The sequence below is a fragment of the Salvia splendens genome, chromosome 17 (genome assembly GCF_004379255.2).
Source record: "Salvia splendens isolate huo1 chromosome 17, SspV2, whole genome shotgun sequence".
In the NCBI taxonomy this organism is placed as follows: Eukaryota; Viridiplantae; Streptophyta; class Magnoliopsida; order Lamiales; family Lamiaceae; genus Salvia; species Salvia splendens.
In genome coordinates this window covers 18,093,167-18,165,255 of record NC_056048.1, presented here as the reverse complement: position 1 = coordinate 18,165,255, position 72,089 = coordinate 18,093,167, and the positions used below count along the sequence as shown (strand labels likewise).

At 38.4% G+C, this 72,089-nt stretch overlaps 1 protein-coding gene, 1 long non-coding RNA gene and 1 pseudogene across 3 annotated transcripts; 1 reads left to right on the top strand and 2 right to left on the bottom strand.

The window, feature by feature from the left end:
- Window positions 1-24,075: 24,075 nt before the first annotated feature.
- On the bottom strand, window positions 24,076-27,384 carry LOC121774407 (annotated as a pseudogene).
- A 209-nt stretch (window positions 27,385-27,593) lies between these two features.
- LOC121773989 lies at window positions 27,594-29,231 on the bottom strand. Of its 2 annotated transcripts, XR_006044894.1 has the most exons (3): window positions 29,086-29,231; window positions 28,131-28,519; window positions 27,594-27,850 (listed from the first exon to the last, which is right to left on the bottom strand). It is a non-coding gene; the product is annotated as an uncharacterized LOC121773989 (long non-coding RNA). The 2 variants fall into 2 exon arrangements; XR_006044893.1 differs by lacking the exon at window positions 27,594-27,850 and having other exon boundaries at window positions 27,975-28,519.
- Window positions 29,232-58,568: 29,337 nt separating this feature from the next.
- On the top strand, window positions 58,569-60,481 carry LOC121774027 (phenylalanine N-monooxygenase CYP79D16-like). Its single transcript, XM_042170943.1, has 2 exons — window positions 58,569-59,527; window positions 59,813-60,481. Exons 1-2 carry the CDS (start codon window positions 58,574-58,576, stop codon window positions 60,446-60,448), a joined length of 1,590 nt encoding a protein of 529 aa, XP_042026877.1. The 5' UTR covers window positions 58,569-58,573; the 3' UTR covers window positions 60,449-60,481.
- Window positions 60,482-72,089: the final 11,608 nt, after the last annotated feature.

The window sequence follows — 72,089 nt, the reverse complement described above, 5'->3', positions numbered from 1 at the left end:
TTAATGCGTATTGACTTCCTCTGGAGGGTACAAAATTTTAATTTTACGGTTGTAAGATTTTAAAAAGTTTTATGGTTAATCTAATCAAATTTCTTACATAAGTTTATGACAAATAGTAAAATACTTTGTTTTGTAGTGCAATTCAAATCGTCACAATGTCGTTCAATCCTCTTTCTGCAATTCTCAAAGAAAACAAACTCGAGGGCAAAAATTACATAGAATGGAAATAAAATTTGGACATCGTTCTTACGGCTGAAGAGTACAACTTTGTACTCACAACCCCGCGACCTCCAGTGCCAGCGGCTACCGCTGCGGCAGGAGTCAGAGATGCACACAGACGGTGGCATAAGGCGAATGAGATGGCTAAGTGCTACATGTTGGCATCTATGTCATCAGTACTCAAGCATCAGCATTCTGCTATGGAAACTGCCGCCGAGATTATGCAGAATCTCAAGAATCTTTTTGGTACTCAGAATCGAACGGCTAAGTCTCAAGCTTTTCGGAGTATCATGTCGAAGACAATGAATGAAGGCTCGTCTGTGAGGGACCATGTCCTCGAGATGATGGGCCACCTCAACCAGATTGAGGTGTTGGGAGGGACGATCGATCCCGAGTCCCAGGTAACAATCATCCTTCAAAGTCTTCCCCCTAGCTTCCAGCAGTTCAAGCTCAACTTTGAGATGAACAAAATGAATTACACCTTGGCAGAACTATTGACTGAACTTCAGTCAGCAGAGGACCTTATGGTCCAGGCTAAGGCTGCCATGATGACTTCGGCACCTCGTTCCTCTGGCTTCAAGCCTAGCAAAGGAAAAAGGAAGGCACCGAACTCAGAATCGGGCAAAGTGGCTAAGGGAAAGAAGAAGAAGAAAAGGGCAAATAAGAAGCCCTCGGGGAAGTGTTTCAAGTGCGGAGAAAAGGGGCATTGGAAGCCAGACTGTCCTTAAAGGGGCAAGGCTACAGGTATGCACCAAGCTTTAGTAGTTGAGTCATGTTTGACTTTGACATCTACTTGCACTTGGGTTATTGACACAGGAGCCACTGATCATATTTGTTTTGATCCTGACTTAATGCAGGTGACAAGACGGCTACATGATCGTGAGATCGAAGTCCAGCTGGGCGACGCTACCAAAGTGGCGGTCGTTGCAGTGGGAAACATTTAATTGCGTTTTAGTAGTGATAGATTTTTTATTTTGAAGAAAGTTTTGTTGATACATTCTTTTAGAAGAAATTTAATTTCAGTTTCTAAATTGGTTTTTGATGGATATTCGATTTCTTTTAATGACAACTGTGTTATTAAGAAAGATGGTTCTTATATCTGTCGTGGTATCATGGAAAACAATCTGTACACAATCACTTCTACACAATATAATAATCGCAAATCAGAACTCAATACAACATTGAAAATTTCAAAGAAACGAAAGGAACCTTCAAATTCAATGAACGAAACGTACTTATGGTACCTTAGACTTGGTCATGCAAATGAAAGGAGGATCCATTCTCTTGTTCAACAAGATCTTATTAAAGGTCTAGAGGAGGAACCTTTTCTTAAGTGTGAGTCATGCTTAGAAGGCAAGATGACCAAGAGGCCGTTTAAGGCTAAGGGCAATAGGGCCAAGGAAGTACTTGAGCTCGTTCATTCCGATGTATGTGGGCCAATGTCTACAGAGGCAAGGGGTGGTTTTCGATACTTTATCACTTTTATTGATGACTTCTCGAAAATTGGATATGTCTATTTGATGCATCACAAGTCAGAGTCTTTTGACAAGTTTAAAGACTTTAAGACTCTTGTGGAGAAGTATCATGGAAAGAATATCAAAAGTCTACGATCTGATCGTGGAGGCGAATACCTCAGTGCCGAATTTTTGGACTACTTATCGGAGTCGGGAATTGAATCCCAACTGACTGCGCCGGGCACGCCCCAGCAGAACGGCGTGGCTGAAAGAAGGAACAGGACCTTGTTAAACATGGTTCGATCGATGATGAGTTATGCACGTCTGCCTATTTCGTTTTGGGGACATGCTTTGCTTTCTGCAAGCCATATTTTAGACAATTTACCATCGAAATCCGTACCTACTACTCCTTATGAGTTGTGGACTGGGCGAAGCCCAATCTAGCACATCTCAAGATTTGGGGTTGCTCGGCTCATGTATTGGAAAAGGATCCAACTAAGCTAGGATCAAGGACGGAGGTATGTTTGTTTATAGGATACCCCAAAGGCACGAAAGATTATGAATTCTTTAGTCTCTGAGACAAGAAAGTCATTGTGAGTACTCACGCGACATTCTTAGAGGAAGACTATGTAATGAATCATAAACCCAACAGTGAAGTGGCTCTCGATGAGCTGACTTCTGTCACAAGTTCCATTAACCAAGAACAAGTACCAAGTGTACAATCAATTCTCGAAACTTCAACTTCTACTCAAAATATTGTAGTGTCGCGCCGCAGTGGGAGGGTCTCGCATGAGCCCGACAGATACATTGGTTTGGGGGAATCAATGGATCACTCCTCGGACAGCAATGTATTAGATCCCTGGAACTTTGCGGAAAGGCGCTGGCAGATGTTGATCATTGCAAATGAGTGAAAGCAATGGATTCGGAACTTCAATCTATGATAGACAAAGACTTCTACGATTTGTCCGTCCTACCCGAAGGTTGTACTGCTATTGGTAGCAAGTGGATATATAAACGTAAACGTGGACCCGATGGACGAGTTAAAGTCTTTAAGGCAAGACTAGTGGCCAAGGGGTATACCCAAAAGGAAGGCGTCGATTATGACGAGACCTTCTCCCCAGTAGCCATGCTCAAATCGATCCGGATACTATTATCTATTGCAGCTTATATGGATTGGGATGTATGGCAGATGGACGTTAAGACTGCGTTTCTAAACGGCGGTCTTGAGGAGACCATCTACATGGAACAACCCGAAGGATATTCCATAAAGGGCAAAGAACACATGGTTTGGAAGCTTAAGAAGGCCATTTATGGCCTCAAGCAAGCATCTAGATCGTGGAACCAATGTTTCGATCAAACTGTTCGCAAGTTTGGATTCGAAAAGTGCCCAAGTGAAAGCTGTGTGTATAAGAAAGTTGATAAGGGGAATGTGGTGTTCTTAGTTTTATATGTAGATGACATTCTTCTAATTGGAAACAATAAAAAGATGTTGTCATTAGTACGAACTTGGTTGTCGAACCAGTTCGAGATGAAGGATATGGGAGACGCGGGACACATCCTCGGGATCAAGGTTCTTCGGAATCGAGAAAAGAAGATGTTGTGCGTATCTCAAGAACCTTACATCAACATAGTACTTAAGATGTTCTTCGTTTTAGCATGCAGGACGCCAAGAAAGGTTTCTTACCTTTTAGACATGGCATCCATTTATCTCAAGAGATGTGCCCTTAAACGCCATCTGAGATACAGGAAAAGAGAAGGATTCCATATGCTTCGACAGTTGGAAGTCTCATGTATGCTATGCTTTGTACTAGACCTGATATTTGCTTTGCTGTTGGCATGGTGGCAAGATATCAGTCGAATCCGGGCATAGGGCATTGGACTGCAGTAAAGAACATACTCAAGTACCTTATTCGGACTAAGGACTATGTTCTAGTTTACAATACAGTCGAGCTCTGTCCTTTGGGATATACTGACTCAGACTTTCAAGTTGATTAGGACTCGAGAAAATCTACTTCAGGATATGTGTTCACCTTAGGAGGTGGAGCCGTAATTCGGAAGAGTGTGAAGCAGAAATGCATCGCGGACTCGACCATGGAAGCTGAGTCTGTGGCCGCTTCGGAGGCTGCAAAAGAGGCAGTATGGTTCAAGAACTTCCTTATGGATTTAGGTGTGGTTTCGAATCTGCCCAAGAGCATCACCATTTATTGTGACAATTCTGGTGTTGTGGCAAACTCGAAAGGACCAAGAGCTCAAAAAGCGAGCAAACACATAGAGCAGAAGTATCATATCATTAGAGATATAGTGCAGAGAGGAGACATACAAGTGGTCAAGATTGCGTCAGAGAACAACCTGGCAGGACCTTTTACAAAGGCTTTGGCGGTGAAACCGTTCGAATACCACGTTGAAGGGATGGGAGTTCGACTCATTCAAGACCTCAACTCGCTTTCAGTATAAGTGGGAGAAATTTAGACGTGTGCACTATTATTTTGTATACTCGAAAGCTGTTTTGAGTATAAGTGGGAGATTGTTAGGGTTTTGTATACTAGAAATCACCTTTCGAGTGATTGGATACTGTAAAACTCTACTTGTTATTTTCCAATGAATAAAACAAATTATTTTTGTCATAATGTTGTTATGTTTTACATTTAATGGTTGTTTATTGCATATTTAAATGTATAAGAACGTAACAAAGTCTAAGTCTTTGTTCTAGTAGACCGGTTGTGGGCGTCGTCCACTTTAAGGTAACACGGTCAAATCTGAATAAAGAAAAAGAAGAATTTCACAACCCAGATAGGCCTAGACTACCTATCGTGAAAGGTTGCAATGTCAGTCCGATTATTTCTAAGCCTTATTGAAATAAGATGACGTTGGTGTGGTATAGCACTGAATGGATCTAACAGCAAGACGAGTCTTTATGCTATCTACTGAAAGATGAGGTCTTGATAATAATTTCTTAATCAATGTACGTTAGCATTGAGCATACTATATTGAGTATCTACTACTTTGACTTACCAAAGGTGCAAGTTTTTCGTAACCCAACGATCCAGGTATATTGGGTAGTGGTGATCATTATATAGCGGTGCTAGGATTGCTATTACGTTGAATCGTGCGCGAGGAGAGTCTGGTTTGATAACATCCACAAGAGGAGCTCGAAACAAGGTTTTATTATTCGAAACCTAGCTAGTTGGAGTTTGATTACTCTATGAATAATAAATAAGAGTTTCTTGTTAAGTCCACTCTTGGAGATTAAATATGTTGATTAATTAAGTCCATAGCAAACATTAATTAATTAATGGATGTTTCTATCTTAAGCGCGGGAAATGAATTGAACGCAAATAAAGGAAACCCGAAATACTTGTAATTTCAGATTTGGAAAGGCAGTGCAATATTACTTCTGCAGTGGCTGCTTGTAATATTCCAATATAAGCTTATATTAAATTGTGAGTTCAATTTAATTAGTAAAAAGCTAATTGGGTGAGGCCGGATCCAATTCTTCCTTAGATCCCTGACTGGTCCCAATTTGTGACTTAATATAAATAGGAGAATAAAGGAGACAGGAAATACAACTTTTTTCTACATAAAAAATTTCGTCCCCCTCTAGAGAGAGAGAGTTCGAAATTTGTGCCTCCTCCGTGAGCAGTTTCTGTCTTCCATTATTCGAGTCCTAGTACGTTGGTGAGATTTGCCCACACAAATATCAGCGTATAGTCCGGGACACCAGTCAGAAGATCCGAGGTCTTGTATTGAAGATCTTCACGTGGAGACGGAGCAAGCCATCATCGATTCTTGATTGAATCAACGAGGTAAATTGGCTAATTCCGTAGTAAGCATGTTTTAGGGATTTTATATGCTAAAGCATGTTTTAATTCAAGTTATGAGCATGATACATGTGATAATTACGCGAATAGAATTTGTCTGAATAATCTACTAAATAGATCAAATTCATCTGATCGGATATTTATGCACGCTTCCGCTGCCAACCCCTTCACCTACTCCATGCTAAGAAAACTAAAGTGAAAATGAGGTGACTGAAGGTGATGGGGGTGTCGAACTCCTTTCTTGTGTGCACTCTCTCCATATTATAGGACAATGTTTGGCCCAAATCCCTAGGGCAAGCCCATTCTATCTTGACATTTATGCCCTTGAGATGACATCTTTTCTTCTCTCTCCTCCGACTCATCACTTTTTGTGGTGAACTCCACTTGATCAACTTGTCGGCTAGGCAGACTTCGCAACTGATCAACTTAGTTTCATTTCTGGTCAATTTTTCGCTCTTTTTCCGAGTTGATCAAGTTGATCCTGCACTTGCCGCTTCTGCACTATATAGCCCATGCACACTCAATTTCACCATTTTTTTCGCACATTATCAGTCATGTTAGTGTAATAAACTCTATAAAATCATGCTTGTAAGGAGTCCTATCAAACTGCTCACACTTAAACCATGCTTGTCCTCAAGTATGAAAGAACAACAAGAAAATGGCAAGTTACATGCATGGGTCCCTGACCGACTCCTAAAAACAAACAGACTCACAAATACTGACTCAAAAACAACACTTAAACGAACAGTTATATCTCCATGTTTGAAACTGGCTCAACTTCTGGCAATATTCCCTACAAGCTTAAGGTCATTCCAAATATTTTGCAGCCTTAAATTCCTCCATTCCCTTTGGTTCAGTCTGATCAGCCTATCGGTTAGTCAAGATAGCCCCTACTCTAGACAATTGTTATATTCACTCGGTCACTCATTTCTCACCAGAGATATTAGGACCATTCTCTCATTCATTTTTATTATACCACTGATGCTTGAGTTCCATAGGCACAGACTAGTTCCTTAAGGTCTTTTATTAAGGTTGTAATGGGGCCAGGGGTTATGATGTAGATAGGTAGGGTTCTATGGGTCCTAAGTTCATAAAAGCTTGAAAAATTATTAAGGACATGTGAGCTCAGGAACAAAAGTGGAGTAGCCTCCCTATTACGTCTTCAAACTTCTCAAAATTTCACAACGTCCCTTGGCCATTTTGGCCTTATTCCTCTATTCTTTCTACCGCAGGGTCAGGTTACATCATTTCCTGCCGTGCCTAAACTAAATATATGACTTTTTTTTTCAGGGTCAGGTTACATTTTATCATGCCCTTTATTCTACTATTTCTCTCTCTTTTTCTCGGTCAGGTTATAAGTGCTTGCCCTCTTCCTTTCTTTTATTTTTCAACCAGCTTGGTTGTAACTCTTTCTTCCTATCCCTTCTACCCCAAATTGGTTAGTTGTTCCATTCTATCCCCTTACTCACATGGCATGGAGGCTCGTGGTTTCAACAAAAGGTGAATTCATAATGCAGGCTCAAATTGGGTAACTAAGGGGTGCCCTTACAATAAGGCGGGTTCTTCTGGTTCGAAAAGAAAAAGGCTCAACTGGTTATTTCCTATTGCCTTTAGTCCTCATTAGGCTATGTCATTTCCCTCTCAGCATCATGTGGCAGCCACTCTATTTTTTTTATCTAGTAGCAAGTGTTCTACTATAGCTTATAACTCACTTTCAGATGGCTTCACAGTTGGCTAAAAATCTGGGCTTTTCCATCGTTCTTACTTCGTCCAGGCTAACTTCGACTTATTTTTAAGAAAGAGGGGTCTCACAATTCAACATGCATTTTTCTTCTTCATTCACTCTCACTAAGGGTTTTATGCCTTCTGTTTTTACCAGCTCATTCATGGTTTCCTAGGACAACTTGGACAAGCACATAAGGACCGATTCGATATGTTTCGCTCAAATGACTCACTATCCTACCAACTGACCTACCAACTGATCAAGTTATGATTCGACATGCTTCATTTAGTTGACTCAGATGATTTAACAGTTAGAAAAGGCAAACATAGATAAGTCAAGTCAAGCTTTATGTCCAAATACTCCACACTACTCCCCCCTGTCACTTTATCGTAGCTTGCCCTAAAGCTAGCCTGATAAAGTGGAAAAGAGGAGTAAGTGCTGCAATAATAAACACTCTAAAAACCAAAAACCCTATTATCAAATAAAAACTTCTCACACTTAGACCGAGCATCGGGCTAAGTGGGAGAAAATAGCACATCAAACACAGAAAACATACAAATAAGACACAAACTTCTCACACTTAGGCTGGGCACCAGGCTAAGTGTGAAGAAGACACGACAAACACACGTAAACAAGAATTAAAAACAAAAAAACTAAAATTACTTGGTCAATGGGGGGGTTCATCTTCTTGGCTGATCCCTTCTGGAGTCAGCTGTTCTGGGGTGGGGATCTTCTCGTCCATCCTGTCGCCTGCTGCCTGCACCTTGGGCTACGTGTTGGGGAGCCCTCTGCCTCTGCGGGATTAACTCTTTGGCCATCAGGGACACCATCTTTGGCACCGCGAATACTGATGTCCTAACATCTTCATTATGTTTCATCTGTATTTCCGCCTGGGATGTTAGTAGCTGCGTCTGCGCCTCGGAGTTCGAGGCTATTCTCTCAGTACTCAGGGCTATCCTTTCAACCAGCCCTTCCTTTCTGGCTCTCCAGTCATCTAGGTTCCCCACCAACTCCACAAGGCTGGCATGTCCAGGGGACACCTCAGGTGCGGCGGATGTAGAAGACACTGCAGCTTCATCTTGTGTTTGCAGAGTGGACGTAGCTGCTTCGATCCTTGCTCTTGTCTCTCTCTCCGCCTCAGTCACAACCACTGTTGGAGTTTGTATACTAGAAATCACCTTTCGAGTGATTGAATACTGTAATACTTTATATCTTATTTTCCAATGGATGCAACAGATTATTTTTTTCATAATGGTGTTATGTTTTACATTTAATTAATGTTTATTGCATATTTGAATGTATAAGCAACGTAACAAAGTCTAAGTCTTTGTTTTAGTAGACCGGTTGTGGGCATCGTCCACTTTAAGGTAACACGGTCAGTTCTGAACAAAGAAAAATAAGAATTTCACAACCTAGATAGGCCTAGACTACCTATTGTGAAAGGTTGTAATGTCAGTCCGCATATTTCTAAGCCTTACTGAAAAAAGATGACATTGGTGTGATATAACACTGAATTGGATCTAACAGCGAGACAAGTCTTTATGCTATCTACTGAAAGAAGAGGTCTTGATAATTAATTTCTTAATCAATGTACGTTATCATTGAGCATACAGTATTGATTATGCACTACTTTTACTTACCAAATGGTGTGGGTTTTTCGCAACCCAAGAATCCTGGTATATTGGGTAATGGTGATTAATATCTAGCGGTGCTAGGATTGCTATTATATTGAATCGTGCGCGAGGTGAGTCTTGTTTGATAACGTCTACAAGAGGAGCTCGAAACAAGGTTTTATTATTCGGAACCTAGCTAGTTGGAGTTTGATTACTCTATGAATAATAAATAAGTGTTTCTTGCTAAGTCCACTGTTGGAGTTAATAATATGTTAATTAATTAAGTTCATAGCAGACATTAATTAATTAATGGACGTTTCTATCTTAAGCACGGGAAATGAACGACAAACAAATGGAAACCCGGAATACTTGTAATTTCGGATTTGGATGGGCAGTGCAATATTACTTCTGTATTGGCTGCTCGTAATATTCCATTATAAGCTTATATTAAATTGTGGGTTCAATTTAATTAGTAATAAGCTAATTGGGGAAGGCCATATCCAAATTCTTCCATAGATCCCTTACTGGGCCCAATATGTGACTTAATATAAATAAGAATATAAAGGAGACAGAAAATACACTTAATATTTTCTCCAAATTTTCGTACCCCTCTCCTTGCATAAGAGGGACGATTTTTCAGCTCCCTCCGTGAGCAGTTCCGTCTTCTTTATTTAAGTCCTAATACTCTAGTGAGATTAGCCCACACTGATATCAGTGTACTGTTAGGTTTAGTATACTGAAAAGCATGTTTCAAGCAAGTTCACGCGAATATAATCTTGCTTGTATACGGAAAACTCTACAATCTAATTTTAACCCGATTCAATATTATTCGAGCAGTTTGCACGAATAGAATCAGTATATTATTACTTTGTGTTTGCTTGTGCGTTTATAAGATGTTTTATAAACATTTAAATGCATAAGAAGTAAACAAAGACTAAGTCTTTTTCTTAGTAGACTGGTTGTGGGCGTCGTCCACTTTAAGATAGCTACTGTTAGTTCTATGCAATGCTTTGCAAAAGAAAAAAAAGAATTTCACAACCTAGATAGGCTTTGGCTACCTATCGGGAAAGGTTGCAATGTCAGTCCGATTATTTCTAAGCCTTATTGAAATAAGATAATGTTCGTGTGGTATAGCACTAAATGGTTCTAACAGCAAGACGTGTCTTTATACTATCTTCTGAAAGATTAGGTCTTGATAAAATACTATTTCGTAATCTACGTACGTTAGCGTTGAGCATACGGTATTGATATGCATTACTTTGACTTATCAAAAGGTGCGGGTTTTTCACAACCCAATAATTCTGATATATTGGGTTGTGGTGATTAATATCTAGCAGTGCTAGGATTGCTATTATGTTGAATCGTGCGCGAGATGAGTCTCGTTTGATAATGTCCTCAAGAGGAGCTTAAACAAGGTTTTATTATTCAGAAACTGGTCAGTTGGAATTTTATTATTCCATGAATAATAAATAAGTGTTTCTTGCTAAGCGCGGGAAATAAATAATAAACAAAATGGAAACCCGGATTACTTGTAATTTCGGATTTAGATGAGGAGATCAATATTACTTCTGTAGTGGTTGCTCGTAATATTCCAATATAAGCTTGTATTAAATTGTGGGTTCAATTTAATTAGTAAAAAGCTAATTGGGGGAGTCCATATCCAAAAAACTTTCTATAGATCTCTGACTGGGCCCAATATGAACTTAATATAAATAGGAGAATAAATGAGACAGAAAACAAAATTTTTAAAGATGAAATTTTCGTCACTTCTCTTTTTGAAGGAGGACGAAATTTACTAATTTTCTCCTCCGTGAGAAAGTTCTGACTCTTTATTCGAGTCCTAGTATTTTGATAAAATCAGCCCACCCTAATATCGAGATACAATTCGGTAACCAGTCAGAAGATCTGTGGTCTAGTATTGAAGATCTCAGAAGATCTATGGTCTAGTATTGAAGATCATCGTGGAGAATTCGGTAACCAAGAAGATCTGTGGTCTAGTATTGAAGATCATCGTGGAGAAGGCGCGAGCAATCGACAATTCTTTGGAGAATCAAATCTGTAACTCTAAACCGTAGAATTCATGAGGAAATTACAAATGATGTCAAGAGGGCTCGAACTCGGCACCTCATACAATAATGTCTAAGCTCCTTGCCGCTAGGACAAAGGCTCTGGACATTATGTGGATTAATTTAATGTTATGTGAATTGCTTGAATGCATATTTTTATTCGCTATGTCCGCTGCGTGAATCAATTCTTCTATGAAGCTTTGACTTTGTTTAGCATTTAATTCATGCTATGTGATTATTACATCCATATAATGATTACAATGTTTCAATTTGTGATTTCTTGGAGTGCAATTTTTATACGTATTGTGTGAATGCAATTTGCGACTTGAGAATCACGGCATTCAAATCGCGGCGGCGAATAGATGGATGGCTAGGCAATTCCGAGGGGCAACTGCTGCAACGCAAAGACAGCAACCCCAGCGGTGGGACATCGACGCAGCAGCGTCGGATATGTCCAGCAGCAGCGCCGCCAGTTCAGCCGCGGAACAGCAGCTCCATAGGAGCGCGATAGCTGCGGAGTTCTGGGCTGCAGCGGCTATGCTCAACGGCGGTAAGCGCGCAACAGCGCAATGCCTTCGGAGGCGTCAAGCTCGGTGAGCTCGCGAGATGAGTGGGAGCCCAGCGCTGCAGTATTTTTCAGTGGGAGTCCGACAGAGGGATGATCGGTGCAGGAGCAGCAATAAAACAACAATGCGGTGCCGAGAGGGCTATCGGAGGTGACGCGGGAGCAGCGACGACAATGCAGCAGCAGCGTCAGAGATGATGCAACAACATCGATGTTGGGCAGCAGCGGCGTCCCTCCGTGAGCAGCCCCAACAGTGCGTCAAACTAGGGTTTAATTGGATTTAGATATCCTAAATGAATTTGGATAATCATCGTCCCTCCGTGAGCATCTAGGAGGGAATCCTAAATGAATTTGGATAATCATCGTCCATGATAAAACTTAATTATTTAATTGATTCTCCCTTGACTAGATTAAATAATTATTGTTAATTATCCAATGTGCTTAAATGCCATGCATTAAATGGATTAATCTGTTTATTTGGTGTTTATCTTTTTAAGTGGATTATCTGTCTTATCTGCTTATGTGATAATTATGCAAAAACCATATAAAATATTTAAGCGATAATTACAACAAGTGCGTTGTATATAGTGTCCATCGATTGGTTTGCAAATTTTATGAAGCCAGTTTCTAATATTATCGTCACCCATTATGTGGGGACAATAATCCTACGAAATAGCAAGTTCATATGGGCAGACTTCTCAAATATAAATAGTGTGAACTAGAAAGTAGTTTCTAATATTATGGTCACCCATTATGTGGGGACAATAATCCTAAGAAATTATAAGTTTCAGAAGTTCATATAGAATTTATGAGATAGTTTGATTTTGTTATCAGCACTTGAGCATTGTTACGGGAATGTGTTGTAGAAATAAAATTTTGTAATGCTAAATCTGATGGTCGTGCTTAGGCAACATTAGGCGGTCATGCTATTATGTGGTCTCTGGACTATTCGTCGGTGTTGTGACCAGTAAAAATGTTAAAGTTGTGAATGAGTATTGACCTCTTATGGAGGGTACCTGTTTTCAATTTTACAGTTGCAAGATACATAATTGTTTTGTGGTTATTTGCGATTATGTGTTGAGCATAAGTATGTGATAATAAGTTAATTTACCAAATCTTCATTATGTCATTCAATATTTTGTCTGCGATCCTTAAAGAAAAACTCGAATGCCAAAATTATGTAGACTGGAAACGTGAATGGATAAGATTCTCATCGCTAAAACTTGGAGTTTATACTCAATGATTCATGTCCTCCATATCCTCGACATAATTCCATGAAGAATGTTTGAGAATGCTTTTTGCATGTACTTGACAAGTTCTTTGAGGAATAAGGTCAAGCTATTTTCTTTTAAGTAGCATGACAAGTCTTGGTTAGTGACGATGAAAGATGGATATCAGTAGAATCTGTCAAGATGATTCGAGTGGAATATCCTAGAGGGATAGGATGTTTTGAGGAATCTTTTGATCATTCAAATAGTTTTTGACTCAAGTCGTCGCCTGAAGTAATAAGAAATGACTAAAAGAAGGTTTAACCGAAAAGTAAAAAACCTTCAGAATATTAGTCGTTATATTACTGTTAGAGGAAAGTAACATGATAAATGACGAATTCATCAAGGCTGCAATTTTCCTAAGTCCTAGTTCATTGAACAAAAGACTAGATATGGAAATGGGAGAGCCTGAATTGTCATCAAAGTTTGTTTATAGCGAGAAGAGATGCTTTAAGAGTTGGATTGACCTTTTAAAGAATGACAATGACTTACATGGAAATGCAACTTCTAAGTAAGAGATATTGTTCCAGTTAGGCATTTGCTGCAATGGGAGCTATTTATGCTCAATTATTATTTCATGATTGATGTTTATGACATCATAGTATTGAAACAATAAAAATTCAGCAAGATTGAGTATGAAACAACACATCAACTTCTTAAACAATGAATGATAAAGTATTTTGGCTCTTAGTCTTAAGGACAAGAAAATACTTAGCTATTGTTCAAAACTGATCTAGTCTATCAAGATTTTAGCAATTTGTTTGTTAAATAGCTTGAAAGTCGAGAATGTATGTTTGATACACTATGAGTTAGAATCATTTGATTCAGAATACTTATAGAAGTGCGACATAGAAAGACTAGCAAGTCTTAATGGTTTACACCATAAGAAGACGAGCAAAGGGTTATGATCAGTAGTGGGAGTCTAATCTCCATTGACAAATCCAAGCATTCTTCTAAAGAATGGGATAGTTATGTAAGAAGGAATCGAAGTCTTTCTAAGACAAGTTTGATTAAGTGGTGAGTTGTACTCATGAAAATCTTATCATTGATGGGATAAGCATTAGATACAACGAGTTCCACACTAAAGAAACTACCAACATCAGTACCTTCTACAAAACACAAGTTGTGCACTAGAGCGACTCTAGTCTAGCACATCTCAAGGTGTAATGTTGTTCCAACACATGTTGGAAAGGTATCCAAGTAATTGGAGTTGACTGATCAGGCATGTTTTAAGGTTGTCCCAACTGATGTAAGATTATAAGTTCTGTAATCTTCAAAGATAGAATTCTTGTATGAAGATCAAGAGAGGAACTAAAAGCCTAACATCGTGATAACTCTCAGGACAGAGAGAGATTTCGAATTTTCCACATTACCAAGGAGTCATACCATTAGAAACTTTTGCACTAATAAAATCAACTTCGACACCTAAGATTGTAAGAACCATGTCGTAGTGGGAGCGTTCCTAGGAACATAACAAGTTCATGGGTCTAAGAGTGTCGCAAGACTCAGTCTTAGATTAACTTGAACATAATCCCTCTACTACAATGTAGCATTGGTTCATTTGGATATTTATCCCTGGAAAGATGATAGATTTTAAACTACAATCTTAGATAGACAACATGTTTTACAAGACTTGCAATACTAACTGCAGGCTGTGTCAGTCAGTGGGACCAAGTATCCTTGCAAGTGTAAATGTGGATCTCAAATGGCTAGACAATGACAATGGGTTATGCCCAAAGAGAAACGTTATCTTCTCGTCTGTCGTTGTGTCAGGATTGATTCGATCCTACTGTCTATCAGAACTTACATAAATTAGAATGTATGTATTATGATTGTCAAGACAGCTTTCTATTAATAGAAGTCTTGAGGAAATCATCTACATAGAACATCCTAATGGATATGTAATAGAGGGCAAGAAACACATGATTAAAAGCTTATGAAGACCTTTGTGGTCTTAGGCATGCATCTAAATCAGTGTATATGTGTTTTTATCAAGATTGTCAAATGTTTTGAATTTGACTTGTGCCCTTAACAGTGCTGTAAGCACAAGCAAGTTGAAAGTGCATTAAATATGGTATTATTGGTACTCTACGATGATGAAATCTACAAAAGTTGCAAACAATTGAGATTGACATCTGGCGTAGGAAACTGGTTGTCTACCCATTTTAAGATAAAGGATTTAAGAAAAACTAATTACATTCTAAGCATCTAAAGTCTTTAAGACTGCTAGAAAGAATGTCGAGATTCTCTTAGGAATCTTATATCTATACGTTGCTTGGAACATTTTAGCATTAGAATTTCCATGCAAATATTTTTACCTTTCAAAATGGAATTGTCTTGTCTCGATACTTAGTGAGATCAAGAATGATGAGACTAGTTTCAGAGATAGATGTCTCATATATGCTATGATGTGTACTAAGTTTGATATTAGTTGTGCTTATGCATAGCAATTGTATATCTTATTAACCATGGCAAAGGACTTTGATTGAGGTAATGAATATACCATAGTACTTGAGAAAGACTAATCGTTATATTCTAGTTTACCAGTCAGTCATGTAATGTCCTTGGGGTTACACTGACTAAGTCTTATGACTAATCAGTGATCGAGTAAGTCATACTCATTATATGTGTTTACCTTAAGAGTATATTCCTAGTAGCTTTGATCGTAAGTTTGAGTATGACTATGAATATTTTTTTAATTACTCTAGCAAAACCTAACTCAAGGGACATACGAGATCATAAGCTAAGCAATCACATAGAGTGATAAAATTAATTAAAGATCAAGTACGCAGCAAAGACATAGTGGTGGAAAAGATATGATCAGAGAACAACCAAACAGATTTCACAGAAAATGCCTTTGTGGCAACATGCTTCAAACATGATGTGAAATGAACGGTAGTTCGATATATCTAGCTCCAAGACCTGCCTTGTGTATAAGTGGGAGAGTTTTGGCAGTGGGTATACTCGAAAGCATGTTTTGAGTATAAGTGGGAGATGGTTAGGTTTAGTATACTGAAAATAATGTTTCGATCAAGTTCGTGCGAATATAATCTTGCTTGTATACGAAAAACTCTACAATCCACTTTTAACCCGATTTAATATTATTCGAGCAGTTTGCATGAATAGAATCAGTATACTACATTGTGTTTGCTTGTGCGTTTATAAGATGTTTTATAAACATTTAAATGCATAAGAAGTAAACAAAGCCTAAATCTTTTGCTTAGTAGACTGGTTGTTGGCGTCGTCCACTTTAAGGTAACTACTGTCGGTTCTATGCAATGCTTTGCAAAAGAAAAAGAAGAATTTCACAACCTAGATAGGCTTTGGCTATCTATCGCGAAAGGTTGCAATGTCAGTCCGATTATTTCTAAGCCTTATTGAAATAGGATGACGTTGGTGTGGTATAGCACTGAATGGATCTAACAGCAAGACGTGTCTTTATGCTATCTACTGAAAGACTAGGTCTTGATAAAATACTATTTCTTAATCTACATACGTTAGCATTGAGCATACGATATTGATTATGTACTACTTTAACTTATCAGAAGGTGCCGCAACCCAATAATCCTGATATATTGGGTAGCGGTGATTAATATCTAGCGGTGCTAGGATTGCTATTATGTTGAATCATGCGTGAGGTGAGTGTCGTTTGATAATGTCCTCAAGAGGAGCTTGAACAAGGTTTTATTATTCGGAAACTGATCAGTTGGAAGTTAATTATTCCATGAATAATAAATAAGTGTTTCTTGCTAAGTCCACTCTTGGAATTGATAAGATGTTAATTAATTAAGTCCATAGCACACTTTAATTAATTAATGGACATTTATATCTTAAGCGCGGGAAATAAATAATAAATAAAATGGAAATCCGGATTACTTGTAATTTCGGATTTGGATGGGGAGGTCAATATTACTTCTGTAGTGGCTGCTCGTAATATTCCAATATAAGCTTGTATTAAATTGTGGGTTCAATTTAATTAGTAAAAAGCTAATTGGGGGAGCCCATATCTAAAAAACATTCCATAGATCCCTAACTGGGCCCAATATGAACTTAATATAAATAGAAGAATAAACGAGACAGAAAACACAATTTTTAAAGATGAAATTTTCATCCCTTCTCTTCTTTGAAGGAGGACGAAAGTTTCTAATTTTCTCCTCCGTGAGTTTCTCAGCTCCTCCTCCGTGAGAAAGTTCTATCTCTTTATTAGAGTCCTAGTATTTTGATAAGATCAGCCCACCCTGATATCGAGATACAGTTCGGGAACCAGTCAGAAGATCCGTGGTCTAGTATTGAAGATCATCGTGGAGAAGGCGCGAGCAATCGACCATTCTTTGGAGAATCAAATCGGTAATTCTAAACCTTAGAATTCATGTTTTAGGATTTATATTCTTTAAGCATGAATTATTTGCGTTCTAGCATGCAATTCTGTGATAACATGTGAATAGATTAATCCCATAATCTGACAAATAGATCCTACGTCTGATTTATTTGTTTTGTACAAGTCTTCCGTTGTGCAAGGGGCTCTAAACCCCAACACGTACAGTCCGGGAACCGGTCAGAAGATCTGTGGTTTAGTACTGAAGATCTTCACGTGGAGAAGGCGCTAGGAAACTTCGATTCTTTGGAGAATTAACGTGGTAAATTGGCTAACTCCGTAGTAAGCATGTTTTAGGTTTCAATTACGCTAAAGCATGATTAAATTCAAGTTATGAGCATGATACATGTGAGAATTACACAAATAGATTTTGTCTAAATAATCTGCTAAATAGATCAAGATATTATGTGATCAATTTCATCCACGCTTGCGCTGCCAACCCCTTCAGTTGGTATCAGAGCCAGTTTTAGGCTCTGATTATTTGGATTTAAATTTCGCGAAATTCATGTATGCATGTGTTATTTGATTGCGGAGCATGTTCTTGGTTTTTTTGTTTATATTTTATGCATGATGAACTCAAGAACTATCGAATTAAAGAACTTAAATTTTTTGATAGTACGAGATGTGCGATTGAGATAGGGTCATCAACGATATGGGAGCCGAGGGTTCACGATCACGGGGCGACATACAGACGAGCGAGTGCTTATGCGTGCCGCCGACCGAGATCGCAAACCCTAGGCGGCGGCTACACGAGGCTGACGGAGGGAGGAGGCGCGGCGGATGGTTCATCCGAGAACCACCCAGGCACCGCGAGCTTCACCCCGAACCCTAGGTAGAAGTCCTGGCGGCGGCTGAGAGCACCCAGCCCCGGCGCGGTTGCTGGCTAGAGCTGTGGGAGCGGCTGGGAGGCGCGCCACAAGGCGCGACGGTGCAGGCGGAGCAGAGGCCGAGAGCGGTCGCAGATGAGCGAGCTGCTTGCCGGAAACTCCAGCACCGAGGCTCAATGCCTGGTGCAGCAACTGGTCGGGAACCAGGCTCGTCAGTTTTCTGACGACGAATTCATCGGATATTCATCGTTCATCATTCTTGCAAACCTCGTGTGATGAGATATCGATGATGGATTATTATAATGATTATTTAATTCCTTAATTAAAAGATATCATTAAAGTATTATTATTTAATGGAAATAAAATATTTTAGGAAGATTTCTCTAGAATTTAGGAATATTTAAATTATTGACTATATCTATGGAAATAAATAATACTCCCTCCGTCCCGTACTACTCGCACTTATTTCCTTTTTGGGCGTCCCAAGTTACTTGCACTCTTTCCATTTTTAGTAAAAATTTTCACCTACAGCCGTAATTTTTGACTTTCCTATACACTCATTCCTTAATCTCCGTGCCGAAAATGAAAGGAGCGAGTAGCCCGGGACGGAGGGAGTATTATTTTGATTCCTAGATGATATGGACAAGAATAATTTAATTGTTTCCTAATTATTATATATCTATAATCCTAATAAGGGTAGATATGTAGGAATACATTAAATAATATAATTCTCTTCCTAATCTTGAACATGGAAATAATTTGAATTTAATTTTTCATGTCTAATCAATGAGATGCCGATGAATAATATCCATGAGGTGGAGCTCTTTGATGTTTCGGGATTAGAGTTCTTGGGGCATTTTTCCAAGTCTAATGGGAAGCAATATATATTAGTTGCGGTGGACTACATTTCTAAGTGGGTAGAGGCCGAGGCATTGCCTACCAATGATGTTAAAGTGGTATTGAGATTCATCAAGTCTCATATTTTCAACCGCTTTAGAACACCTCGAGCCATCATTAGTGATGGAGGTACTTATTTTTGCAATAAGTTATTTGCAAACATCCTTGGAAAGTATGGTGTTTAGCATAAAGTTGCTACCCCTTATCACCCCCTAAAAAGTGGCCAAGTGGAAGTCTTCAATCGTGAGATTAAAAGAGTTCTTGAAAAGGTGGTGAAGCCATCGCGAAAAGATTGGTCTCAAAAGCTAGATGATGCCTTGTGGGCGTATCGAACGGCTTATTAAACTCCTATTGGAACTTCCCCTTACAAGATGGTGTTTGGAAAGACATGTCATTTTCCGGTTGAGCTTGAGCATAAGGCATTTTGCGCCTTGCAAATGTTGAATTTGGATTATGATTCGACAAATAACAAGAGGATGCTTGAGTTGAACATCATGGATGAGTTTAGGTTGAATGCTTATGAGAGTGTTGATCTTTACAAGGAACGTACAAAGAAGATTCATGATGCAGCCATCAAACCTCATCGATTCCATGAAGGACAGCTGGTCCTATTGTGCAATTTTTCGGTTGAAGCTTTTCCCGGGAAAACTCAAGTCAAGATGGTGGGGTCCGTTTGTTGTGTACAAGGTGTATCCTTATGGTGCAGTGGATATTCGTGATCCTAAGTTCAATTACGTGTGGAAGGTTAGAGGTTGAAGGTTTATCTAGGCGGTGACCTGTTGAAGGAAGAAAGGGAGGCGGTCGCACTACAAGATTCACAAGTGTAGACCCAAGGATGAAGAAGGTCGAGCCAACGACTATAAACAAAGGTGTTGATTGGGAGACAACCCAAGTTTTAGTTTATTTTCTTTTATTTTTATTTTCATATGTTGGAGGTTTTGTTTGCTTAATTCTTTCCTCTGGCATTTAATTTGAATTGAGTGTTTCTTTATGTTTTATTTGTGTTGTAGGAGCACATTGGAGCTTATTACAGTTGAAGATACACCCACCCTTCCCACCCATATGCTACGGATTTCATGCCAAGTTCGGGGGAGTCCTCTATCCCTTTACCTTTTATGTTCTTCTTTTCTTGCATTGACGACAATGAAGTATTCAAGTTTGAGGGAGTTGTTTGAGTTTGAATGAATTTTATGCATGATGCATGTTTCCTTGGGTGTATTGTATGCTAAAGGTGTTTTGAATCAATGTAATTGACGGATGCATGCTTTATCTTCGGCTTTCTGGTTGGGAGTTCTTGCTTGATTTTACTTGATCTTTGAAGTTTAGGATGGATGGAATTTGTGCATTGATTTATTTGAAAGAGCATTTTGTGACTACAATCGATTTCTTGAGTTAGAGGAGAGTATGAAATTCATATGCCTTGTGGAAATTATCTTGGATTGATTTGCTTTATTGAGTTGCGTGTTTGCATTCATATGTGTCAATGATATGGGACGATAAGGCACTAGGATGAACTCCATGGCCAAATATTCACATGCCTAGTCCAACAAATGATCCCCTAGAAGCCACTTTGAGCTTATCCCCAATTTGTTTTGTACACACTTAGCCAATCACTTTGCTACTAAAATAAGCCTCATTTTAGCTTCATCGATAAACCTTACTACTATTTGGGTGCTAAAATAAAAGTTTGAGCTTTGTTGATTGTGTTGTAAGTTTTGGGTGGTGTTCTATTAAAGTTTAGAGATTTTTCAGATTTGATGTAATGTATAAGTGTTGAGAATGAAGTTCTTTGAAAGGACAAAGACGGCCTTCAAATTGTAAATGTCGAGGCCCTTGAAAGAAAAACAAAAAAAAAAGAAAAGAAAAAAAAAGTGAAATAAAGTAGAACTTCTATTGCTTTGTAAATATATAATCTTTCCTATAAAAGATCTTAAGTTTGGGGGAGTGAAAATATGGGTTGTAAAATGTCTATTGTTTGGTTCCTTGGAAGGAAGTTGTAGGAACGAAGAATTTGACACTCAAATATGTAGTTTTTGAGCTACTATCCATATTTATCCTACCTCATCCCTAGCCCCATTACAACCTTTAAATAAAGACCTTGAACTTTATTGTTGATGCATTATGGGTGTTTTGTAAATGGCTTGGTAGAGCAAAGAAGTTTGATTTGAAATCCACGGGTCTACGTGATAAGTATTGCTTGATGAGTCAATGACGACGGTTTGAGTTGTAGGATCTTATGCTTGGATTTACATTGAAGTGCACCTTGACTTGAAGTTCTAGGTGGATGAGTGATGGTTCTTGAGAGTGGAAAATCTTGATTGGAAATGTTGGGGGTTTAGATTTTGTCATTCACGTCCTTACTTGATTCTCTGTGATTAAAACTTTTGTGAGTTGAGCTTTGAGATATTATGCTTTAAGTGGTCTTGCTCGAGGGCGAGCAAGTAAATAAGTTTGGGGGTATTTGATGTAAATCAAATAATTTTAATTCTACTCCAAGATTTCTCCTATTTTGTATATTTAAATCATCTAACAATTGATCATTAAAGTTTGATTATTATATATTAGTTTATAGATATACATGTGGAGTGACTACAATGAGCCAAAGCGGTGGGGTCTGATTCAAAGTGTTCGTTTCCTATTAAAACAATGTCCAAATTCTTTTATCTTAACATCGTTATCTTCATCTTTGAAATATCTTCGCGTGAGTACCTTGTACGCCTCAATCGGAGCTCGGATGAAGAAGTTATGGCTATTTGATGAAGGCTGCGCGAAGTAGTGCGAACCCAGCGAAAATGCCCGACCGGGCGTTTTTGGACTAAACAACGCCCGGGCCCAGTAGAAACGCCCGGGTTGGCATAAAAAACGCCCGGGTTGCCACCATTTCTTCCGGGTCGGGCGTTTTTCTCAAAAACTACCGAATTTTAGTTTTCAAATTGGTTTCTAGAGTAGTTTTTGAGGCATTCAGGCATATTCAGACACGAGAAAAGGGAGAGGAAAAGAGAGAAAGAAGAAAAAGAATAAATTCCGGCCAACATTCCGACGATCTGTCTCCAAATCTCAATTTCACTCAACGAGAGCATGCTTCCTATGGTTTTTGTTGCAAATTCCACCATGTGTTTAGGCTAAACTCTCTATGTTGCTCCAAGTTGTAATCTGGGCTTTGTATGGATGTTTCTATACCATTAAACTCATGTGTTTGTTATCAACAATGTGCTCAATATTTATACACTATGTTTTTGGCTAATAATGTCGTGTTGTTCTTTCTTTTGCTATTGTCTCTTTAACATAGTTTAGAAGTGATTGATTGTTGGTATGCTATTGAATTAGAATTGTTTAGAGGATAATTTGATAGTGGATTAAATAGGTGATTATAGTAGATGTTTATTTCTCTCCTGCGCTTCCGCATGAGTTTATAGACATTGGAAATTGGTTCATAGGTTATGTGTTCAGCTAATTGTGAACTACTCATCGTGTACATGTTCAGTGTATGTGATTAGGTTGATGTTTTAATCCCTTCATATGTTTCATTGTTAAAGGTGTAGAACAATAAAACTCTAGTGAGCAACTTGGAGTGACATATTTCCCGTTTGAAAAGTCTTTCTTTAGTTAATCATTTACTTTACTTTGTCAACATCTTTCAAAACCAAAAATCAAATCTTTATGTTACATCTTTTTAAGTTTTTATGTTTTAAACAATCTCCTACCTCCCTGTGGATCGACGAGGTATTCTTGCAGTATTGTATAAACTGAATTGGATAATCTAAAATACGCATTAGAGTCACGTGTTGGGTCGAATCCAACTTCGGCAATGGCTTCATTGCAGATATGAAACCACACTATAAACCCATTTTTTTAATTTTTTAACCAACTCGAACCAACTCCAGCTCACTCCTCTGCCATGTCAGCTCATCACTTCAAACCTCTAACCTCGTGATCAGCTCATTCTATAGACTTCAACAAAAAAAGCCCAGCAAATTTTATGCTATAAAATATTACAATCAATATTTATTTGAATTCATAGCCTCTTTAGTCTTACTCCATCAACTTAATAACAAACTAATGGTTTGTGTTTAAGAATTACTGAAATACGTCAGCAAAATGAAGAAAATGTTAAAATGCATTTCGATATAATTCCTAGTCTTTATATTCATTTATTTCTTTAGCAAAAATTCACTTGTCTAGGTATCTATATTAGCACGATGATATTAATATACTGTGTCACCCTAAAAATTAATTGATATATAAAATTACAAAGGATCTTATTTCCATTTAGATGTACAAATTAAAAGCTTTCACTTTTTTATGGAAAAGGTATCTCCTGAAATATGCAAACTACCCAAAATTTTTGACCTCCTATAATATAACTATGCACACACATATTCCTATAATATAACAACATATTTGATGTTTATAATAACCTTTGGACGCCTAAAAAAGTATCCATATATATTGTGCCATTAGTTTGAGTATTATATGAGATTGCCTTCTTCTTCTCATTATATATTCTAGTATACATATATGTGAAAAATGAGAAATAAAACGTATTCAGTATCATAATTTAAAATTTGTTGCTTTCATTTTTTTTTGTTTATACTCCATATTTTATGTAAACCAAAGTTCACCTATTTTATCTTCCACGTCATTAATTACATGAATTGCTATATGTAATATTAAAGTATAAACTATAAAGCAATTCCATCAAATTTATGAGCCTTAATTTATGTAATTATGTAATTCATGTAATTATTTATGTAAGATATAATAATTTCCAAGATCCAATGTCCTATAAATAGTACTATTCACATAGGGGTAACATCAATTGAATTGCCTTATATTTTAATATGGAGTATATAATTCATGTAATTAATACTTGCATGAATTTTTACACTGATTATATTTTTTTGTTTATGTAGATTATATATTAAGAAATTTATGTATATTATAGTAGTATATATATTAAGAAAAAAGAAAAGCAATTCCATCAAATTTTAAATGGGGAGCACAAATGATTATTTTTTAATATTCACGATATGTATATGCATAATATTTTATGTGTATACGTGATTGCCAATATTTGGTATAGTTTCTACTTTCTAGCTATAATGCTTCTTTTTTTTGGGAAAATTAAATTGTATGTGGGAACTTGTCAAAAATGTATTGAAAAAAATACATTAGAGCAGAACGCTTGAAGAGGAACTGATATGATAAGTAATAATTCTAAGCTAATCTCTCAAAATACTATGACACTACCTACTTCTTAGGTAGGCATTTCAATAGATTGACTACTCCGTCCATATTCTGAACGGCGTTTTCACAGATAACGTTAGCTGCTTCATTCTTGTGTTTTAGCACTACGTCATCTAACGTAATTTCAGTGCACGGCTCCGTTTTACTGCACTCCAAGTTTACTTCAACTTCCGTCGCCGATGTTCCATGTATGTTTTTATACGTTACGCCGCTAATCTTCACACCCGACGACTGCAGTGAAAGGTTATGAGGGTTAGGAACAGGGGCGTAGCTACTTGAGGAGGGTAGGGTGCAAATGCCCCCTCAAAATATTTTTTTTACTATTTTCTTCTTCAGTTTTTGCAAAATTTTCAATTTCCTTCGTAAATGTCCTCCCTCAAACTCTAAAAATTTCTTTATAAATATAATTTTGCCCCTTCTGTATTGAATTCTTGGATCCGCCCGAGGTGCTGAAATCATAGAAGGAAACAAACGAAACTACCAAATAAGTATGATATTGGTACATATCTTTTTATACTACAATATAATATTATGAATTAATATGTACATACCTATTCGATTAAGCTTCTACACCACAAATTTTTTCCACTTTTTCTATTGTTTACCTAGTTGAAATCGTTCGAAATCATCTAGCCTTTACTAATTGTCATAGGTTGCAAGAAATTAGGTATAGAAACGAAGAAATTTTTTTAATATGTAAATACTAATTCAACGTATAAGAAAATAGGCTTGACAAACCCTAATCAACAAAATATATATACCTGATCGGGACAATTTTGATTGTTGGGGCAGTAATTCTGGTCAATAACAATAGGGTTTTCAGCATTAACCATGGTGAGATCCTCATAATAAATATTTTTGACAAATCCATTGCTATGTCTTGCCCACGTCTTTATTCTCACACCATTTTGTGTTCCACTAAAAACACATGATTTCACCGTCACATTTTCCACCCCTGCTTCATTCAATTCCCAACCTAGACTTCCAATGCTGCATAAAACAAAATTTGATGTTTCATGATTTTCAAAAAATATTAACAACTTGAAAAATGATTTATAGCAATAGTAGTACCTTATCCCGTGGCCTGGGCCACAGGCGACATTTTGGACAAACACGTTGGAGGTTCCGGGACTCATAGAGATGCAGTCGCCACCGGTGGCAATGCGGGAGTTGGTGATGCTAACCAACGACGACCGCGCAGTGTGAATTCCGTCGGTGTTGGGGCTTTCATCGGGCGCAGAGATTTTGATGTTTTGGAGTTTTGCGTTGTTGCATCCATCGAAGATGATGTGGAACTTTTGGCTGTTAATGGAGGTTAATCCGTTGATTCTTATTTTGTTCGAATTGAGAAACGTCATCGACTAGTCATGAAAGAAAATCATTTAGAAGGTATATTATAAGTCGAAAGAACACATAATAGTGACAAAGGGGTGTGGCCTATGTTTTCTAAATTTTATTCCAAAAAATAATACAGAAGTGGGTAGGTCTATATTTTTCAGCAAAATATCGTTTTATATATTTATATAGTTAGATACTTTTACAATAATATACTCCCTCCGTCCCATTAAATATGAAACATTTGCTTTTCAGCACAGGATTTTATGCAGTGTTGTTTTGTGAGTTAATGAAGAGAGAGTAAAGTAAGAGATAAGAAAAAGTAGAGTGAGTATTGTTTCCATTTTTAGAAACGTTTCATTTTTAATGGGACAGACTAAAAAGGAAAACGTTTCATTTCTAATGGGACAGAGGGAGTATAATATTAGCATAAATTTGAAAACACTATAACTATTTATTAATATATGAGTAACTTGGTAGGGTTTGAAGCCTCTCAAGCACTTCATTTAGTAAAGTACATGAAGGCAAAATAGACAAGGGAAGACACATGACAAAAGATTAGGATAAACTGTTATGGATATTTACTGAAACATGAACAACTGGATATATACTGAAAGGCGTGAACAATACTTTCAGATAAAATCAATTTGGTGGTTCTACCAATATTTGATCGGATACAATTCAGGTTTTAGAAGTTTCGTATGTTGATCCTGTGATTCCACTTTGAACCGAAAAAGATCAATAAGAAGAGGCCTGAAACGAAACATCGTGTCTCTTCACGAAGCATTGCGTCTCTTCCATTTCTTAACAGATTTTAACAGTTTTAAGGAGTTTCAAAAATTGCAAATCAGTCCTTCGACTATCATAAATTATATTTCCGGATGAATTTTCTACACAGCAACTTTAATAGAAATAAAAAATTTCCAAGCCAGGGGCTGCCGCCCCTTGGACCCCGCAACTCAGGGGCGCTGCCCCCGAACCCCGTCTAATCACAATGAATTCAAACAAGCGTGCACTCCGCACTTCCAAACTTATATGATGTCTCATTATGATAATATTGATCAATCAAGTTAATCCAATTACACTAAAATAACCAACATAAACTCTGTTTTTGAAGTTAAATTCAAAATTATATTTAAAAATTTTAGATTTTGTTTGAAAATATATTTTTAGTAGCATCCAATATTTATTCAGAAATATGTTAAAAAGATTGGTAGGGCTATATTTAGAAAATATGGTTTTTGCATAATAATTTACATAAAATATGAAAACTGAATAAAGTTTTTTGAAAAAAAATATGCTTGGTAGGGTTTTAAGCTTCTTGAGAATTTCCATTTGTGTTCGCCAACACAACAATGAGAACGCATAATAAAAGAAGACTAGTAAGAAAAGGACAAATCAGAGTTACCGTTGCTCCTTCTGGACACTTCTTGCCGGAATCCTTGCAGGCCCACAAATTGGCGCCAAGACCATCTAGGGTTCCACCGCGGATAGAAACTCCGGTGACGCTTTTGAACGTCAACCAGTGGTTACTATTACCTATGACATTGTAATCAAATGGGGCAGAAAGAGTTCCATCAATCTGTATGGTTATGGCATCATTTTTGCACTCATTGCCTTCGAAATACGCATTTCCCAAAATGTACCTTCCCTGGGGCACATATATGGTGGCAGGAGACGAAATGACACAGGCAGCGCCTCAGGCAGCTTCAAAGGCCTTGGCGCAATCGGATTTTCCATCGGCTTTTGCACCGTAGGAAAAGCACATTGTAGGTAGGGTTTGCTGCTAGAATTGATGTTGAAAAGTAGTGTAACAATGGGAGAATAAGGTCGGTGTAAAATGGGGAATGATACTTCAAATATACGACGGATGAAGAGTCTTGGAGTATCTTTAAAATACTAAATCCAAATTTGAGCCAGATTCTTATTTCAATGGAGTTAATACCTTACCAAAAAATCTAATACATACGATTTCATAAATTTAAGCCTGATAATAGGTGATATTTCAAGATTTGTAATCCTAAATTCCTAAGTTCGGTTGCATAGTTTCACCTGCGTGTTAATAATGTGCTACGTACGTATTTAATATACATAAAGTAGTGATAATTATTATGTGCTTGATAGAAACTTTTTTTAAGTTATAGATTTATATCAGTTTGCGAATACATTAATATCATTTGGTATCACAAAACATACATGAAAATTCTGGGAGGAAACTATTGAAGACTTAATAAAAATAAAAAACAATAAAAATACAAAAACCTGTGCCTGTGTTAAAAGACTCCGGGGCTGCCCTTGCTTCAATGATTCTACACGAAAAATGCATAGCCTTGAAACCTCATCATATTCATCACGAACCGCCTTCAATTGCTCTGAGGTAAAAGTTTCCCCCTTCGCGTGCCGTGATTTTCTAGATTGTCCCAACATGTACTCGAAGATATCTCTGTAATTCATAAGTGCAAGCATAAGAACATAAAATGGTCTACAGGCAATTCTCATAAAACCAATAACTAGGTTGATGAATGAGTACACTTCTCTAAAGCAAATCAAGAACAGAAGGTAATAAATTAGTAACAATCTCAGAGAATATAATAGATATGAATCATGTCTAGCAAGAAAGACAATAACACATCTTGGTTTTACATCACATACCATCCTGAATAGTACAGTAACTAGATTTAATTAGAGTGTCACAGTCTCACACTGTATTAATCTACATATACCTAACTAAGCACGACCAAGCAGAAAGGATGGCAGCCGACTCCATCTAGGGCGAAACAGCAAATCAAACACGATCGGACTCACCAATATGCATGTGAAAAATATCCCAATCCAAACCACAAAGATGATGGCCTCACCGGAAAACCTAATGTGAAATACAAGTGTGAAAGCTGCCTTCATCATGACCACAGCGATCGCGATGAAAGCTGCCGAAAACTCTTGGGCATCGTCGAGCAAGGAGCGAGCTAACCATGGATAAAACATCGCACCAGATAAAGAGCTGGGACGCTATGACAAATTCATCGTCACTAGGCGGGTTTAAAGCAGCTCTAAAAGTAGCTTGAGCAAGCGTAAGTCCCACAAACAAGAGAGAGTTCAATGTAGTCATCATCTGATCAACAGTTCAAGTTAAACACTAAAACATATCAATATACTATTGCATCTTAAATAATAATAATAGCTGATAAATTAATTTCTTAACCCATTCAGAAATAATAAATACAAACAACACAGATTTGAAGAAATTTACAGAAAATATCTCAAGCTATGAATGTGGAGTGAAAGAGTTAAAAAAATGTCCTTAAAATTCATTTTAACACCCAAAACTAAACCTAGTGTTCCCTTTTCAGCCAAAACTCAAAAGGCTACAGCGAAAAAAAAAGTGGAATCACAAAACCATCAAAATGAAATTTAACACCAACAATCAATTTAGAAACTAAAATTGCTCAAATCCCAATTAATTATTACTATAATTTTTGTTGAAGAAAAGCCTCTGTTAGAAAAAAATGTTAGAAAATGAGAAGAAAATTGCTTAAAATCCTAAATCTTTTCAAGATGAAACAGAAACGCTAAAAAACAAGGGACTAATAACAAAAATCGTCATAGGAAAAATAGTAATGAAACAAACAGAGGTTATCTTTCTCAGACATGAGTGGAAAGTACGGAGAGAGTAAAAACCTTTGAGCTTGAGATGAGAGGGCGGCGGCGGCGGGTTGGTTTTGATTTTGGGTAGAAGAAGCACCACTTGATTTTTCTCTCTCGTGTTTGAGCCCTCTCATGTACTACTCATATTCGATTTGTTCTTCCATCTTTGAAATCTTTACTACTTTACCATCTTGGCAGACATTATTGTACTCTACCTAGTAGTATTTCTGGAAATCTAACTCTGCATGACTTTATTCCTCTGTAAGAATGTGGCCCCCACAAGAGTTGTTACTTTGCATCGCTCTCTAATTTTTAATTTAATTAACTAATTCTACTTCTGTACACATTAATGTTCAAAAATATGCTGGTATTACACATTTAAATACTGTATTTTTCAAACAATATAGCCCTTTTTTTGTTAGTTTAACACCTAGTAACTAACAATACTAACAATTGTATCAAAAAATACTCACAATGAGTAATCAAATGTCACTTTTTAATTTTTATAGCTAAACGGACCTATCTAGGTCCGGCTTCATTTAACTCAACTACACTATTTTATTATTCAAAATTGTTATTTCGCCATAAAATATTAATCACTTATACTTATATCAACTTCTAGTATATATTCGTAATCTATATAATAATTTAAATGTTAGAGAAAGAAAACAATCTTTAAAGTCAAACTTATTTTGATCAATTATAATATTATTGCCAAAGAATATTACGATTTACTGTATTATTAAATTAGCAAATAAAGTAGATAACAAAAATCATAAATAAAAGATCAAGTGTACCAACTCCGTTCATGTTTAATTATTTTATTAAATATATACACATCAGATATTCATATACCTTATGCTAATCCACTTGAATTATAGTACTAGCTAGTATCAATAAAAGTCCAAAAAATGCTGACTCCATCTTTGGAAGAAATGTTGCTGCTTTATATATAATCAAGCTTTAAATCTCTTCTGCATTTTACTACTACTCGTTATTATGTGAGCTGCCCCGTGTTAAAAGACTTCAATGATTGTACACGGGAAATGCGCAGCCTTGAAACCTCATCACGAACCGCCTTCTATTGCTCCAAGGTAAAAGTTTCCCCCTTCGCATGTCGTGTTTTTTTTCTCTAAATTGTCCCAACATGTGCTTCAACAACTCTCTGTAAGAGCATATAGTGGTGAAGGGTATATGGCAAAAACATTTTCTCATCACACTGCAATTTCATCTCCTGCAGCAATGAAGAATAGTAGTTAACTACCTGGAATAATAGGATGAAACTATTCAGAAATACAGGAATATTGATGAGTTAAAATAACATTCTGTAGTTTATAAGTATTGCAAATAACATTTTGTAGTTTATGATATCGCGCCCACTCAGGCCCGGTCCTGAGTTTTTATTGGCCCGGGGCGGAACTAAAAGAGGGGCCCCATAGCATGTGGGCTCTTGTTTCTTGCTTGGACCTGGCCCAGTAGCATGTATATACTCATGTATGTATTTGGATTTTGGAGGCCCCAACGTTTTGGGGGCCCGGGGCGGGGGCACTGCTCGACCCCCCCAGGGCCGGGCCTGTCAGGCCCGGTCCTGAGTTTTTATTGGCCCGGGGCGGAACTAAAAGAGGGGCCCCATAGCATGTGGGCTCTTGTTTCTTGCTTGGACCTGGCCCAGTAGCATGTATATACTCATGTATGTATTTGGATTTTGGAGGCCCCAACGTTTTGGGGGCCCGGGGCTGGGGCACTGCTCGACCCCCCATGGCCGGGCCTGCGCCCACTGCCCAACCATAGAAAATCTTGTAAAAAGTTACTCCAATTATATTCACACCAGAAGCAAAAGGAGAATGCTTTGATAAAGAAATTATAGAAAGAAATAAAATTTAGAGTCAAAGAAACTGAGAGAAACAAAGATATAGTATGTCTTAACAAAAAAATGTCACAATTTATGAGAAATGATTGTCCAGAGTTTTCTCAGATGAGGATTTAAGCAACATTAACCTAGAGATAGAGTTATCATAGCTGAAACAGATAAATTTGCATATAAGCACACAATCCACTACATTAAGCTAACATTAAATGCATATTCCAATACGTAAAATGGATTTCAATGGCAAGCAATCAAGACGGAAAATTTACTAGCCACTGGTTCTACATATAAACTATACATAACATCCTAATTAGTGGTTTTTTTACATAACAATATCAAATTAACTACTCCATTACATAACATCCTAATTAGTGGTTTTACATAACAATATCAAATTAAACTACACAGATATAACAGAGTGCCAATGTTGATCATCCTAACTGGTACGTCCGAGCATAATGGATGGCACGCGACTCCATCGAGCGTGAAACACGATAGCAAACACGGGCAACCAAAGCAAGGCAGTGAAAAACATCCCTAAGCGGACGCGAAAGAGCTCCGAAATTCACTCCGGCAAACACAATTGCCTCAAAAAATATGTTAGGATTGTACATATATTAAGCCGATAAATAATTTTTTAATTAGCGGATTTTATTCAAACATCATTCTAGGTAAATACAAACAGAACAAATATCAATTTTAATCCTAAACATATGACCAAAATACGAATTTGATCCAAAATATTCACTTTTTGAATTCATAACAAATGAAATCCTAGTTGGAGTGGTGGTCCTTTTTTTGCGTAAAAAAACTAACGGTCATACTGCAATTAGCGTTGTCTGTTAGTTTTTTGACGGAACCGTAAAAAAAAACTACGCCGACATTTTCATCTGTTATGGACCATTTTTCAAAAAGTGAATATTTGAGACCAAATTCGTATTTAGTCACATGTTCAGGACTAAAATTGACCTTTTACTCATACAAACATCATGGACAGTAGAAATTGACAGAAAATATTGATCCAGTCAAATGTGGAGTGAAAGAGTAAAAAAATGTTTAGAAGTGAAGAAAAATGTAGAGCAAAAAAAAAGATGAAATGTTTAGAATTAGAGGAAAAAGACGAAGGAAATGCGATTCTGTATATATAAGGCAGCTTAGAGATAAAAAGAAGAAAACCTGAGATGCAGAGGGCGAAGGGGCCGAGTTGAAGAGAGATTGATTTGGGGCTGGGGTTCACTCCGCCGCAGTAAAAGTGAAAGATCTGCTACTAGTAAAATTTCATTTCCTATATTTACTTTCTGGTAAAGCACTTCTTCAAGTAAAACGCTTATCTATCTTTCTAGTGAAACGTTTTCTTCAAAAAAGTGTGACGCCGAAGGTTTTAATTTTCAAATATGAACATATGAAAGTTAATAAATAAAAAGTAAAAAAAATGAGAAATTGGAATTTGAATTTATGCATTGCTTTTGCACGCCAACTTCAACGAAGTCAACTATTTATTATTGAAAAATGTTTTTTGGCCATAGAATAATCAGGCATGCTTATAATAATAAATTTATATAATAATTTCAATATTAGAGAAAGAAACCTATCTTTAAAATATTAAAGTCATAAATATTTATGATCAATTATAATATAAATAAAAGAAGAAGTGTTGGAATTTGTTTCATGCTTTATTAATTTATTAAATATATAAATCAGATATTCACACACCTTATGCAATTTCTTTCATGTATCGCATATTAAATGCTAATATGCATATACTACAGATACAAACCTATATTAATAATATGATTCACACTCAAAGGTTCATGCAATTTGGTGTCTTGCCAGGATGAATGCTGTTGCTCTCTCACTACTAGAGGGTATAGAGAAACGTCTGGAGACCCTGAGTAGGAGAAATTTCTCGATTTCTACTTACTAATGGAGCTGAGTGTCCGAAAGGTTCGTGAAGCTCACTTATTTTGTGAGAAGGTGGAGTATCATCTTAAAACTTTAAATTTATGTAACTCTCTCGATTTAAATTATTTTTTAGTAAAAAATATATCAAATTAAAGATAATTAAATAATGATTCCAACGAGATCTCAATTGCATATGTTTCGACGATGTTCGGGTGATGAAATTTGATAAATTATATTTCAATTTTCGTACATGTTGATAATCAGATTTTATCAACAAATGCAAAAAAAAATCTCAATATAGTGTATGCAAAATCTCAATATAATGTAGGTAAAATATCAATAAAACTGTGTTGATATTTTCTTGTACTTGTATTGATATTCTCATTTCATATTGTTGATATATGTAATACACTATGCTGATATAAAAAAACACCCACGAAAATTATCATATGATAACATAATAACGATATTACCCTTTTGTTGATATTTTGTCTAGTTTTTATTGATATTTTTTATTCAATCTCAGCCTTTGAATTTTGGATCAAAGAGTCCATATTCAGTCTCAATTTGGGATTAATGTGATAAACTCAGTAGAAGACGACCCTAGGTATATATATATATATATATATATATATATATATATATATATATATATATGGATATATTCATATCCTTTTTCTATCTTTTGTTCTATTGTTCTTTTCAATCTCGTGCATTGAATCTGAAGATCTAACGACCCCAAATAATGCCAACTGAATTTAAAATAAAGCCATTAAAAATTTGAAAAGGCTAAATTTGGTATATGCAAATGTGTTTGTTATGGTAACTCCCATGATTTTCTCTTCCAAAATCTCAGCGGTTATTCTTAATTGAGATCACGTTCAATCTGTCTTCTCTTCCAAAAATATATGCGTCTATACTCCATTGATATCATTACGGCTGAAGTTCACCGCTGCTTTTGTTTATTGAAGAAAACCGTTTGTTTATTTGTTGCTTACATCGCCGATTTGTTGGAGCGCGTCGTCGTTGCTTTTGATTTACTGAACAATGGAAGAAGGTACATATTTTTTCCGTTGCAACAATTTGTACTCCTACTTGTTCACAGAAATTCAGATTAGTTGGATTAGTCTATTGTATGTGATGTTGTGTTTTGTAAACCAAAGTCACGAGTAATATATTATTCCTCTAGTTTCACTGCTCGACACACCGTTCTCGTTGACGCCAATTGGTTAGCAATCACCGCGGCTAGGGTTTACTATGTACAAATTAAAAACGTCGTCCAAGTCCACGAGTTTCAGTCATTTATCTAGGGTTTAGGGAGCATAGCGGCAAGGTACTTTGTCTTAATTGATAAACGTAATGTACATATTCTAGTATGTAATTGTTGTTTTAATTTATATAATGCATGATTTTTGATCTATAATGTATATTTTAACTGACCAGTGTAATTTAAGTGAGGTTGTGTTTGATTGTTGGTCGCATGTTTCTTATTTTACCAAAGGGTTTAGCTATCCCGGAGGCTAGGGTGTAGTATGTAATAAGTTTTAAAACCGGCGTCTAAGTAAACGGGTTTCAGTTATTCAACGAGGGTTTACAAAGCATATCGGAATTGTTAGATATGTGGTCCCTTCGTCTAGACTAAGATGACACATTTCTTAGTCGGTCTGAGATCTTAGGAGTTGTTAGTTAATATGTTTAATTAGAAAGAGAAAAAGTGGTTGAGTGTATTAACTAGAGAAAGAGAAAGTTGATTTATGTTTTCAAAAATAGAAATGTGTCATCCAATACATCTTATTTGAGACAAACGAAAAAGGAAAGTCTATCATTTTAGCTGAGACAGAGGGAGTACGATTTAATTGTATGAGGGGAATCGAGCGAGAATCCACATATTAGATTGGAATTGATAACACTATAATTAATATCCTCAAAAGGGTAAACCTAAGAGTGATGGTTTTTTAAGGGTTTTAGGAACTATTTGGAGTTACACGCTTTTGATACACACCTTAAGCTAAGTAATATGCTTTCTTTATAGATTTAAGAGTTTCTAATTTACTTTTTAATTCACTTCTACATTCATTCATCGTCCATGGGAACTCGTAGGATAATATATGCATGACTCACCCTAGTAACACTATTTGTATTATTTACTTTTGTTTTATTTTCTTATTTAATTATTTATGTCTAGTTCAATAAAGCAGGTTGCAATCATATTCCCTGTGCAGTGGCGGAGCCACGGTGGGGCTAGGGGGTCCCTTGGGCCCCTCAACCATTTCAATATTAACTATGTATTATATATGCATCCAATTCTAATAATGAGTCTACTAGTGCAATTAGTGTTGAAATTTGCCTAACAATCAAGTACTCATGTGTTTGAACCCTTTCACCAATGTTTCCTTTCAATTGATGAATTTTATTCCTAGCTTCAAAGTTATTTGTATTTTACTCAGATTATTTTCAGATTTTGTTAAGGAAAAAATTATTAATTTATTTGTATTTTTTACTCCCTCCGTCCCAAGTTACTTGAGTCGTATTCCATTTTGGGTTGTCCCAAGTTACTTGAGTCATTTCTCTTATTTGCTAAGAACAAAACATCTAATTTTACCTACTTATTTCTTTCTTTTAGAGCATCCACAACCGTGCTCTTGCCAGCGAGCACGGTTGTGGGCCCGGCGCCACTATTCATGTCTGCTCTCTGGCAAGAGCACAACACCCACAACTGTGCTCTTCCGCAAGGACGAGCACAATTCAATTTAAAATTCAATTAAACAAAAACATTTCCATAATATTAAAATTCATTAAAAAACCACAATAAATATTACAAATTACAAATAAAATAAAAAAGACATAATTAAAATCCTAAAAATTAAAAATTACATAATTAAAATACTAAAAATTAAAAATTACATAATTAAACTCCTAAAAATTAAAAATTACATAATTATTGGCTAATATTACCCGAGGAAGACTACTCATCCGGCGGCACTAACCCCAATTGTTTTTGGAGACCCAATATCATGGTCTCGTGCGTTTGAAGTTGTGTGGGGGTCATAGTTGACCTATCGGCCATATTGAGTTGGACTAAGAGCATCCACAGCGAGTTGTTCGGGGGTGGAGGTGGCGCATAGGGAGCGGATTCGGGAGCGGGGGCAGATGGAGTCGCGGCGCGACGGCGGTCGGCCGCCGCCTTCTTCCTTCCTTACGGTCGGCGTCGGGAACCACTTGGTCCGGCGTCAGGGCTACCCAAGTTAGCTCCGGCGAGTTGGCTAGCCACTTCTTCAGAGCCGACGTCGGATAGGGATACCGACCTTGACCTTTTGGAGGAGCCGCTAGAGGAGAATGTTACGTCTCCCATATACTTCGGGTGCGTCCGCGTGTCCTGCCAAATGTTGAGGTACTTGAACGACTTGTCGTTCATGGATTGGTAGGTGCTCAGCGCGGCAGTGATGATGTCGACCTCGCTCCGGCCGCTCCCGGCATTCCTCGTCTCCTGGAGGAAATAGCCATTGAACTTGCCAATTTCTTCGTTGGCACGGCCGATGGAGTTGCGCACCATACTCTCGTTGCGCTCGATCGTTCCCGGCGGCCGGTTTTCATTGTACCGACGAGAGACGCGCCACCAAAAGTGATCGACGGATTGGTTCGTGCCAACCACCGCATCTTCGGAGATTTCCAAGTACGCCTTGAACAATTTATCCATCTCCGCCGGAGTGTACGGTGTGCGGACACCGTGAGTAGGAGGAGGCGGTCGGCCTAGGCTCCGGTGTCCACCCGTATCGCCCTTCGGAGGCACCTTGGTCGTCGATTGGGTATGGCCGGTAGCCACCCGGAACGCCCGAATCTTGGGTTTGAGGAGGGGCTGAATATTCCATTTCCGGACTAGGAAACGGTTGTGAACCAAACCATTCGAGGTTCCAACCGTGAGAGGGCGGGTGGTCATCGCCTTGGCCGGACATTGTTATGTTGTAGGGTATGAAAGAATGAAGATGAAAATGGATATGGGAGAATGAAGATGAGAATGGATATGGGAGAATGAAGATGAGAATGGATATGGGAGAATGAAGATGAGAATTGTGTAGTTTGATGTGAATTTTTGGGTGTAAAGTGGGAGTATTTATTGATGAAAGTGTATATTTTTGGGGGAAAAAATAAAATAAAAAATAAAAAGTGGTAAAAAACGGTAATAAACGGATATATTTTTTTTGGGAAGTGAATTTTTTTTAACCGATTTTTTTAATTCAAAACCGATTTTTAATTAAAAAAATTCAAACGCAACGGCTATGTCGTTGCCCAATCGCCGCGCGCCACGTGTCCTGCTCGCTGGCACGGCGCGGACGGACGAGGGTTGGGCCACCACCGTTGTGGATGCTCTTACTTTACTCTCTCTTCTTTCTCTTACTTTATTCTCCTATCTACTTTATTTAACTCAATAAACACAACTTTCTTAAATCCCGTGCCGAAAAGAAACGCCTCAAGTAACGTCGGACGGAGGGAGTATTAGACTTTGTACACACCATGTATTTCATTTATTTTTTCATAGTTAATAATTTACATAAATATTGTTAATTTAAGATTATAAAATAATATTGTTTATAGCTTAAAAATAAAAATTTATTTAACCTCATAAATGTGGAAATTATCATATAATATTGGTAAATTTAATTATTAAGGTATGTTGTTTATTTAAAAAAAAAATTTTTAATTATTTTTTACACCAATATTGTCTGTCATATTCATCATGTCAGAGATTTTTTATGGCGTCGATGAGATTAAAAATATTCAACAACGGTTAAATATAATTTGGACCCCCTACTATCAAATTCCTGCCTCCACCACTATCCCCGTGCTGGATAACTCGGTACTCACCTTTAGTTCTACTATTGTAACATTGTATATTTGCATTTAGTTTTAGTGATATACTAGGGCGAACCCTAGGGTTTAAGATGAGTCTCTCTAGTTCAAGCCGAACAACACGTTGATGATGAAGCATCTCCTTAGATGCTTGAACTCTCTTTACACATTCAAGAAATCTTTCAAAAATCATGTAATTGGAACATAATAAATTAGTTGGTTATATACTTTCCAGTCGGCACATATTCTGCCCAGTAATGAAATGAAGCGGGCCTAGGTTAGGCTTATTGGTTGAAGTGGGCTCCAATTAGGTTGTTTTTCAAACCTAGTCCCAGCCCGGGCCTAGGAACATAAAAAAAACCCAACCCAAGACCATGCACAACCAAGTCTATGCCCATGATCAGACCGGTCCATGCCCAGATAAGGCCCAAACTAAAAATCCTATAAAATGGAGTATTATATTTTCTCTAATCTTAACATAATTCTTAAGGTTAATAGCTCGAAAATACACAACTATAGGTCAAGCAATACAAAAAAATATAAGTGTTAATTCGCAATCGGCAAGTCAACACATAAAACATATTGTTTTAACACTCTCTCTATCCCAAAATTGATATAAGACTTTCCTTTATAGTTTTCTCCATAAAAGTTGTCACATTTCCTTCTTAGAAAAAATTTATCTCTCACATCAATATATAAAATATATTTTCTCTCCTCACCTTACACACAAAACAATATCTGCTAAAATCTCCTATCATTGCCCAAGGGTTACATCTATTATATGAATGGAATACTAATTAGGTTATGTACTTTTAATATTTTAGGAATTTTTTTAACAGAACAACCTCATTTTAGTCCAATTAGTTATTCTGACATGCCACCTCAGATCAAGACCACATTGTTTGGACTTTCCAGGTATAATCTTGGATTCAATTTATGAGAAAAAATTTAATGGTCAAGGCATACCAAATGACAATGTGACGTGGTATGGCCCACTAATAACTTTTTTGACATATGGATTTATAGAGACCCCAATAATACATAATTTCTTTAATAAAATAGATATTATTATGAAATTTGGAAACTAATACTACTACTATAAATTAATATACTTATTTTTTTTTACTAAATTTCTTGCACTATGAGTTATAAACTGTTTAATCCTATTAGTTATCAATAGGAACATGAATTTAACAAAATAAAATATATGAAATATTATATATTACATTTTGGTTTTAGACAGGCGAGGATTTAATATAACATGATTAATTTTCATGTTATTTACTTACTGATGAATCCGCGAATTTCTGATGTTAGTAAATGCTGGTAGAGAATAAAGACTACGACACAGAGAATTTACGTGGTTCGATTTACTGAAGTAAATCTACGTCCACGGGAAGAAGGGAGGGCAAGATTGTATTGCTTGATCTGGGATTACAGCTTACAACACAGACTTGCTATATGATATTTTATCTCTAGAGAGCTTCCCCTGTCTATCAGATCTAAGTTCTATTTATATATTGAACTAAGATCGTGGCTTGCATCACCACCCTAAGTCGTGGATGTCGTGTAGGTCATGGCCTAAGATCGTGGATGTAGCGTAGGTCATGGCCTACGATCGTGGCCTGAGTTGACACCACGTGGTAGTGGGTGTGTTGGAAGTTGTGGAAATCCTGTATGGGTCCACTAACTCCTTGTTCGGTCGAATACTGAGACCGAACTGCTTTGGTTGCCGATCTGAGAGTAGAGCTTGATGCCGACCTGAGAGCAGAGCTTGATTGGTTGGCTTTTACCGAGCTGTAGGCTGAGGCCGAACTCTTTGGTAATGCCGAACTCATACTCTTCCTTGGGCTTTGGGCTGATGGGCCGTCATTGCTGTTGGGCTTGTTTAGTACGCACCCCATCACTACCCCCCCCGAAGGGCGAAGTGAGTCACTTCGGCATTCTGGATAAAGGCAAGGGGGAGGCTGATGTCAGGGGACGTGCCTTGCACGTGACTGCATTAAATGCGACAGTAAAATCCGGCCGTTGAATCCTGAAAAGGTGGGATTCGAAACGGTGCGACGATTTTGAAATCTTCGCCGAATCTGATAAATACCTCCTTTCTTCATCATTGAAGCACTTTTGCGACTGCTTCTTCTGCACTCTCTCTTTTTTGCGAAAATTCTCTCTCCGCTTTCAAGAATTTCTTTAGACTTTCTTCACCTTCAAAAAGTAAGAAAAATGTCTTCTTCTTCTTCTTCGGAGTCGGGTAGCGGTAGGAGAGGCGGTAAGGGGTCTTCTGGCCGGAAAGAGTCCGGGGAGAAGACCGTAGAGTATTTCCATAGTATTTTGAGTAAGGATACTGTGATATCCCTACCCGAAAAATACTTTTTTCCTGGGGGGAAGGCGGTGGTACCTGACGGTGATCATAGGGCTGACTCCCCGCCGGAGGGTTACGCCACCGTGTACGAGGCCTGCTTAGAATGCGGGCTTCGTTTCCCCCTCCCTTCTGCCTTTATAGATTTACTAGATTTTTTTCAGCTTCCTTTAGGCCAGGTGACTCCGAACTCTTGGAGGCACTTGTCGGCCTTTGCTGCCGAACTCCGTAAGTTAGGAAGGGATTTGTCTTTGAAGGCGATCCTTAAATTCTTTCAATTTAAGAGGAAGGGGTCTTGGTTTTACTTGATCCCTGTACAGCCCTTTAGGGCCTTTTGTAAAACGAAGTGGCCGAAGTGGCAAAACCGCTTCTTCTACTATGATAGGACCTCGGCTCCTAGTTTTCCCTGGAGAGGGCCGAAGTCCGTTATCCGTCATCCTCGGCCTGAACCGTTGGACGAGCTCGATGGCGAGCTCAACAAGATTCCCATAGTTAGGAAACAATACACGGAGTCTGAGCTCGTCAAGGGCGACGTCGTGTTCGACATCTCGTCTTCGGACGAAGAGGCCGAGGGTGAGGATTTCTCTTTATCTTTATGCTCTACTGCTTTAACGAAGAAAATCTGACTTTGTTGTTTTTTTTTTTTTTTTTTTTTTTTTTGACAGTGAACTTGCTGAATAAGGCTATCCGAAAGTCCTCCGAGCTTGTGGAGCCGGAGAGGCAGAGAGCCCCTCGCTCGGCGTCTGAAGCCGAGAAGAATCCGAAGAGGCAAAAAACCTCTTCTTCGGATCCGAAAGAGCCGGAGCCGTGTTCGGCTAAAGGGAAGGGGAAATTTCATGAGTCCCCAAGAGTGCCGGGGAAAGACCTGGTCATCTCCGAGGTGGTTGCAGACATCCCGGAACACGTCCCTGAGCCTTTTCAATGGCCGACGAATTTTGTGGAGGTAAGCTTTCTGACTTGGCTTCTTTTCCACATTTTTTTGATGGCCATTCTGTTGAGTTTTTTCCTTGTTCATCTTCAGAGAGCCAAGCTCGTCTCCGTGGAGCTCTCCAAAGCATCCCACGACTACGAGGAGATGCAGAAGAAGTTGCATCTTGCTCGTAGTCTGGCCGAACAGGCTGAGGCCAAATTTGAGAGGGCCCGAGCTGCTAGGATCTCGGCTCAGGATGAAGCCCGGTCAGCCAAAAACCAGCTCATCATCCTGCAAGAGCAGACGAAGCACCGGGAGGCTCAGAAGGAGGCTGCCGCCGTGGCTGCCCAGGGGGAGGCTCTCCGTGTTTACACGGAGAAACTCTTTTTGAGCGGCCAGTTCTCGGCCTTTGTCGGTAGTCTGGTAAGGCTAATTACCGATAAGGGCGAGCAGGGGGCCGACGTCGTGCTGCCTCTGTACAGCCGAGAGATAGCAGCTCGGCTTCAGAATCTGCCGCTCCTTGAGGAGCTCGCTTCATCCTCGGTCCTGCTTTCTGCAGACCGAGTCCGGAGTTGTCGAGCTGATCGGGACGAGAACCTGGAGGCTATCTTTGCCTCCGTGGGACCCGTTTCACCCGCTTCGACTTACAACGGAGAGGGTGAGGCCGAGCCGCTGGAGCAGGAGGCCGAAGTCGAGCGGGCCGGGCATCCGGAGAAGGAAGCCGATCAGGAGGCGGAGGCGAGGCCGGCAGGATGCGAGGCCGAGGCTGAGGTAGCTCAGGAGAAAGAAGCTGAACCAGACCGAGGAGCCGGAGACGAAGCTGGCGGAGTATGATTTCGTCTCCCTTCTCTTAGTCTAGTTTCTTCCTTGTAAAATGGCCTTGAAGCCCTCCTAGTGTAAAAAATTTTTCTTGTGAATGAAAAATTCTCTACACTTGTCTTCGTATAGCTTTTCGTACTCGCCTTTATTCCTGTTGTATTTTACTATCTGCTCGGTACAGCTGCCGAACTAATATAGCTGCTTTGTACTCAAGGAGATGGAGATACTTCACTGGAAACGGCTGTACTCTTCGGCTTTAGACGAAGCTGAGAAAAGAGCTATAGCCGATCAGACGAAGAATGACGAGCTTCTGGCTCGTTTAGTGAAGCTGGAGGCCGATAATAAGGACTTAGAGTCCGATAAGAAGGATCTGGAGGCCGAGCTTAATACGACCATTGCTGAGAGGACTGCGTACGAGGATTACATCCGTGTGCGCGGGGGAGTGACCATATCAGATGTTCAGAGTCGAGTTGACGAACTGTGGGAGGAATATCATGTACTCCGGAGGAACAATGCGCTGGAGGGCTCGGCTTGCCAACAAGTTGTGAAATCATTACGGCGCTGGGCTTCTCGGTACGACATCATTCTTTCCCGGCGTCCCTCAATCGAGAGATTCCTTAGGCATTTCCCGCCAACAGATGCTCGCACTCCAGATCAAGCCTCTGGTTCCCTTGTTCAAAATCCTACTCCAAGTCAACAACGAACTCCGGAACAGCCGGAAACGTCAAGACGAGAACGGGCTCAGGAGCAACCGGAATCGTCAAGACAGGGACGGACTGAAATTCGCCGAGGAGTTGTGACTATGAGCGAGCAAGATCAGCAGATGCTTATTGCAGAGACTCTTCATCGCCGAGGGGTTAGAGCTTCTGGGGCTCGCGGAAGAGGTGTTGGGTCGAGGATAGCATCTCGTCGACCTGCTTATTCTTCATCTGCTCGGAACAACCGAACTCGGCTTCCAGAGGATTTTGCAGATAGGTGGCTTAACTTTAGCAACCGAGGACAGTAGAATAGTCCTTTGTAATGGCGTAATGCCTTCTCGTAGGGGAGCTGAATTGTCTGCCGAACGAGATTTAATAAATGAAATTTTTTCCTTTCGCTTTTATCACTGCTTACTTACAGTTCTGCGAAACAATTTCATCGTGCTCGTCATCGGTCTTATGAAGTGAGCTTCTTTGATCGGACTCGTATTTGGACTTTGAAGTAAGCTTCTTTGACCGGACTCGTCTTTGATCTTATGAAGGAAACTTCTTTGACCGGACTTGGTTTGTGTTCTAATTTGGCGATTTTTGTCGCCGGGATCGAACTTTCCCTTGTCCTAATTCGGCGAGTTTTATCGCGTGGATCGGACTTTCCCAGTTAACCGAAGTGGTCTTATGCAGTAAACCTCTTTGACTAGACATGGTCGTCCTCGGTCTTATGAGGTAAACTTCTTTGACCGAACTTGGTCGTCCTAATTCGGCGAGGTTTATCGCGTGGATCGGACTTTCCCTTATTGCAGTTCGTTTCAGACGAAGTGCTTATTTCTTAAGCCGAATTGTGGTCTTGTATCTTCCTGAGAAGCTTGGACTCACAATCGTTGGCTTATTGCAGTTCGTTTCAGACGAAGTGCTTGTTAAGCTGAATTGTGGTCTTGTATCCTCCTTGGAAGCTTGGACTCACAGTCGTTGGCTTGTTGCAGTTCGTTTCAGACGGACTGCTTGTTAAGCTGAATTGTGGTCTTGTATCCTCCTTAGAAGCTTGGACTCACAATAGTCTTTAATAATCGATCTAAAAAGGGGATCAGTCTTTAAAGAACGATATACCTTGGTACCATTTGTAAGAGACGACAAGCACATAGAGACAAAACACATAGAGAAAAAATGAAAAAGATGAAAGAAAAAAAACTTTAAACTTTTTTTTAAAAAACGACAAGTAAAAGGTACAAGTAAGAAACAAACAAATAAAAACATATACCCCTATGACCGAACTAGACACGAGACGGACTGACCGGACTTTTGTCTCTTACAAGTGGAACTTCTTGAGGTTGGAGACGTGCCATGTTCGGGGTACTTGTTCTCCTGACATGTGAGTCAATTTATAAGACCCTTTGCCGAGGACTTCTGACACCCGATATGGACCCTCCCATGTGGGTTCGAGTTTGCCCAGCTTTTCTGCTCGGCTTACTTCGTTGTTTCTCAAGACGAGATCTCCCACTTGAAATTGAAGCTTTTTCACCCTTTGGTTATAATACCGGGCTACTTGCTCCTTATACTTGGCTGCTTTTATGCACGCCAATTCTCTTCTTTCTTCGGCGAGATCTAGTTCTGCTCTCAGTCCGTCGTCATTCATTTCTGAGGAGAAATTTAGAGTTCGGGGACTGGGTACGCCGATCTCCACCGGAATTACGGCTTCAGTGCCGTACACCAGACTATACGGAGTTTCACCGTTGGAGGTTTTGGGTGTAGTTCGGTAGGACCATAGGACTTGAGGGAGATTTTCTACCCATTGTCCTTTGGCTTGTTCTAACCGAGCTTTTAACCCTTTCACCAGAATCCGGTTCGTTACTTCCGTTTGTCCGTTTGCTTGGGGATGGGAGACCGAAGTGAACCGCTGTTGAATGTTCAGCTCTTGGCACCAATTCTTGAACGTCTTGTCGGTGAACTGAGTCCCATTATCCGAGATGAGGATGTGGGGTATGCCAAATCGGCACACTATGTTCTTCCAGACGAAGTCCAATGCCTTTGAGCTCGTTATCGTAGCTAATGGTTCAGCCTCCACCCACTTCGTGAAGTAGTCCACGGCAACGATAAGGAATTTCATTTGCCGAGGAGCTTGAGGAAGTGGTCCCACTATGTCTATGCCCCATTGCATGAAAGGCCAAGGGCTTTGCATAGTGTATAGATCGGTCTGCGGCATCCTTGGGACATTTGCATGAATTTGGCACTTCGTACACTTCTTGACGAGCTGCACTGCCTCTTGTACCATGGTTGGCCAATAATATCCCCATCTCAGAACTTTTTTAGCTAAAGCTCTGGCTCCGATGTGGCTACCGCACGATCCTTCATGACCTTCTCTGAGGATGTAGTCCGTCTCTTCTGGTCCTACGCACCGCAATAACGGCTGGAGGTAAGACTTTCTAAAGAGGACTCCTTCATGAAGTTCGTACCGAAGTGCTCGGCACGTGATCTTCCGAGCTTCTCTCTTATCCTCGGGCAATTGTCCTTGATCCAGATACTGCAAGATCGGCGTCATCCAGTTCGGCGAGCTGGATACTGAATGTACCTCGGCTTCATCAATGCTTCGATGCATTAATTCTTCCGCCTTTGAGCTCGGATCTGAGGCCAACTTACTTAAGGTATCTGCTCGGCTATTTTCCGCTCTGGGAATGCGGATTATCCGAAAATAGGAGAAACTTCGGCTGATGCTTTGCGCTTTGTCCAAATACTTCTTCATTCTCTCGTCACGAGCTTCACTTGTACCCAACATGTGATTTACTATGACTTGTGAATCACAATGGACTTTGAGAGATTTGACGAGCAGACTTTGCGCTAACTGGAGTCCGGCCAGGAGGGCTTCGTACTCGGCTTCATTATTAGTAGTGGGGAATAGGAACCGAAGTGAGTAGGTTACCTCGTGTCCGTCGGGAGCGACAAGTAAAATACCAGCTCCACTTCCCATCTTGTTTGAAGCTCCATCTACGAATCCGCTCCAGCAGTCCGGCGGCTCTACTTCGGATTCCAAGGGCTGTGCTAGTTCGGCATTGGCAGAATTCTTCTGTTCGGCAATAACAGGAATTGCTTGATCGAACTTTGCTTCTGCAAGAAAATCTGCCAAGGCTTGTCCCTTGATGGCTTTCCGAGGTAGATATTCAATTGTGTGCTCTCCCAACTCTATAGCCCACTTGGCGATTCTGCCTGATGCTTCTGGTTTGGTCAACACTTGCCGAAGTGGCAGATCAGTTAAGACGCATACCTTGTGAGCATAGAAGTATGGCCGCAGTCTCCTTGCTGCATTTACTAATGCCAGAGCAATCTTTTCCAGAGGTTGATACCTGGTTTCTGGACCTCTTAATGCTCGGCTTGTAAAATAGATGGGAAGCTGCTTTAGGCCTTCTTCTCGTACAAGCACCGCGCTGATGGTTTGATCCGATGCCGCTAAGTATAAGAATATTACTTCGGCTTCGGTTGGAGCAGAGAGAATAGGAAGCTCGGCTAGATAACTTTTGAGCTCGTCAAAGGCCTTTTTCTGCTCGGCTCCCCACTCGAACTTTGGTGCCTTTTTCAACACCTTGAAGAACGGCAGTTGCTTTTCGGCTGCTTGGGAAAGGAATCGATTCAGTGCGGCTAGACATCCGGTTAGCCTTTGCACGTCATGTATGGACTTCGGCATTGCCATGTTCTGAACGACTTGAACTTTTGAGGGGTTTGCCTTGAGTCCGTCCTTTGAAACCCAACAACCCAGAAACTTTCCCGAATCTACCAAAAAGGTACACTTTTGGGGATTAAGTTTGAGGTTGGCTTTCTTGAGCACGTTGAGAGTGGACTTGAGGTTGTGCTCGTACTCCGAAGTGCTTTTGCTTTTGACGACTATATCGTCAACATACACTTCGACCTCCTTTCCAATCAGGTGCCGAAAAAGCTTGTCTACCATCCTTTGATAAGTGGCTCCGGCATTCTTTAAACCGAATGGCATCTTTTTATAAGCGAAAATGCCGAAATCAGTAATGAAGGCCGTTTTTGAAGCGTCAATCTCATCCATTAAAACTTGATGGTATCCTTTGTACAGATCAAGAAAACAAAAAATTTCAAAGCCTATCAAAGCTTCTACTTTTTTATCTATGTTCGGAAGGGGATAGCAATCTTTGGGACAGTGCTTATTTAGATCGGTGAAATCTATGCACATCCGCCATCCTCCTTCCTTTTTCTTGATCATGACAGGATTGGCCACCCACGAAGGATACTTCACTTCGAATAACACATCCGCCTTCAATAATTGACGGACTTCGTCATGGATGACTTGACTTCGTTCTGCCGCAAAGAGTCTTTGCTTCTGTTTTATCGGCCGGACCGAAGGATCAATATTTAACCGATGAGTGATTACCTCGGGGGGCACTCCGGTCATGTCCAACGGAGACCATGCAAAGACGTCTTTATACTCCTTGAGGAGCTGGATGGTTTTTTCCCGAAGTAGAGGCGTTCCCGCGAAGCCGATCTTAACCGTTCTGGATGGATCGTCTTCGTACAGCTGAACTGTCATCGAATTCGGCTCCGGTATGACTTCGGTCATTGCCTCTGACTCCGGCTGCTGTGATTGCTATGCTTGGTGGTGCCGATCTGACTGCTCGGCACTTCTAAGCGCAATTTGCAGACATTCCTTTGCTCTCTTTTGGTCACCTCGGATGACCGCTATCCCTCCTTTAGTAGGGATCTTGATGGTGAGGTGATAAGTGGAGCAAATGGCCCGAACTGTGTTGAGCCAGTCTCTTCCCAGGATGACGTTGTACGGGGATCGAGCTTTCACCACGAAAAACTCAATCATCGTACTGGAGCTAGTAGGCGCTTTCCCCACCGTGATCGGAAGGCTGATAATACCTTCAGGGCGGGTGTCCTCCTGGGCGAAGCTCTTCAGGGGAAGCGGAGCCGGACTGAGCCGAGCTGGGTCCACTTCTAGTTTGTCGAAGCACTCTTTAAAAAGAATGCTGACTGACGCTCCTGTATCCACAAACACCCTGTGGATCAGTTTGTTTGCCACTCCGGCTTGGATGACAATGGCGTCTTGGTGAGGAGAGATGGCCGGGACGGGATCAGCATCCGAGAACGTAATCACTTCGTCCTGCTTCAGCCTTTTATGCGTTGGCTCCTCTCGATTGGAGCCTCTGCGCTCTGACTTCAGGGACGACTTGGTCTTCCCGGCAGGGAGAGCGTCAATAGTCTGGATTACTCCATCATATTGCGGCTCGTCATCGTCTTCGGGATCCGGCTGCCTTTTCGGATCCTGAGGAGCGCAGTTCGCACCTCTCTGCTTCTTATTCTTCTTTGACTGCTTGCTTTGGTATTTTTTCAATGTCCCTGCCTTCACAAGAACATCGATACCTGCAGCCAAGTTTCTGCACTCCTCGGTATCGTGACCGTGGTCTTGATGGTAGGAGCAGTAGTTATCCTGGGGTCGGCGCGCGGCTGATTTCGTCATCCGCTTTGGCTTTTCGAACAGGTCAGAGTGCAGTTCGAAAATTTCCGCTCTCGGCTTGTTCAGCGGTACGAACTGAGCGGGCGGCTTCTCGGGATTGAGACGGGGGTCCCAATCTGTCTTGCACCGGAGCCCTTTGAATTCTTTCAAATGGAGTCCGGCGAGGATGCCCCTGATCGCTATGATCGGGCTTCCTTCTGTCTCCTCGGGACGATGAGCTGTCTAACGACCGTTTGCGACGGTCTGCCTCATCGGCCCGGGAGTACTGGTCCGCAATGTCCCACATTTCCTGAGCTGTCTGCGGACCGCACTCAACGAGCTTCCTGTAGAGAGCTCCGGGCAGGATTCCATTTTGGAATGCCGAGATGACAAGCAGATCGTTGAGATCGTCTACTTGCAGGCATTCCTTGTGGAATCTTGTCATAAAGTCGCTGATTTTTTCATCGCGACCTTGACGAATGGAAAGCAGCTGAGCCGAAGTGATTCGGACTTCCGCTTTCTGAAAGAACCTCCTATGGAATGCATCCATTAGATCTCGGTAAGATCTAATGCTGCCTTGGGGGAGGCTATCGAACCACCTTCTTGCGTTCCCGATGAGCAGCTCGGGAAACAGCTTGCACATGTGGACCTCGTTGAGACCCTGGTTCGCCATGTTATATTGATAGCGTCCCAAGAAATCATGAGGATCCACGAGTCCGTCATAGGTTATCGACGGAGTTCGGTAGTTCTGTGGTAGGGGAGTTCGGGTAATATCGTCCGAGAACGGAGTCCTCAATGCTCCGTACATGGCGAACCCGACATTTCTTCGGTATGGAGGAGATGGAGTTCTCCTGTGATTCCGGTACCGAGGATTCTTTCTCCTGGAAGACCTGACACTACTGCGGTAGTGACTGTCTCGTATGGAGGGAGAGGGAGAATCCGCCGTTTTCGTCTCCGGCTGCTTTTGGCTTTTTTGCAGGAAGGTTAAGAATTCCTCCTGCTTTTCAGCCAAAAACAGCTTGACAGCCTCGTTCAAATCGGGCTGCTGGGAAGACTCGGTGTGACGGCTTTTGGAGCGGCTAGTTCCTTCACCGTGAGAACAGGAGGTAGTCTCCCGAGGCTGTTTCCCAGAGCTGCGGGCTGGACTAGCTTCCTCCTGGTTATCGCGAACGGTGTTACGGGTGTTACGTGATCTGGTACGCATTTTTGGGGTGGAAAAGGGTCAAAAATTCGCTTTATCACAAATTTTGTTCTCTGTTTCCCACAGACGGCGCCAGTGATGAATCCGCGAATTTCTGATGTTAGTAAATGCTGGTAGAGAATAAAGACTACGACACAGAGAATTTACGTGGTTCGATTTACTGAAGTAAATCTACGTCCACGGGAAGAAGGGAGGGCAAGATTGTATTGCTTGATCTGGGATTACAGCTTACAACACAGACTTGCTATATGATATTTTATCTCTAGAGAGCTTCCCCTGTCTATCAGATCTAAGTTCTATTTATATATTGAACTAAGATCGTGGCTTGCATCACCACCCTAAGTCGTGGATGTCGTGTAGGTCATGGCCTAAGATCGTGGATGTAGCGTAGGTCATGGCCTACGATCGTGGCCTGAGTTGACACCACGTGGTAGTGGGTGTGTTGGAAGTTGTGGAAATCCTGTATGGGTCCACTAACTCCTTGTTCGGTCGAATACTGAGACCGAACTGCTTTGGTTGCCGATCTGAGAGTAGAGCTTGATGCCGACCTGAGAGCAGAGCTTGATTGGTTGGCTTTTACCGAGCTGTAGGCTGAGGCCGAACTCTTTGGTAATGCCGAACTCATACTCTTCCTTGGGCTTTGGGCTGATGGGCCGTCATTGCTGTTGGGCTTGTTTAGTACGCACCCCATCACTTACTATTATTAGCTACGTTTATATTTAATAGTATAATTACGCATATTTATGAAATGGTAAAATAATTATAAGAATAAAACTATATAATCATAATTCGTAATTTCACATAGTTAACGTAAAGCTACTGAATTTTGTTTATGATTTAATTATGGTTAATATGTTTTGTTTGTAATGATAACTTAAATTTCTTATTTCTTTTTCTTTCTTGTCAAATAGCAATGATTTACGAAATTATGAGTGATTATATTATTTCATTCTTATAGTACTCCATATTTACTATTTTACATGTATGAATAACTATATTAAATATAAAGGTAGCTGATGGTAATAAGTAAATGATCTGAAAACTATTTTTTTATATTAAGTCCTCCCTCGTCTGTCTATATAAGGAGTAAATTCCAAAAACAAAATATACGAGTAATATATAGTATTTCATGTATTTTATTTTATTTTATTTCATATAACTAAATGGACGAAACAATTTGTAACTCATAGTGCAAAATTAGAAGTATAAGTTATATAGCAACTCTTAAGTCTTTGGATAGTTTCTAAATTTTATAATAATATACATTTTTATAAAGAAATAAATATACTCTCTTCGTCCCATAGAAATAGACCATATTTTCTTTTCGTCTGTCCCATACAAATAGAGCATATCCATTTATGGCAACTTTTTTCTCCTTCTATTTTACTTTATTTTTTATGGGTCCCACTATCCACTACACAATTTCAACTACTTTATCTCCTTCCCTCTTACTTTACCAATTATGCATTAAAACTCGTATAAATACCAAATGGTCTACTTCTATGGGACGGAGGGAGTATTTAGTGCACCCTCTATAAATTTATACATCAAAGAGTTATTAGTGGGCGTACCACGTCAGACTGCCATTTAGTATGCCTTGACGACTAAATTTTTTCTCTCTATGTAGGTGAAATTCATGTTATGAAAAATAGCCTACATGATAAAAGTTCAATTATTTTTTTCACTATATTCAAAATTGGTGGTAAAGACCATGAATTGCATAAAGTTATCTTTATCCTAAAATTTTATATTCCCTTCGTCCCATTAGTATTGGATCATATTCCTTTTTATGTCGTCCCATTAAAGTTATAGTCATTTCATTTTCTCACAAAATACTACCACCGACCACAAAAAATAGAGCAGTGTTATCATTTTGGGTTGTCCACCAAAACTAGTACTTTCTAAATATGGAAAGTATAAATTAAATAAATATTAATAATAATGTGAACTCCATAATCCACGTTCTCTCTCTTACTTTATCAATAATTCATTAAAATCTGTGTCATTTACAACATATAAGTCTATTTTTAGTGGATGGACGTAGTACAACCCACTTAATCTCTATTACTTTATTTTCTATGTTACTTTATTATGTCATCTACTTTAAAATCACTTATTTTATTCTCTCACAACTCTCCTACTTTATTTTATTTCTAACTTTATTCTCACTCCATTTAACTTATTAAATATTTATTTCATAATCTCCATATCTAAATTGCTCTAATACTTACGGGACGGAGAGAGCATTAGTGTATACTCCCTCTATCCCATTAAAAATGAAACGATTTCATTTTTGAGTTGTTCATTAAAAATGAAACATTTTCTTAAATGGAAATAACATCATCTCATTTTTTCTCTCTCTTACTTTACTTTTTCTTCAATAACTCACAAAACAACATTACATAAAATCCCGTGCAGGAAACCAAATGTTTCATATTTAATAGGACGGATGGAGGAGTATGTTTCAAAATTTGTCCTTATATTTGAATTTTCTCAAAAATAATTATAATATATATGAATGAACATACTATTAACAAATAAAAATATAATCGTGTATTATAAGATTCTATATTTTTAATTATAGTTCATATATATAATCGTTTAAATTCTCTACTCCTTATATCCCAACTAAGTTGAGTCGTATTTCTTTTTAGGATGTCCCAACTAAGTTAGGTCATTTTCTTTTTTGAAAAAAAAAATCCAACCACTCTTATTGTATTCCATCATACAATTTACTCTCTCTTTATCTTTCCTACTTTATTTTCCACTCATACTTTTTAACACAACTTCTTAATATATGTGCCAAAAATTTTGACTCAATTTAGTTAGAACGTAGAGATTAATATTTAATAAAAAAGTTAACAATAACATCAATTATACATTTCAATTTAGACTGAAACAACTAATCCCTCCTTCCCAGGAAAGATGAGTAAATTAAAATAAAAAAATGAAATAGAGTAGAGATAAAGTGTTTTTTTATAATAACGTGTAATCTTGATTTGGCAAAAAAAGGAAAAATTTTATTGAGTGAGTATAACAGAATTGATAGTACTGCTATATACTCCATTTTTTGTGTGCGCTCATTTTTAATAAAGAAAACAACGTTTTATCCTATTCATATCATTACCACACATAATTGCTCTAAAATAAAAACGTGATCTTATCTATGAATATGCTATTGAATGGCGAACACTGGTTGCACTGTCTTATCTGTTCCGCAACCACACAATTTTGTCAGAAACGACCAAATTGATATTTTTTCCCTTTCCCAAGAGCATCTCTAATAGCGGCGAGCGCACCTGCTAGCCGGTTCTTGGCTCTCGCCGGTCCGCTCGCCGAATCATTGCAACCGGCGAGCTCCAAATCGGCGAGAAAAACGGCGAGCGCACGTCGATTCCCGAGCGCTCGGCGATGCGTTCGCCAATCTCCTGGCGGCCATTGCAAGCTCCAGATCGGCGAGCGATTGGCGAGCGGGATTTTATTTTATTTTCGAAACACTATATATACGCGATCTGTGGCATGTCGACTGCATTGCTGATATAATGTACGCATGTATTATCATGCACAACATGATTGTTGAAGATGAAGGTGTACAACTGACTAGTTGGGCCAACGACGATAATGAAGCCGGTCCAAGCCACGACGTGGCCACTCCCAACGTACCAAGTGGGGTACCTCACGATGAAGCCGGCCGCCTCCAAGCACATGACGACATGCGCCAAGTGGAAGCTCATATTCGACTCCAAAATGATTTAATTGAAGAGTTGTGGGCGCAGAGGACTGCACAGTGTTAGTTTTTTTTTGTAATTTTGTAATTTTGTAATTTTTTTAATGTACATTTTTTTAATTTAAATGAAATTATTGCATTTTCTCGTATCTGTGTCGTAAGTTGAATTCCGTATTTTGTGTGATTGTTATTTTTATAATTTTGTTTATTGTGGCTGAGTTATGGCTGGACTATTGCTTGTCCAGTTGCTTGTCCTGATGATGTGACATGAGGAGTTTTAGTGCTGATGATGTGGCAGTAGGAGTTTGTGGTTGGGCTATGGCTGAGCAATTGCTATTGGAGATGCTCTAATGAAAACCAAATCATGTCCATATCGCAAAACATTTTACCAAATAAAATAAAATTTAATATAGAAACAAAAATTATAATTCTAAAATCAGAATACCCTAAATTAATTACTCCGTTCTTCCCGTCAAAGATGACACATTTGTTAATCGGCGCCAGATTTTATGAGTTGTTGATTAATGTGTTTTATTGAAATGAGAAGGAATATGGGTAAATATTAAATAAAGAGAGAAAGAGAGTTGAATATTTAATTGAAAGAAAGTATTAATTGGATAAAAAATGTTACCAAAAATATAAATATATCATTTTATTTGAGAAAAATTAAAAAAAAATGTATCATTTTAGTTGGAAAAAATTAAAAAAAATTTTTAAAAAATGCCTCTTGACATTATCTCAAACATTCAAACATGGTAAACTCTATCATAAAAGTAGAAACCGGATTTAGCGATGAACTTCCATCGTTGCTAGCATTTTGTTTAGTTCAACTATATTCGTTTACTACTCAAATCTATCAAAAAAAAAAAAGATCTACGACGCCGCCGCTTCCATCGGGCCCCACCACCTACCCAATCGTCGGCAGCCTGCAGGAAATACTTTGGAAGCTGATGCTCGGTGGATGCACAATATTTGTTGAATAAATATGCACTACTTAATCGAGATGCGTCAGTTACGTAATGAAAACATTATTGAAAAAAATATTATACCTGAAAATAATACTAGCTTTGTTCAAAAATATCATTGTTAATAGTTATAGGATTTTTTCGATATTTGTGATATCGGAATCTCAAAATAATTGATACTCCTAGTTTCAAATTTTATGTAAGTCTATTGAATGGAAATAAATTTTTTATAATGTTTAAATGTAACTATAGAAAATCAACAAAAATACAAATTACAACAAATAGAATAGAATAATTATTTATTAATTTTTTTTTACTATGCCTATAATGATGGAAGAAAATAATTATTAAGTGATATAGAATTAAAATTAATATAATTAATGGTGTAAAAGAGAACAAACATAAATATGTTCCAAAAAGTAGGAGCAAACGTAGTAGGAGCAAACATAAACAAATTATACATATTATACTTATGAACGGAAAGAAGAATGAATAAAAGTGCATAACAGGCAGGAAAAACGTCGCCAGGAATCATCTCGGGACACATGTGACAGCTAACGTGGTCCACAACCAACTACGCCATTGCTTTTTCCTATCTATTTTTTTACATATAAAATATATAGGAAATAGAAAAATTGATGGGGACCAAGGCCACCTCCCCCAACGTCTCCGTGCTCTTTGCCAACGAGCACGGATGTGGGCCCGAACCCACTTTTATTACTTTTTTACTCCCTGCTCTTAGGCAAGAACACAACACCTACATCCGTGTTCTTCCGTAAGGAAAAGCTCAAGGGTCCTACTATTTTATTATTCAATTTAAATAAAAATATTTCCACAAAATTAAAATGCAAAATACTTGGAATAATATTATAAATTATAAAAAAATTAAAAATTACATAATTAAAATCCTAAAAATTAAAAATTACATGATTAAAGACTAAAAATACCATCGTGGAAGACTATTATCCGGCTCTACCTCCAATATTCTTTGGAGACCCCGTATCATTGCCACATGTGATCGAAGTTGCTCGGGGGTCATAGTTGACCTATCGGCCAAATTGAGTTGGGCCAAAACCCCCCACAACGAGTTGGTGGGGGGTTGAGGTGGCACAAAGGGAGCAGGAGCGGGATCGGGGGCGGATGGAGTCGTGGCGCGACGGCGGTTGGCCGTCGGCTTCTTCCTTCCTTGCGGCCGGCGTTGGGAACTACTTGGGCCGGCGTCGGGGCTACCCAAGTTAGCTTCGGCGAGCTGGGGGAAACCTCATCGGAGCCGGCGTCGGATAGGGATACCGACCTCGACCATTTTTCGGAGGAGCTAGAGGGGGATGATACGTCTCCCCTATTATTCGGATGCACACGCACCTCCTGCCAAACATTGAGGTACTTGAACGGTTTGTAGTGTTGGGATTGGTAGGTCACCAACGCGGCACTGATGATGTCGGCCACGCTTCTGCCGCTCCCCGCCGACCGCTCTTTCTGGAGGTAATACCCCTGAAACTTTTGGATTTCTTCGTTGGCTTTGTATATGACATTGCGCACCATACTCTCGTTGCACTCGATTGTTCCAGCCGGTCGGTTTTCATTGTACCGGCGACAGATGCGCCATCAAAAATGGTCCCCGGATTGGTTCGTGCCAATCACCGGATCTTCGGAGATAGACAAAAACGCTTTGAATAATTGCTCCATCTCCCCCGGAATGTACGAGGTGCGGACACCGCGAGTAGGAAGAGGAGGAGTTTGAGAGCCGCCGCTCCCTCCCGCTCTAGGTACGGGTGGTTCGGGTGCCCACCCGTATTGCCCATCGGGGGCATCTTGGTTGTCGACCGGGTAAGGCTGGTAGCCATCCGAAGCTTGCGAACTTTGGGTTTGAACAGGGGCCGAAAATTCCGTTTCCGGACTAGGAAATGGTTGTGAACCGAACCATTCGGGGTTCCAACCGTGGGAGCCGGACAGTTTTTTGTTGTAAGAGTGAAAGAAAGATTGAGAATTGTAAGAATGGAAATGAGAGAATTTAGATGAGAATTGTATAGTGTGGTGTGAAATTTTTTGTGTGGAAGTGGGGATATTTATAGATGAAAATGTGTATTTTTGGGGGACATAAATTAAAAGTGGGGAGAAAATGGATATAATTTTATGGGAAGTGGAAAAATATATATTTCTTATTTTTAATCGGTTTTTTTAATTAAAATCCGATTTTTTTTAAAAATAATTTGAATTTGCAGCGCCGCGCCAATCAGGAGATGCCACGTCAGCTGCTCGCTGGCACGGACGTGCTCTTAGCTAAGAGCAGCGCCGCGCCAGCGGCAAGAGCACAGCGGCGAGCAACGTTCTGCCGCGCCGCTGGCACGGACGGACGGGCGTCGTGTCCGATCGGTGCGAATGCTCTAATGAATTTTACATATTCCATAACTAACTTCATCAGCTTTTTTTGAATTTTAGATAATTATTTTAACTTTTGAATATATACTATTAATTGTTTTTATATTTTAATTAGATGTGGAAGTAACTTTAATTGTTTTACATATTACATAATCAATTCCCATTATTACATAATCAATTCCCATAAAGATAGTTTTATACTACAAAATAAATGTGACCCATTTTTAAAACTTTTATAGTATAATAAAATAAATACAACATTAAAGATATTAGTCTATTAAATATTCTCTATATTTATATACATATAACATTAATTTAAATTTTTTTATATTTATTTACTAATATATGTCGGGTATTTGGGTACCCGATTCGTCGGGTTTGGATACCCAGGGTGGGTATTGGAATATCCGCAAATATATCGAGTCAAGTTTCAGATAAACATTTCAGACGATTTTTGAGTTTGAGTACCCAATTTTTTCTAGTTGGATATCCGTTCATACTCATATTCCCACCCCTACATTGAAAAACAAATCAAAGAGTGTGCAAAAATTAAATGAGAGAAACTAATCCAATTGTAGAATTTCAATTTAGCCTTCTAAAAATTTTGACTTTTTTTTGTCATTTTCACTTAGCACAAGTTTAGGTTAGACTTCCAAGTTCCAATTAATTATAGATTTCGAGTTTGGAATACTTTCGGGGCATGTTTCTTTGTCAAGATTGTTGCATGAGAAAGTAATCTAATTTCATAATTTTTAAATTTCTGTGTTTGTTTTGATTTTTTATTAAACATATTATTAGTATTAATATAATATAATATAATATAATAAATTAATAATTAATGAAAATTTTAAATATATTTTAAAATTATGATTTATACTTAATTATATTTATTTATTATTATGTAATAAATCAATAATTCATTAGGTATTATTTAAATTGTGAAATCATTTAATAATAACAATTATTATATTTATTATTTTATCATTTATTATGATGATGTTATAAACTAATAACTTATTATAAAAATCTTAATCTAATGATTTAAATTATAATTTATAATAATAAAAATATTATTATTATTATTATTATTATTATTATTATTAGTATGTTTTCCAAAAGTAATTTATTAAAATAGTATTAACATATTTTTAAAAAATATAGTTGAATGATTAATATCATCCATTCTTGCAAAGGCAACTCTAATTAGCGCAAAAATAGCAACCCCACCTACATTATAGGCTAGACTTCTAGTGAAGAGAATAATTTCATCACTCTTTATGTGTGCTTGTTCTAATAAAAGAAATAAATCAGGGAACTTGTAATCCTATTCATATCACGACCACAAACAATTGTTCTAAAATAAAAACGTGCTCTTATCTAATATTAGCTCTATCCCACCATATGTGACATATTTTTTGGATACATGGTTTTAGTTAAGGGTGTTTAGTGGTTAAATGAATAATAAGTAGGCGTGAGAAAAAAGTAGAGAAAAAAATAAGACAGATAATAAAGTAAGAAAGATAGAGTGTTGCTTTTTGCAAATATCTCATTTATAATGAGACAACCCAAAAAGAAATACGTCTCACCTATGGTGGGACGGAAAAAGTACTAATACTTCCTCTACCACCATTTAAAAAGTCATTTTGTTATTTTGGATTGTCCACGATTTAAAGAGCAATTTATTTCTTTTCACTTTTGGTATGCGGACTTCATATTCCATTAACTTTTTACACGCATAATTTAATAAAAAACTAATACTCTTTCCGTCCACCAATATAAAGGAGTTTTACCTGGCACGAATTTTAAGAAATATAGTAGAAAGTTGGTTAAAAATGTTAGTAAAAGTTGGTCCTACTTTTGTATATTACTGGTTTTATAATAAAGGTGAGTGATTTAGTTAGTAGGATGTGAGATTAATTACCAAATGTAATAAAAAGTAAATGAGAAGTTTATTGGTGGATGGACGAAAATAACAAAATTTGAAGTTTATTAGCGGACATAGAGAATACTAAAAATAGATCTCATATTACAGTTACTTTCTCTATTAACTTTTCTTTACAAAACCAAATAATTTTTCAAAAACTCGTGATGAGTTAAAATACTTCTTTAAAAGACTGTCTTTTTCATTGATAAGCAACTGTAACTTTCTTTTTCATTGATGAGCAACCGCAACCACACACAATTGTTCTATCGAAAAACGTTGTACTCCGTATTAAAAACGATATCCTGTCCATATCGCAAAACACTTACCAAAATAGTAGAAACAATAATTATAATGCTAAAATAAAAATACCATAAATTATTCTCAAGTCTATTTGCGTTTGCCTCCTCATTTCCCTCTATAAAGCCGCACCACAAAATCTCTAAAACATAGAAAAACATTAGCTCAAAGATTCAAACATGCTTACATCGTTGCTAGCATTCAGCGACGAACTTCCATCGTTGCTAGCATTTTGTTTAGTTTCACTAATATTCTTTTACGTACACAAATTAATTAACAAAAGGTCGACGGTGCCGCCACTTCCACCGGGCCCCACCGCCTACCCAATCATCGGCAGCCTTCCGGAAATGCTTTGGAAGAAGCCCGCATTCCGGTGGATACACAATGTCATGAAACAACTCAACACGGAGATCGCATGCATCAAGCTAGGCCGCGTCCATGTCATCGCCGTCACTTCTCCGGAGCTTTCTCTCGAGTTCTTGAAGAAGCATGACAGCGTCTTCGCCTCCCGGCCCGACGTCTCCTCGGCCCGCCTCGCCAGCGATGGATACCTTTCACCAGCTATCTCGCCCTCTGGCAACCAGTGGAAAAAAATGAGGAGGGTGATGGTGTCGGAGGTGCTCACAAATGATGTGTTCAGACGGCTCCATGCGAAACGATGTGATGAAGCCGATCACCTCGTGAGATATGTGTATAATCAATGCATGAATTCGCACAAAAGTGGAGTTATGAACGTGAGAGATGCAACTAGGCATTATTGTGGCAATGTGATAAGGAAGATGGTGTTTAGCCAGAGGTTTTTTGGGTCGGGAATGGAAGACGGGGGCCCGGGAATTGAAGAGAGAGAACATGTAGATGGATTGTTCACCATTCTTTCATGTCTCTATGGATTCGGAATTGCTGATTATGTGCCATGGTTGGAGGTTTTTGATTTGGATGGGAATAAAAAGATGATCACAAATGCTGTTAAGAATGTAAGGAAATACCAAGATCAAGAAATTGAAAAGAGAATGGAGATGCGGAAGCTAGGGCACAAGAGCGACGAAAATGATATTCTTGGCATTTTGATCAACCTCAAGAACTTACAAAATGAGCTCCTCTTGTCAATTCGAGAGATCAAAGCAGTCATCCTTGTAAGTATTTACTTGTCCAATGTTGTTGATTAAAATTCCATAGGTGGTGTTCGGTTTCCTAGATAAAATAGTACCAAGATATAATCTATGATTGCGTTGTGAGATTATTTTAGTCATAGGGGGTTAGCTATGACTAATTATCCCATGATTATCCATCTGGGATTGAGTTATCTCATGAACCAAACACACTACATATTTAATCCGGGATACAATGTTACAATACAAACACCCCATAATATATTATTGTGACTCTATCATGGGATTAATATGATGTTGATTTTACAGGAAATGATGTTGGCAATAATTGACAATCCATCAAATGCAGTTGAGTGGACTATGGCAGAGATGATCAATCAACCGGACATTCTTGCTAAAGCATGTGAAGAGTTGGACCGAGTTGTAGGTAAGAACAGGCTGGTTCAGGAATCAGATTTATCGGAACTAAATTACGTGAAGGCTTGTCTGAAAGAGTCATTTAGACTCCACCCTGTATCTCCTTTTAATTTACCTCACGTTTCAAGCAAAAACATAGTCGTGGGTGGTTATTTCATCCCAAAGGGGAGTCATGTGGCGCTTAGCCGCCCTGGCCTAGGGCGAAACCCTAGGATTTGGGATGAGCCTCTCCGGTTCAAGCCAGAACGACACATTGTTGATGAAGTCTCAAATGTCTTACTTGTGGATCACGATTTGCGCATGTTGTCCTTTAGTACTGGAAAACGAGGATGCCCCGCCCTTGAGCTTGGTTCTACCACAACCACCATGCTTTTGGCTAGACTTATTCAAGGTTTTAGTTGGAAGCAACCACTTAGTACCAATAATATTGACTTGGTTGAGTCAGAACATAGCTTGGCATTGGCTAAGCCACTGATTGCTCGTGCAGTGCCTCGGTTAGAGTCAAAAATTTATCTTCAACTCGTATAAAAATAATAGTATATGGTTGTATTATTGTATGTACATATTTGATATATTCATTATTTGATAATTTTGTACTCTTGATAAAGACCTTGGACCATGAAAAATTATGATACCCGGTTATGCATATGATGGTGATTGTGAAATATGTCCTTCAATTTTTTGTCTTAAAATTAGTTCCTACTTCCTCCGTCCGTGAATAGGAATCCCGTTTTTCTATTTTAGTCTGTCTGCAAATAGGAGTCTCGATTCACTTTTATCATAAATGGTAATAGGGTCTCACATTCTACTAACTTATTCCACTCTCATTTCATTTAAAACTAATATATATAAGTGAGATCCATATTCCACTAATTTTTTCCACCCACTTTTCTTAACATTACTTAAAACCCGCGCCGCCAAGGAATGAGACTCCTAATGACGAACATTACTTAAAACCCGTGCCGCCAAGGAATGAGACTTCTAATGGCGGACGGAGGATGTACTTACTAGTGAAATAGCTATTATTTAATATAGGAGCATTGTAATATTGTACTCTCTCCGTTCTTCACTAAATGAGTCATTTCTTTTCGGCACGAGATTTAAGAAAATAAGATTTGTTAGTTAAGTGGTAAGAGTAAAGTAAAATGAATGAAAAGTAGAAAGGAAAAAATAAGAGAAAGAAATTAAAAGGAAATAACTCACTTAGCTTGAAATATTTTAAAAAGAAATATGAATTACTTAACCAGATACCTAAGAAATATACAATTCGCACATATTATTCTTGCCCATAAAACGAGAATGTTGTGTTTCATATGTAAACTAATTTAACATCGAGCTCTAATAAATTAATGTTTATAGAATTCAGTTTTACTTATTATAGTGTTTTTTTCCTCATGTCAGTGGTCTATCTATCATAAGATTTAAATTCAGTGTCGTTTTGATTCATTAATCTTGTCCTTGAAATCGATTCACAGCGGATTTAAATTGGAGTGTGGATTTGGCAGAGTTCTGCTATGATTTTAAATAGAAATTGGTTTTGTTCTTGCTATTTTCTTCAGATTATGACTGCAATTTAGCGTGAATTGTTTTCTTCTTCATTAGATATGTTGATGAGAAAGGTGAAATTTCTCTGCACAAAATTTATACTGATCAAAATCCAACAGATATGGGCACGAAATGTTTGTTAGTGGAAAAGTTGTTATCTTGTATAAAAAATTTGCATTTTAATTATGGTCATGCATGTACTAAGTATATATGACCCGGGCATGCGAGTCAGCCTCTTAAGTGCTTCACTGATGTCTAAGGGTAAAAGTCCTCCAAGGCTCGTGCCAAACAGGCAACCTGGTATCTATTGACTAATGAACTTTGGTTCTTTGGTGTCTAGGGCTACCTTGAAGGCTGCGATGAAGACACACGTGGACCAAGGCTCTCCTTTGTTCTCCCAATGTGGTCCACGACAAATGGACCAATTAAGTTGGGATGAAATATCAGTTGGCCCACAGCATTTGTGACGGCCCAATTGTTTGTGTGGTCCGTTACTTATTCAAGGGCCACCGATGGCTGCCACGTGACACTCCACGACCGTAAGTGTGGTGTTGGGGTTTGAATCCCCTTGCACAGCGGAAGACTTGTACAAAATAAATAAATCAGACGTAGTATCTATTTGACAAATTATGGGATTAATCAATTCACATGTTAACAGAGAATTGCACGCTAGAAAGCAAATAATTCATGCTTTAAGAAAATAAATCCTAAAACATGAAATCTACGGTTTAGAGTTACCGATTTGATTCTCCAAAAAATCGTTGATTTCTTGTGCCTTCTCCACTTGATGATCTTCAATACTAGACCACAGATCTTGTAATCGCTCCCGAACTCAAGTTATGACCATTGGGTGGGCAAAGCTTGTCAAAACCGAAAGGACTCGACTAAAGAGAAGACAAAAATTACTCTCAAAAGAAAGAGAGAAATTCAAAATTCTCTTAAGAGAGATTTTCAAAAATTATGAGGAATTATCATTATGTCTTCTGTCTAGTCTTCTTTATATAGAGTTATAATGGGCCAAATTAGGGATCTATGGAGGTTTGGATGCAGGCCACATCCAAAGCTTTTATATAATTAAATTGAACCTCAATTTAATATAAGCTTGAATTGGAATATTATTATCAGCAACTACAGTAATAATATTGATTTACCCATCCAAATCCGAAATTACAAGTAATTCGGGTTTCCTCGTTTTAATGATTATTTCTCGCCCTTAAAATATAAATCTCCATTAATTAATTAAAGTCTGCTATGGACTTAATTAATCAACATCTTATTTATTCCAAGAATGGACTCAGCAAGAAACACTTATTTATTATTCATGGAATAATTAAATTCCAACTGGCCAGTTTCCGAATAATAAAACCTTGTTCGTGAAGGGGTTGGCAGCGGAAGCGTATACAAATAAATCACATAATAATTTCGATCTATTCAGCGGATTATTTAGACAAAATCTATTCGTGTAATTATCACATGTATCATGCTCATAACTTGAATTAAAACATGCTTTAAGATTAATTGAAACCTAAAGCATGCTTGTCTACAGAGTAGGAATTATATCTTTTTGATTCTCCAAAGAATCGTCGATTGCTCGCCACTTCTCCTCGTGAAGACGTCAAGTACTAGACCACAGATCTTCAGACTGGTTCCCGAACTGTATTCCGATATCAGTGTGAGTTGATCTCACCGAGATACTAGGACTGAAATAAATAAGACAGAAATCCCTCACGGAGTAGGAGGAAAAAATCATCCCCTCAAAGAAAGAGGAGAGGGACGAAAATTTTGATGAGAATAATAAGTGTACTTTTGTCTCATTTATTCTCCTATTTATAATAAGTTCATATTGAGCCTAGTCAGAGATTTATGGAAGATTTTGGATATGACCTCACCTAATTAGCTTTTTACTAATTAAATTGAACCCACAATTTAATACAAGCTTATATTGGAATATTATTAGCAGCCACTACAGAAATAATATTGCCCTGCCCATCCAAATCCGAAATTACAAGTAATCCGGGTCTCCGTGTTGTCGTTCATTTCCCGCGCTTAAGATATAAATGTCCATTAATTATTTAATGTATGATATGGACTTAATTAATTAACATCTTATTAATTCCAAGATTGCACTTAGCATGAAACGCTTATTTATTATTTATAGAGTAATTAAACTCCAGCTACCTAGGTTCCGAATAATAAAACCTTGTTTCGAGCTCCTCTTGAGGACATTATCAAACGAGACTCACCTCGCGCATGTTTCAGTATAATAGCAATCCTAACACCGCTAGATATTAATCACCACTACCCAATATATCAGGATTATTGGGTTGCGAAAAACCTGCACCATTTGATAAGTTAAAGTAGTGCATAATCAATACCGTATGCTCAATGCTAACATATATTGATTAAGAAATAAATATTTATCAAGACCTCGTCTTTCAGTAGATAGCATAAAGACACGTCTTGCTGTTAGATTTGTTTAGTGCTATACCACACAAATGCCATCTTATTTCAGTAGGGCTTATAAATAATCGTACTGACATTGCAACCTTTCGTGATAGGTGGCCAAAGCCTATCTAGGTTGTGAAATTCTTCTTTCTCTTTTGCAAAGCATTTCATAGAACCGACTGTAGTTACCTTAAAGTGGACGACGCCCACAACTAGTCTACTAAGCAAAAGACTTAGGTTTTGTTTACTTCTTATGCATTTAAATGTTTGTAAAACATCTTATAAATGCACAATCAGAGACAATGTAATACTAATACTGATTCTATTCGTGCGAACTTGATAGGACTCGTTGCAAGCATGGTTTTATAGGGTTTATTACACTAACATGGCTGATAATGTGTGAAAAAATGGTGAAATTGAGTGTGCAGGGGCTATAAAGTACAGAAGCGGCAAGTGCAGGATCAACTTGATCAACTCGGGAAAAGAGCAAAAAATTGACCAGAAATGAAGCTAAGTTGATCAGTTGCGAAGTCTGCCTAGCCGACAAGTTGATCAAGTAGAGTTCACTACAAGAAGTGATGAGTCAGAGGAGAGAGAAGAAAAGATGCCATCTCAAGGGCATAAATGTCAAGATAGGATGGGCTTGCCCTAGGGATTTGGGCCCAACATTGTCCTATAAATATGAAGAGAGTGCACACAAGAAGGGAGTTCGACACCATCATCAGCTTCAGTCACTTCATTTTCACTTTAGTTTTTAGCATGGAGTAGGAAATTAGCTGCAGCAGGAGTTGCCGTTTCCACCTCAGTTTTCATCTCTTCTTCCTCGTAAAGGAAGGAGGGACCTGAATCTGCGTAGAAACTTTAGTAGTTGGAGTTTTTTTTGTTGTACCCCGAGGGGTTAAAACAATTTCTATTCTGTTTTTAGCTCATCGCTTTCAGTAGCTTAGTGGTTTTTCATAATTTTCTTCTAGTTGCTACTCTAGTTTCCTTTCAGCTGTTAATCGATCTTTACATCTTGTTTTGGAATTATGTTTTCGTTGCTTTTTACCGAAGATCGTTTATGAAATGGAGTTTTTAGTTCAGGTTGTTTTGGATCTGATGCTCTCTATTTTGATTGCTTTCATTCGCTTTAGTTCAACTTTATTTATGCTTTCCCGTAGGTAGATTTACATTTCAGTTCGTCAACTTGCATGAGAATAGGTTAGAAACTTTAGATCTGCTTTCTTTACGTTGATTCATATGGATCTGTGTTTGTTTTATTTGATTTCTGTTTTTTATGTTTGTTGCTATGTTTAGATCTGTTTTTATTGTTTCCATTTAGCTGCTTAGCGAAGAAGAAAGTGGTAGTTTGTTAGGATCGCAGTCTCTATCACCTTTTTGGTTTTTACAGCTTTTTTGTAGTACGCTTGTTTTGTGTCAGTGGTCCCAGGTTACTTTTTACCTTTCCGTTCTTAGCTTAGTTGATCAAGTTACTTTCCCCTATTTATGATGTCTCTAGTCTAGCTTGATCAGTTTAGTTTAGTTAGTTGATCAGTTCCTTTCCCGTAGTTTAAACTTAACCCACTTAAAGCGTGGCCGCTGCAAAACCTCCCAAATGTCTCAATCCCAACTCCACTCACCTCCATCTCTGTGGGATTCGACCCTTACTTCCCTTGACTAGTTTAATAGTATTGTGGGTTAAGGTCTTGAAAGCCCTGAGTCTCTCCGTTCACACACCCAATGACCAGTAGTTGTCACCCAGCTTGAACCGTCTATTGTCCGACCTAATCAAGTTGTGCATGCTCTACGTGTTTTAATTTTGCATGTGAACTCTGAGTACTTTAGTTTAAGAAGAGACAAATCCTCTACCAAGCTTTCAGAACTGCTCGAATAATACTGAATCGGGTTAAAAGTGGATTGTAGAGTTTTTCGTATACAAGCAAGATTCTATTCGTGCTCGAAACATGCTTTTCAGTATACCAAACCTAACATGTGGATCGTCTGATGCAAGGTTGTGCTTCTTCGGTGAGTGTTAAGTCTAATGACTCACACTCAGCTGCCCATTCAACACTATACACACACTCTCTCTCTCTGATATTTTTCTTTGTCTTCTTTCTAGAACCTTCTATCCCTCTCTCTTTCGAAATCTATTCCAATCATCCTCCTCTGCTTTTTATGAATTCTGAGTGAGGATCCTTCCACCACTATGTTTTGATCAGTCGGTTTTGTTTGAGATCGAACGGTTGAGCTCAATTTGTTCCAGTTGGAGGAAGATTTTCAGGCGATTTCTTATGATTTGAGAGATCTGTGACTTCTTGAGTCTCAGGCTGTGTTTGCGAGGTGTTTTGTTGGTTTCGTGTTGAAGATAGCCGGCGCGAAGTAGTAATCGGTGGATCCCTAAGGTTTGGGGTCTGATTGTCTCGTTGTGCTCTCTTGTGACCGTTTGGTGAAGATAGAGGAGGTAATTGGTTCTGTGTAGTTGCATTTGCAATCTAATCCACATCCTATATCTTCTAAACTCTGTTACTTAATGTTTCTTGTTTAGATCCATTTGGGTCTAGTCCTTGTTGTTACTAACGGGTGTGTTAAGTGTGCAAGTAGATTACAAGTAGTGCTTGGCTAGGAGTCAGACCCGATGAAGGATCTGACTAGTGCTAGAGTTTCACCTTGTATCTATATCTTGTATCTTGTTCTTTCTTTGCTTGTATTTGGTCTGTTCTTGGGAGATCAACCATCTCTCTATTGCGGTGTAATAAAAAGAGGTCTCGGTAATTAGCGAATCTCAGATGATCTGATCACACATATCCAATGAAATCTGGATAGTCCTTTTCCCGTAGACTTATATTCTTAAAGTTTATGTAGGAATTATTGATCAGTATCACTATAGTGATCTAGTATTAACTTACATTTTAAATTTAGATTAACAAATTTGAGTTCCTTTTGAATTTAATTTATTACACTTGTTTAAATATTCTATACTCAGCATTTAATTGAGTTTGTTTCTAGCTCAATATAGTTAATTAGGATAATATCATCTTTTATAAATAAAAGTATTAGTCATTCTCGTATGGTCATTGGTACCCAAGATTATTGTATATCGAAAAACTCGCATATATTGACAAGTCAAAGTAGCGTATGACCAATACCGTATGCTCAATATTACTTATATTGATTTAGAAATAAAAAATCACCATAATATCATACTTGGTTTGAGCAGCGTGAAGTATCTCAATATGATCTATTTAATGTTATACCACACTTCAGTGTCATCAGACATCTAATATAGGAAATAATTTCGGAACGACACTAGCAACAGTTCATAATAAATTATTTGTATCTATCTTGGTTGAGAATATTAATAACTTACTTCTATCCATGAGTATATCGACCAATCTACAATATAGAAAAAAGACTTATTTATTTTATCATTTATCATTTTTGTGAATTTAATCAATTGATAGTAAACAACAAAGGATGTAATAAATAACTTTCTTCTAATAAATTAGAGAAGCTAAGGATTTACAAATGCATGCATGCATACAACAATAAGCCGCAATCCCCATCTACCTCCCCTCCCCTTCCCATTCTTATGTCTCAACGCCCTTGCCTATTCCACCTCTGCCACCGCCACTATCCCACTCCCACGCGATACCGCCTCCTTCCGCTTCCTCCCACGCCGCCAAGGCTGGGAAAAAAACTAATATACACACTTTTTGTACCGAAAAAATATTAAAAATACCAAATTTTCAGTATAGTATGATAACTTACCAAGAAATTACGTTAAGATATCAATATGAATATCATTCCGAAATTTTAGCATACACCATAATTTATGGTATACCATCATGTTATACTTAAATCAATATGCCGTACCGAAATTCGGTATGTTGTAAAATAATACTAGTATATTAAATTTTGGTACAACAATACCGAAATAACGGTATATTATATATTTGTACTGATTGCTCATACCGAAAAGAAGGTATGTCAAATTACAGTATACCAAAAATTACAGTAACATAAAAGGTAGTATGTTGAATCAGAAAACAACTGCTTAATAATTACAAAGTCAAATTCGGTGATTTACAATTGTTTGTTAATAACAAATTTAACACAGACATTTTAAAATTTATGAACAAAGGCACAATCTTTAAATTTTTCATAGATGGAAATTACCCCCAAATATTTCGATCAGAATCCCAGCAAACCTAAGGTTCTTATACTGCACTACAGTTAATAACAAACTCATTAAATTAAGCTACAACAGCAAAGTATAGTTATGCTAAGTAGAAAACAAATAAGGTCTAACAAATGGCACGATCTCATAACTGAAAGATCATGAGTTCATCTGACCGACTCCCAGATCGAGATAACACGAGCACACCAAACACACATCTGCTGCAGGCAGTGTTGTTAGGGTCGCGGGGCGCCCAGAGACGATGGGGCGACGGGGCGAGAGACCCACGAATCGGGGCGCCAGAATAGCCGAATGATAATTATATTTGTGTCTCTTTTATAAGTTTGTTGCTTGAATGTTTATCACATCAAATAAATCTACATACATCATTACTCCATATTAAAAAAAAGAAGATTAGACGAAAAATATAAATTTTTAAACAACATAACATAACTAAATAACTGAATTTTATTATAAAAAATGATCAAAGTTCCAAAAAAAGTTGCAAAACATAAAATAATTAACTAAATAATATCATCATCACTCAGAGGTAAGTCCTCTTCTCCTTCATCGGATACAATCAAATTAATATCTTCACTGTCATCTTCATTATCCACAAGAGTATAAGCACGCATAGAGCTTGAGGCTTGTTCTCTTGTGCTTGTGCTACCTCTAGTATAGTACACTGATTCCGACGCTCCAGAAGCTCTACCAACGTCCATCCAACGAAGATCATCATCATCAAACACCAAATCATCAAGATCATTATCCTCATCCTGCATCCTACCAAGTAACCATTCGTTACTTTCATCAATATCACTCAATAGAATAGGATCGGTGGTGTCACTAATCTTGAATCTTCGTTCGAGCGCTCTATTATATTTCACAAATACCAAATCGTTCAATCGTTGTTGTGCTAGACGATTCCTCTTTTTACTATGGATTTGGAAATAAAAAGAAAAATAATATGTTAAAATATAAGAATGTCACTCATTCAAATTCTAATTACTTACATGTGAAAAACACTCCAATTTCTTTCACAGCCGGTAGCATTGCAAGTTAAGCTCAATACTCTAATTGCAAAACTTCGCAAATTTGGTGCGTCAGATCCAAAAGTATTCCACCATTCAGCTAAAGTAAATAAAAAATATACATAATTATTATTACCATTTAAATAAATAATATGATGAAAAGATAATGAATAATTACCTGGTGCCATTTGAGTTCTGTTTCGAATAGCCAAAGGACGTGAAAAACAGGAGACAACCTTCTTATATTTGGGCATTTCTTCCTTTATGATTTTGTCTTGAATGCTTTGGTCGGGGACCAACTTCTCAATACATGCAACCATACCATCCATGACCTTCGAACATTCATAAATACCTTTCACATTGGCATAAAACACTTCCGGGTTCAAGTAATGACCCGCAGCATGTAACGGTCTGTGCAATTGATCATTCCATCCATGACCTCCGAACATTCATAAATACCTTTCACTTGAAATGGCTTCTTTGCACCGATCCATAGCCTCGTAAATGTAACCCATTGCAGGCTTATGCTCGGCATCAACCATCCTCAACACTTTAACAAGAGGACCGGTCAATTTGAGAGCGTAGACAACATGCCTCCAGTAATTGTCATTGGGGACAGTAGCTGTTGCATTTTTGCTGGGGTATCTCTTTATACCAATGGCTATTTCTCCATTCATCACTAGTGAACATATTTATGAGGTTTTGCCGTTGGTTATGGATGGACCTCAGGGTGATGAAGGAAGTGGCAAATCTAGTGGTGGGCAACCTAAGCAATTCCCTCTTGCTTGTATACTTTCTCATCATATTCAGCACACAGGTTTTACTGTAAATAAAACCAGTCAAAGATATTGATTTTTTTATAGCTTCCTTGACCATTGGTATTTTACCAACATCCTCAAGCATCAAATCGATGCAGTGTGCAGCACAAGGAGTCCAAAACAAATTGGGCTTCTTAACTTGTAGCATCAGCCCAACTTTCTTATAATTTGAGGCATTATCTGTCACAATCTGAATAACATGTTGCTCTCCGATGTAATCAACAATCTCCTCAAACATTGGCAGCAATGCATTTGCGTCCTTCACTATATCAGATACATCAACAGACTTGATAAAAACCGAACCTTTAGGAGTTCACCAAGAAGTTGATAATGTCTCTTTGAGAAACCGAATCTCGCCACCCATCAGATATGATCAAGCACCCAGAAATAACTCACTCTTCTCTATGGTCTTTTAGAATATCCTTCGTAGCATTGACTTCTTTGTTAAGCAAATGAACTCTTAACTCATGATAGCTTGGAGGCTTCATGCCCGGACCAAATTGCCTGGTAGATTCGATAGCAATCTTGAAACTATCATACTGTGCAACATTAAATGGTATACCTGCATCATAAAACTATTTAGCCCAGTTGCTGCAAACCAATTCACGCAAATCTTTTTTGTATGCATCATTTAATGTCTGTTGCTTTTCCTTGCTCAACTTCTGTGCTTGGACGGCCTTTGCTGGATCAGGGTTGAAGTACATATCAAGGGCACCTTTTGTCCGAGGCCTTTTCTGTTTTGTTGAGCTACTGCCAATAATGTTGTCTTCTTCGTCTTTCCCGTAACCCAAATCTTCAAACTCTTGCCTGCTTTGTGATGCTTTGTGATGCTGCCGCTGTAAAAACTTGTTGTATTTTAGTATCCTCTTTTTTCTTCATATAGTTGATCATCTCCTCTCTCACATGTGATAGGCATTTAGTACATTTCGTGGCGTTTTTAAATCCGCCAATGAAATGTTCTTTGAGCCTTCGAACTCCCGATGCAATCACTTTGTCGCAACTTTAAGTTTATATCTGGTATCTGGATCAGCTCTTGCATATTTCCTAGCTGGATCTTGAGATATTTTGTATAAAAATGATCTATAGAAAGAAACAATCATTTATAATTAATGATAATTCACAATGTCTAAAATTGCTATTGATGTGTCATGCTATTCTAAGCATACAGAAAAAACATATTTATATGAATTATGCACCGCATGAAATTTATTTGACACCATGTCGTCGGTGGTTATAAGAAAATTAATTATTGATGCTCATACCTGTAGATAAACCTTGAGAATCTGGACGTCGAAGGAGTGGTGGCTGAAGAATAAAGTGATTTTTGCTTTTGCTGAAAAAGACCCACGTCTAAGGAGTGGTGGCTGATGAAGAAGAAAGGAGAAGAAAAAAGAAGAAAGAGGAGAGGAGAAGGCGGCTGAAGAGAAAGGTAGGTGTAGGTATTCCATAAATAAGAGTATGGGAAGTTGGTAAGTTACCGTTTTTTAATTTATTCAAGGAAGAAGATGAACAATCATCAATATTTAACCTAAATCGGCTCGCTCCACGGCGACCCAGACGACCCAGGCGCCCCCACCGTCGCTCCACGGATCTCGCACGACCCCACCGCATTGGGGCGATTACAGTCTCGCTTTGATCGCCCCGTGCCCCGAGCGCGATTTTCACAACGTAGCCTGCAGGCGGAGAAGCATTGCGGATCTCACTATTTTGGAATCATGGCCAAGTTAAAACTATTAGCTTGGCTGTTGATATTTCTGTGAAACGCGATTTATTGGCTCTTGAAACTACTGGAGTGATATAAGGATAGCTTCCTGGTTTCAGGCGAGCATTTTTTAGGGGTAATAATAAACAAGAGGGTAAATGGAACAAGAAATGGAATAGCGTATGCACCTCTGTCCGGATAGTTCGGCTTCCTTGATGAGGGCAAGTATTTAGATAGATGTCAAATATGTCACTCACAGTTTTGCCCTAAAAATCACACAGCACCATTAATATCCATCTAAATTATGAATGAGTAAGGTAAAAACAGAGCCTAAAGCTGGAAAATCAAGAAATTTACAAATGGGATACCTTCAAAACTGCATCCTCTTCAACACACTCTTCCAGTCCGGCGAGTCCACCAAAGGCGATCAGGAGGTGCTTGAAAGATGGTAGAGTTAAGCTCCGAAGAATTG

Coding starts and splice junctions, on each gene's coding strand:
- LOC121774027 (XM_042170943.1), top strand. CDS start 58,574: ATGCTTACATCGTTGCTAGCATTCAGCGACGAACTTCCATCGTTGCTA. Junction 59,528..59,812: donor AGATCAAAGCAGTCATCCTT/GTAAGTATTTAC, acceptor TTGATTTTACAG/GAAATGATGTTGGCAATAAT.